We start from the raw sequence: 72089 nt of genomic DNA on the forward strand, positions 1-72089 counted from the left end.
GCAGATTATCAGTCAGCTGATTGCAAAATAGGTTTATAAAATATGTACTACAAACATTATCAAAATATTCTTCACAGTTTAGAAGCTTTAAATGTAAATTATGCATATGAGTTTAAACATATTATTTTAAAATATGTTTAGTAGAAAAAAAATAAATTTAGCAGGAAGTAGGTTGTTAAAAATTTATTTTTATTAGCATAAATCTGAATATAACTCTATTTGGCTAATCAGTATTTGATGAGGGTGCCTAACAAAATAAAACCAGTCATTAATACATGTTAACAAGCACTTGTTATGCTTACAGTTCTCTGAAACCCACTGTAATGAACAAGATAATATTCCTGAAACTGGGGAGATTACAGTTTTACATAAACTGAAGGGAATGGGGAGAGAAAGGGGACACTGAGTATCTGTTCAATAGGCTCTAACTTCTTGACTAAATATTCATAAGAATATAAAATTGTCTAGGTTGAAGTTATTATTTTTATATGAGTAATATGACTAAATTTTTAAATGAAATTATTATATGTGTACAATTACAAAGATAACATATTTTTAGACATTTATGGAAAACTATGTTTTCTAGGATTTTGAAAATATATATTTTTCACTCTATTGATTTTAAATCATTTAGAACTCTAATATTAAGTCAAAGAACACTATTGTATTTGAACCACTATATTCATAATTTATTAAACTATAGTCTCCAACAATTGTTTGCCCCAATATGGAAAAAAAGTCCTATTTGCAATAATTAGCTTTAGTCATAATAAATGAAGCAGATTTATTTTTAGAAGACTCAGAATCCCTCTTTGGAAAAAAGACTGTTTCGTATCTTCCACATGTGAATGCTGAGGCTGTCCAGTGGAATGTTTTCCATGAATCATGCTCTGCGAGGACATTCCTTCTCCATTACCCCCATTAGCTACATCCAAAGAAGAAACAGGATAAAGTACCAGTTATAAGTCAATGTTAAAATTCAGACTATTTCATAGGGCAATAATATATGAATATTATGCTGCAAAAGGAGTAAAATTTAGAGGAAAGAATATTAATTGAACAAAAATGTAGAGGAACAATATTAAATTGAAAATATCAACATCATAATAAAATATTGTTTTGGGAATTACAAGAGATTTTGGTTGAGAAGAACAACTGGAGATAGAGAAAGAAAGGAAGGAAAACTGAGAAGAAGGGAGGGAAGGAGAAAGGGAGGGAAGAAGGAAAAGAAGGAAGAAATAAATTTCACAGATTAATGAGTATTCTTATATTCACTTTGTGTGTTCAGGAACCTTCACAGTTTAATCAAGATATATAACCAAACTAAACTTAATTTAAATTTAACATATAACACATCAAGTATTACATGATTTGGTTGTAGGATTTTAGGCTGATTCTTTGTGAAAATTTTCATTTCCCTTTTGATAGCTCCCATCCATTTACTTATTATGGTTATTTTTATCACTTTGAATATATAATTGATAGTTTAAGTTCTTCTCTTCTAATTCTGACACCTGGATCATATTGAGATCTCTTTCGACTGATTTCCTTTTATTATGATTTTGACTCATATTTTTTTCTACTTCTCTGTATGTGGGACAATTTTATTTTATGCTATTTTACCCTAAATTTAGGGAGGACCCCTTAAATGTTGATAAAAGTCCCTACCCTTGGCCCTACCCTCCTAATTTACGCAATGAATCATACTATTCTTCCCTGATGACCAACAAGTTGGGCCCTTTCATCTAGGCTCCAACCTATCCAGGACAAATACATTTCCTAAGCTTTTCTATAATTCCCAGAGTGGACTTTAATGTCTTATCCATTCTTCTGTCTCGAATTCAACTGGTATAGATTGATCTCTGCATCTAACAGGCCTTGTCATTAGATTTTTAAATTATTCTTTAAAATTAGAAAAATACATATAGATGAAACCTTTTTTATTCACTTTACTATACTGCAATGATTCGACTTCTCTTTGAGCAATGTGGATGTTTTGTTCTAATAGATGAAACTAACTTGAGAGATGCAAAAAAAGAACCAAAATTAATATTCTAGGATATTATCATTCTAAAACTAAAAAGAAGTGTAACATACACACACATGCACACCAGTGGGAATAGCAGAGTGAGAACCTCCAAAGATCCACTTCTGTACAAAAGCAATGACAAACAGGAAAAACTGTTAAAAATTAATATTTTCAGAACTTTGGAAATGAAGTAAATATTACCAACAATTCAAGGAGGAGCACTTGTTCAAAACAAATGTCTGAATCACAAGAAGAATGGCAAGATTTGTTTATTGGTTAACTTTATTAGTTAATGGTAGGAATAGCCTTTTAACAAACCTTATTCCCTTTTCCCCTCCCCGTTCCACAGTACCCTTAAAAACTAATAGTCTCCAAACCATGTTGGAAACCAGTAGCCTAACAATCACTAGAGGGAAAAGAAGGAGTTTGGTGCCCCTTGAAAAGCTCCTTCCAAGATAATTTTCATCATTCCACTCATCTCGCAGTTTCCTGGGAAAATCTACTTGCAGGGCTGGTCCTTCTTTGACTTGACTTAGTGCTCACACAATGTGAATAGGCTTTTTCCAAGAAGCATTTGCTGAAAACATCCAGTGGCAATTTTTAACACTGTAGCCATCTGAAGTGGTGACAACAGCTGGGACAAGTAAGTATCTGACCCAAAATTCTTAAAACAAAGGCTTGGGAATGAGATGTCCACAAGAGGTTCTGAAAACCCTGGCATATTCCAGGGACTCTAGAAGACCACGCGCATGCTCAAGATTGCGTACATGCCATGGTTCTGTGCATGCCCAGAAAAGCCCCCAAATGACCCTGAGTTTTCACCTGCATTTAGTATACGTTCAAAGAACTCAAAGCAGAGTGTGAACCAAAATTTTCATACAGAACCCTGTCCTTCAAAAATGAAGAAAAATCCAAGACATTGCCAGATAAATAAAAACTGAGAGAATTCATCCCTAGCACAAATGCCCTATAATAAATACTGAGAGTCTTACAGTGAAGGACTTCACACCAAAGTGAAAGGACACTAAACAGTAAGTTGAATGCATATGGAGAAACACACAGCATCAATAAAATTAACTACATAGGAAAACAGAAAATCAGTATAAATAAATTTATTGTTCAGAAACATTTTTTTCCTTCTATGTGATATAAAAGGGAACTGCGTAAAACAATAAACTGTGTGCGTGTGTGTATGTGTGTGTGTGTGTGTGTGTATGTGGGGGGACATATATAAAGATAAAATGTATATGGCAATAATAGCATAAAGGAACATGGGAGAGGAGCATAGAAGCAAAGTTTCCATACACTGCTAAGATTGATTTGACATGAGTTTGACCAGGCTGTTATAAATTAAGATGTTAGTTGCAATCCCCAGAGAAACCACGAAAAAATAATTCAAGAAGACATAGTAAAAGAAACATTATGGAATTAAAATGTTAAAATAAAACTACCTATTTAACACAAAATATAAGGTAATGAAGGACTATAGAAACAAAAGAATATGACATAAAGAATATAGCAAAATTATCAGAATAATTTTATTACATGAAAATGGATTAAATGCTACAATCATAATACAGGAATTAACAGAAAAGATTTTTAAAATGACTCCATTATATGCAGTCTATAAGAGAGACGCTGTAGATCCAAAGACACAAATACTTTGAAAATGAAGGACAAAAGAAATAAACCATTCAGACAATAAGCAAAAGAAAGCTGGACTGGATATACTGATTATACAGGACAGGCAAGGCCCTAAATTGGGGCTTAACTAGGGAGGGTTCTTTGCTTTACTCAGGAAAGAATTCAAAGGCAAAATGGAAGTGTTAAGCAGCAACATTTATTGAAGCAGCAGCATGCAGCAGCAACAGAGGTACTGATCCTTGCAGAGCAGGGCTACCCCATAGGAATGGTGCTCAGAGTGGTGGCTCAGAGGCAGTTCTGCATTCATATTTATATCCACTTTTAATTGTATTAAAATTAAGGGTCAGTTTATGCAGAAATTTCTAGGATGAGCGTGGTAACTTCCAGATTGTCTGGTCAAAGGCACAGTTATTTGGGGTTATTGCCATGGCAATGGTAAACTGACATGGCACACTCATGGACATGTCCTATGGGGAGGTGCTTCTGCCCTGGTCCTGTTTCAGCTAGTCCATAATTTAGTCCCTTGTCTAAGCCTCACCTCTTATCTCACTAATATGGATCAAAATTGATGTTAAGACAAAATTGTGTTAAGTCTATTAACAAAGAAAATAGGGCCAGCCCATAGGGAATTACAAACATAGACCTAAAACAGAGCCCCAAAACAATTGAAAGAAAATCTGATAGACTTGAAGAGAGAAATAGACAATTCAATAATTATAGCTAAGGACATCAATATCCCACTTTCAATAATGGATTGCAAAACCAGACAAAAGATAGCAAAGAAATGGAAGACTTGAACAATATTAACTAACTAGATAAAACAGACATCTCTACAATACTCCACCCAACATAAATATTATTCTTAACTACACATAGAATATTCCCCTAGGTAGACTATATACTAGGCCATAAAACAAGCCATGATAAATTTAAAATATTTAAAAGTACAAAAATGTATTCTCCAGCCACAATATAGTAAAATGGCAAACAATTAATAGGAAAAATCTGTGAAATTTACAAATATGTAGGAATTAAGCAACACTCAAAAACCAAAACCTTATAAGATAAACATAAAACAGTACTTACTGAGGAATGTAAAGCTCTAAACAGCAATGTTGGAAGAGAAGAAGCATTTTGAATAATCTAACATTCAACTTTATGACACAGAAAAAAAAGCAAACTAAATCCAAAGCAATTAGAAGAAAGCAAATAATATTGAAGCAAAAATAAATAGCTAACAGAAAAGCAATAGGGATGATCAGAAAAACATAAAGTTTATTATTGAAAAGATTAATATAATTTGCAAAATATTAGGTGGTCTTTTCAATAACAAAAGAAAGACAACTAAATTCAACAAAATTATTAATAAAAAAGATCATTACTACAAACCTTACAAAAATAAAAAGGCTTACAAAGGCACACTATGGTCAAACATATGCCAACAAATTAGATACTTGAATAGAATGAATGTATTTCTAGAAAACACAAACTACTGAAAATGATTCAAGAAATATAAAATCTGAGTAAACCTAAAACAGGTAAGGGTATTTAAATAGTAATCAAAAAGTTTTCCAGACCCAGATGGATTCACTAGTGAATTCTACCAAACTTTTAAAGAATAATTAACACTGATGTTTCTTACATTCTTCAAAATAATAGAATAGGGAGAAAAATTCTTCAATTCAAACTATAAGTCTAGTGTTATCAAAATCATATAAAGACAACACAAGAACAGAACATCATAGAAGAATATGCCTTTATGAATACATATATGCAAAAATCCTCAAAAATATTAGACAATATAATCCAACAAGATATGCAAATGATTCTAAATCATGAAAAAGCAGGATTAATCATAGGAATGCAAGGTTGACTCAATATTCAAGAATCAATTAATATCATATAATATACCATATTAATAGAATAGAGGATGAAAGACAATGATCACTTCGGTAAATACAGAATAAGTTTTAACAAAATTCAACGCCCTTTCATGATAAAAAAAAAAAAAGAACACTAGGAATCAAGGAAAACTTGCTTAATTTGATAAAGTAAATCTATAATAAAACCCACAAATAAAAGCATACTTAATAATAAAAGACAAAAAGCTTTCCCCTTAAGATGGGGAAGGAGACAATATGCTACTCAACTTTGTATTTTATGTCCAAAAATATAAGACACCCAGATTGGAAAGGAAGAGGTAAAACTGTCTTTATTTGCAGGATGGAAGATACAAAATATATTTTTAAAAACCAATTCTATTTTTCCACATTGCCATGAACAAAATAAAAATAAAATTAAAGAAATGAATTCATTGACCATAGCACCAATAATAGAATATTTAGAATATTCACAAGAAATATTTCCCAAAAAATCAATACCTATATTAGAAACTAAAAGACTTCATTAAAACAAATTAAAGAACAGAGTTACAGGACTCCCATTTCCTGATTTCAAAACTAACTACGCAGCTACAACAATCAAGACAGTATATGGTACAGGCATACAGATAAAAATATAGATAAAATAGAATTGAGAGTACAGAAAAAAAAAAACACCTTACACGTTTGGTTCAGGTGATTTTGAGACAAGTGTTTAAAGACAATTCAACATGAAAAAATATTCTTTTCAACAAATAATGCTGAGATAACTAGATATTCACATGAAAAAGATGAAGTTGGAACTCTTACATAACACTGTACAAAAAGTAACACAAAACACCTTTAAGATGAACATGTCAGAGATAAAAATACAAAATTCTTAGAAGAAAACAAAGGTAAGATGTACATGTCAGAAACAAAAGTATAAAATTCTCAGGAGGAAACCTTCATTATCTTTTGTTAGACAATGTTTTCTAAAATATAGACCCAAAAGTATAAGTAAAAAGAGAAAAAAAATAAATTGGATTTACTAAAATTTAAAACTTTTATGCCGTAAATTACACTATTAGCAGAGTGAAAAGACAACCTACAAAATAGCAGAAAATATTTAAGAATCATATTCTGATAAGGGAATGGTATTGGCAGTAACGGAAAGAACTCTTACAACTCAAAGATAAAAAGACAAATAACCAATTTAAAAATGGGCAAACGATTTGCATAAGCATTCCTTCAAAGAAGATATGCAAATGGACAATAAACATGTGAAAAGATGCTCAACATTACAAGTCATCTGGGAAACAAAATCAAGCCATGATGAGATACCACTTCACACCCACTAGGATGGCTATAATTAAAAAGAAGTACAATAACAAATGTTGGCAAGGATGTGGAGAAATTGGAACCCTCATACATTGCGAGTGGCAATACAAAATGATGCTGCTTATTTGGAAAACAGTTTCACACTTCCTCAAATCATAAACATATCATTACCATAAGATCCAACAATTTCACTACTACATATACACCCAAGAGTACTACAAACATATGTCCACACAAAAACTTGTACATGAATGTATATAGCTACATTACTCATAATAGCTACAAAGAAGAAACAATCCAAATGTTCAACTATAAATAAGTAGTACATAGTATATTCATAGGATGGAATATTATTTGGTATGAAAAATTAATGCAGTACTGATATGTAGTGGAACATAAGTGATCCTTGAAAACATTATACTCAGTAAAAGAAGCTCGACACCACTGGCCACATGTTGTATGATTTCATTATGTTGAAATGTCGGAATAGGCAAATCCATAGGAACAGAGAATAGATTAGTGGTCCCCAGTGGCTAGTGGGAGGTGGGACTGGAATTATATTGTTAATACAAATAGGGGTTCTTTCTGGAGTGATGAAAATATACTGAATTTATCGATCAGGACAGTTGTGAAACTTTTTGAATATACCAAATTCCAATGAATTGTACACTTTGAAATGGTGATTTATATGTTATGTAAATTTTACTAACAACAAAACACATACAAGCACACACAAATTGAGTTAAAATGTAAGAAGTGAATGATGATTGACAGCAAGGACACAAGAAAATACATTTAAATATATATTTAAATATCAAGTGAAAGGTTTTTTTGGTAGCCAAGAGAAAACCTTGACTTTTAATTTTTAATGAAGAAAAACCTAAAATGACAATCATAAGCGAATCTCAAGGCCAATTTCTATCAGGAAGCAAATAAATGAAAAAAAAAGAATATCGCTGTAACACCTTATTTAGCCAATGAAAACATGAAATCTACAATGATATTTTTTAAGTCCGGAGGTGTAACGCTCTATTACAAATTCTATCTTTATTTTTATTTCCATGAGCTGATTTCTGACGTTCTAATTTAACACACAGGGAAGGTACTTAAACTTCTACTCATTGTAGTGCGTTTTTGACTCCTTTTTCTCATTAATCTTATCTTGTCTTCATTTTTTAATTTTTTTTTTAATTGCAATAGGTTTTGGAAGAACAGGTGGTGTTTGGTTACATGAATAAGTTCTTTAGTGATGATTTCTGATATTTTGGTGCACCCATCACCCAAGCAGTGTACATGGTACCCCATGTGCAGTTTTTTCTGTTTTGTTTTGTTTGTTTGTTTGTTTTTTGAGACAGAGTTTCTCTCTTGTTACCCCGGCTGGAATGCAGTGGCACCATCTTGGCTCACTGCAACGTCCGCCTCCTGGGATCAAGTGTTTCTCCTTCCTCAGCTTCCTGAGTAGCTGGGAATACAAGCACCCGCCACCATGCCCAGCTAATTTTTGTAGTTTAAGTAGAGATGGGGTTTCACCATGTTGGCCAGGCTGCTCTCGAACTCCTCACCTCAGTTGATTCACCCACCTCGGCTTCCCAAAGTGCTGGGATTACAGGCATGAGCCACGCACCTGGCCCAATGTGTAGTCTATTATCCCTCACCACCCCCACCCTTTCCCCTGAGTCCCCAAAGTCCAATGTATAATTTTTATGCCTTTGTTTCCTCATTAGCTCCCACATATGAATGAGAACATATGATGTTTGGTTTTCCATTCCTAAGTTATCACTTAGAATAATAGTCTCCAATTCTACCCAGGTTGCTGCCAATGCCATTATATCATTCCTTTCATGGCTGAGTAGCATTCCATGGTACATATATACCACATTTTCTTTATTCACTCGATGACTGATGTGCATTTGGGCTAGTTCTATACTTTTGCAGCTGCTAATTGTGCTGCTATAAACATGTGTGCAAGTAACATTTTCATATAATGACTTATTTTCCTCTGGGTAGATAAATAGTAGTGGGATTGCTGGATCAAACAGATCTACTTTTAGTTGATTAATGACTCTCCATAGCTTTCCATAGTGGTTGTACTAGTTTACATTCCCAATAACGTGTAAAAGCCTTTCCTTTTCACCACATCCATGCCAGCATCTATTATTTTTGATTTTTTGATTATAGCCATTCTTACAAGAGTAAGGTAGTATCACATTATGGTTTTGATTTGCATTTTCCTTATCATTAGTGATGTTGAGCACTTTTTATATTTTTTGGCCATTTTTATATCTTCTTTTGAGAATTGTCAATTGCAACAAAAGCAAAAATTGACAACTGAGATCTAATTAAATGGAAGAGTTTCTGCACAGCAAAAGAAACTATCATCAGAGTGAACAGACAGAATGGCAGAACATTTTTGCAATATGTCCATCTGACAAAGGTCTAATATCAAAAATCTACAAGGAAATTAAACAAATTTTCAAGAAAAAACAATCACATTAAAAAGTGGGCAAAGGACATAAACAGACACTTCTGAAAAGAAGACATTTATGAGGCCAACAAGTATATGAAAAAAGCTCAACATTACTGATCATTAGAGAAATGAAAATCAAAACCACAATGAGATACCATTGAATGATGATTATTAAAAATGGCAATTGCTCCACCAGTCAGAAGGGCAATTATTAGAAAGTCAAGAAACAACAGATGCTCGCAAGGTGGCAGAGAAATAGGAACGCTTTTACATTGTTGGTGGGAATGTAAGTTAGTTTAACCATTATGGAAGACAGTGTGGCGATTCCTCAAAGAAGTAGAACCAGAAATACCATTTGACCCAGAAATCCCATTACTGGGTGTACACCCAAAGGAATGCAAATCATTCTATTATAAAGATACATGCATGAGTATGTTCATTGCAGCACTATTCACAATAGCAATGACATTTAATCAACCCAAATGCCCATCAACGATAGACTGGATAAAGAAAATGTGGTACATATACATCATGGAATACTATGCAGCCATAAAAAGGAAGAAGATCATGTCTTTTGCAGGGACATGGTTGAAGCTGGAAGCCATTATCCTTAGCAAATTAATGCAGGAATAGAAAACCAAACACCGCATGTTCTTTCTTATAAGTGGGAGCTGAACAGTTACAGCACATGGACACAGAGAGGAGGACACACACTGGGGCTTGTGTGGGGAGTGTGTGGGGTGAGGGAGAGAGCATTAGGAAAAAGAGCTAATGCATGCTGGGCTTAATGCCTAGGTGATAAGTTGATAGGTGCAGCAAACCACCATGGCACACATTTACCTATGTAACAAATCTGCACATCCTGCACATGTACCATAGAATTTAAAAAATTAAAAAAAAAACTTAAAAGAAAAAAACTATGTACTGGGTAGATTGAAGGCAGTAAAATTTTGTGCCAGGAAAATTGATTTTAAAAGTACAACTCTTCACGTTTTGAAATTTACCAGTAAAAAAAAAAAGTTTTCAAAGAGAATTAGCTCATAGGAGGTGGATGGTATGGACAGATTTATATTACCATGGCATATAATGGATAAAATACATTTCCCAGTGGTTTCTCGCTGTGCACAGAAATGACTTATGCTGTCAGTGCAACAGTGATTATAACCATTAGTGAAATCTAAAAATTCAGCTCAATTAAATTACTTATGCTATTTTTTCTTTTCCTACGAATATATTTTGACATTCAAGTACATCTTCATGAGCTAACAGAATTTGAAGCAGCTACAATTTATTCTGTTTCTAATTGTGGTTAAATGATTATGTGATTCATCAATAAACAGATAGCTAAGTTTCACAGTATGTCTTAGTTTACTGAGAGATTATGACACTACGACATGCAATAATGCAGTGGAGGGAAAAAGTTGAATGCAGATTTGTTATTTCACAAATGCTTTCATAACTTAAAGTTTAATTTAAAGTTTTGGCTGAAAGCTGTTATCTTAGAATAGTACAGAAAAATAAAATTGAAAACGTAAATTGTAAGGGAATAAAACATTTCATCTCACTCAAGAGGTAGCAATTATTAACAGCCACTTGGCAAGGAAAGACATGGACAGTGAATGTGAATAATCTTTCAATTATTGCACATCCCCTTACTTACAATGTAACTAATTAAATCAGAAGGGTTGATTACAATAACAGGCACTAAATCCTTCTTAGTCTGTGAAATCTATTTTAGTGTATTATCTTAGTGTATAACTTAGATTGATATTTATTGGTTTGCATGAATATCTTGTGCATGGCTGTGTAAGTATGACAGATAGGTTCAAACTGTTGTGCTGCTTCTCTGCGATATTGCAAACAAACATACACGTGCATGCACATATACACAACTACCAAGAAAAAGTCTACAATTATAATGCTAATTTCATATGGAATATAAATATTTCTTTCCAAAATAACTTGTGAAATAAAGAAGCATTCAAGTTTTATCCTTTCCACCTGTTGTCAAATCCAAGATGATGAACAGTGAGGCGGAAGCATACAGTACAATTTTGACACCACTTCCATTTTTGTTTGTTTTTATCTGTCCCATACATTTGTTTAATAGACTTGTTGTTTTAGAACAATTTTAGACTTACAGAAAAGTTGAGAAATAATACGGAGTTCTAATATTCTGCACACCCTCCCCTATTATGAAGATTATACTACAGTGCAATACATTTGTCATAATTACTAAAGTAATATTGATATATTGTTGTTAACTAAAGTCCATAATTTGTTCATTTTTTAAAATTTCTAACCTAATACATATTTTTTTAAGGCTCCAAACCATTTATTTCCCGTGTCTTCTTAGGCTCCTCTTGGCTGTGTAACTTTTCAGATTTTCCTGAGTTTTTAAGACCTAGAGAGTTTGACCGGGCGCGGTGGCTCACGCCTGTAATCCCAGCTCTTAGGGAGGCCTAGGTGGGCGGATTACGAGGTCAGGAGATCGAGACCATCCTCACTAACACGGTGAAACCCCATCTCTACTAAAAATACAAAAAATTAGCCGGGCGTGGTGGCAGGTGCCTGTAGTCCCAGCTACTCGGGAGGCTGAGGCAGGAGAATGGCGTGAACCCAGGAGATGGAGTTTGCAGTGAGCCGAGATCGCACCACTGCATTCCAGCCTGGGCGACAGAGTGAGACTCCGTCTCAAAAAAAAAAAAAAAAAAAAAAAAAAAAAAAAAAAAAAACCTAGAGAGTTTTGACCAGTACGAATAAGCTATTTTGTAAAATTAAAATTTTATAAAATTAACCTGTGACTAATGTTTTCTCAGAAATAGGCTGTACTTATGGGTTTTGAGGATGATAACTATAGAGATAAAGTGCTGTTTTATCTAGAGTACACGCTGTCAGCATCCCTTATCACTGTTGATACTAATCTTGATCACCCAGCTGAGGTGTTTTTTGTTTGATTTCTCCACTTTAAAGTTAATCTCCTTTTTCCTTTCCATTCTGAACACTTTGAAAGAGACATTATGAGTCAATACTTAAGTAGTGAGGAGTTAGACTTTATCTAAAGAGTTTTACAAATTATTTAGAGTTCTTATGCAAGGAAAATGTGTCTTTTCTCTCCATTATATATTCAATCACATTTTAAACAAATATGGATTCATGAATATGTATTTTATATTCTGTATTATATTCCAATACAACATTATTTCCTTTCTCAAATTGTTCAAGCTTTGGCCACTAGCAGCTGCTTCATTTGGCTGCTGTGTGCTTTTCACACCCCTCTTTTTTCTTTTAGCACTTACTTTTTGACACTGTAAGATGTTCCAGGCTCATCTTATATATTTCTTACTCAAGTGCTAGAATCAGCCATTTTTTCAAGGACACTTCCAATAGTATTCTAAATAATTTATTGGGGTGAAATTCACATAGCATAGAATTTACCATTTTAAAGTGAAAAATTCAGTGGCATGTAGTACATTCATAATGTTGTACAAATACTACTTCTATATAATTCCAAAATATTTCATCATTCTTACGTAAATCATTTTACCAATAAGCAGTTTATCTCTACCCCTCTTCCTCACAACCTCTGGAAATTGCCAATCTGCCATTTTTCTCCATGGATTTAACAAATTCTGGACATTTCATATAAAATGTAATCGTACAATATGTGAAGTTTTGTGTCTGGCTCCTTTCACTTGGCATAAGTTTCTGAGGTGCAATCATGTTGTGGCATGTATCAGTGCCTCAACCTTTTTTATGGCTGTGTATTATTCCATAGTATCTTTATCCCACAGTTTGTTTATACACGCAGCCATTGATGGACTTTTGGGCTGTTTCTACATTTGGCTATTATATTCGTTCTGCTGATAACATGCATGTACATGTACTTGTCTGAATACTTGCTTTTAATTATTTTGGATATACACCCAGCAGTGCAATTACACAGCATATGGTAATTCTATGCTCAACTTTTAAAGCAATAACCAAACTGTTTTCCACAGGTGCTGAGCTATGTTGCATTCCCACCAGCAATGTACTTGAGTTCAGATTTCTCTGCATCTTTGCTAACACTTATTATCTTTTACTTTTTTAATAGTCATTCTAGTGGATAAGAAGTGGTGGGCCCTAATCCAATATGACTGGTGTCCTTACTAAAAGGAGAAATTATGACCAAAAAATATGACATATACAGAGGAAAGAGAATGTGAAATTACAGGGAAAACCCCATCTACCAGCCAGAAATACCTGAGACAACCACACTCCAGGAAAGTCATGGAACAGATTCTTCCTCACAGCCCTGAGAAGAAACCAACCTGAATGAATCTTTGATTTTGGATTTCTAGGTTCTATATCTATGAGACAATATATTTCTGTTGTTTAAGCTGCTTAGTTAGGCATACCTTGTTATGACCGCCCTAGGAAACTAATAAACTAATGAATAATAATGTCAAATATCTTTTCATGTGTTTATTGGCCATTTGTGTATCTTCTTTGGAGAAATGGCTACTCAAGTTCTTTTCTCCATTTTAAAATTGAGTTGTTTGTCTTATTGAGTGGTAATAGTTATACATCTGAATACTATTACTGCATCAGATAAATTATTTGCAAATATATTCTCCAATGTTGTAGATTATCTTTTCAATTTCTTGATGATGTCCTTTGAGGCACAGAAGTTTTTAATTGATGAGTTTCAATTACTTTATTCTTTTTCTTTTTTATTCATGTATTTGATGCCCAGAGATTCTCCTTCCTTCAGCAGAAAGAAAAGGGTACAGTGACTAAATTCTCTTCTTAATGTCTCTGTCACCTAGCAGGGGAACAAGCATTCCCTTTGTTCACAGCACAAAGAGAAAAAGCATTCAAGACACAGCTTCTGAAGATTTTCTAAACAAAAGATGGGAAGGATAGTTGACAGCAATTTTCAAAGCAGAAATATGATTTCCACACGCCAGACTAGCTGAGTATTGTTAAGGAGGATGTGTTCTACACACTCACCAGCAGCTGGAATTTTAAATGAAATGCTGAGGGCTTGTTGGAAGGGGCTTTTGGTGGAAAGCAGCAACCATGCTTTGGATTTATCATGAATCGATCATTAAAGCTGAATGGTAGGCTGGAAAAGGGCACTGGGCTGGGGCTGTGGAGAATGGGTGTCACCATTTACTGGCCATATGTGTGACTCCAGACACATATGCTCCGTATGAGATTCAGTGTTCATTCTGTATCACAGGCAAGACTAGATTTCTTCATCTTCATTCTCTCAGGAACTCCTTTGCAATTTCTTTATATGTGTATATGTGTGTGAGTGTGTGTGTACTACATAAACATATATATATATACACATATGTACATTACACACACACATTTTAACCATTTATAAGTATATAATTCACTGGCATTAATTATACTCATAATGTATAAACATCACCTCTGTCTATTTCTAAACCTTCTTATTACTCCAAACAGAAACTCTGTAACCATTAAGCAATAACTTCCAATTCTGGCTCACCCATGCCCTGGTAACCTTTAACTACTTCTGGTTTTATGTACTTGCTTATGCTGAATATTTCATATAAGTGAAATCATACAGTATTTGTTATTTTTGTTGGGCTTAATTTACTTGTAATATTTTCAAGTTTCATCCACATGGCAGTATGTGTGAGAACTTCACTCCTTTTTATGACTAAATAATATTCCATTGTATCTATGTGCCACATTTTGTTTATCTATTCCTCTGATGATAAATACCTTGGTTGTAACTCATTTTTGGCAATTTTTAATAATTGCCATGAGCTTAAACATTCACATACAGGTATCTGTTTGACTATATCCAATTATTTTGCATATATACATAAGAGTGAAATTGCAGGGTCATATAATAATTATCTGTTTAGCATGTTGAGAAACCATCAAACCGTTTTCTACAGCCACTGCACTATTTTATATTCCAAGCAGAAATGTACAAGTGTTTCAGTTCCTCTACATTCTCTGTAGAATGTATTTTTTTAAATTATAGCCATTCTAGTAGGTGTGAGATGTTATCTCGCTGTGGTTTTGATCTGCATGTTTCTAATGATTAATAACATTTACATTATTTTTATGTGTTTGTTGTCCATTTGTATATCTTCTTTGGGGAACTACCTATTCTGTCTTTTACCCAGTTTTTATTTTTTCAATTGGGTTTTTTGTTTTTCTGTTGTTGAGTTGTAAAAGCTCTTTGTATATTCTGAACACTAGACCCTTATAAGACATATAATTTGCAAACATCTATTCTGTATGTTTTCTTTTTACTTCCTTAAAAATGTCATTTGATGCACAAAAAGTTTTAATTTTGATGAATTGCGTGTATCTACTTTTTCTTTTGTTGTTCCTGTTCTTGGTTTCATATTTATTGCCAAATCCAAGGTTATGAAGACTTAATTCTATGTTTTTTTCTAAACGTGTTATGTTTTTAACTTTTATGTTTATGTCATTGTTCCATTTTGAATGAATTTTTGTTTATGAGGTGAGGTAGAGCTCCAACATCATTCTTTTATGTGTTGAAATACACTTTCCCCAGCATTACTTTTTGAAGAAAAACATACTTTCCCTATTGAATGAATTTGGCACCTTTGCCAAAAATCAATTAGCCACATGTGTCTGGGGTTATTTCTGGATTCTCAATTCTAACTCATTGGTCTATATGTACCTTCTTATGAAAGTACCACACTCTTTTGATTACTGTACTTTGTCATAGGTTTTAAAATGGAAAAATGTGAGACGTCCAATTTTGTTCTTCTTTTTCATGTCTGTTTTACATATTCAGGACTTACGAATTTGAGGATCAGATTTTTCATTTCTCCTCAGCAAGCTTTAGAATTTGGGTGGACGTTGCACTGAACTTTAGATTACTGTGGGTAGTATTTATATATTTCTAAAAATTACGTTTTCCTAACCATAAACATGAGATGCCTTTCCATGTATCTAAGTCTTTTTAAATTTCTTGTAGCAATACTTTGTAGTTTTCACTGTACAAGACATGCTTTTTTTGTGTGGTTAAATTTATTCTTATATATTTTAATCTTTTAGGTATATAGCAAATTAATTTGCTTTCTTAATAGTAAATTTGAATTGTTTATTGCAGATATATTGAAACACAACTGATTTTGTGTTGGTGTTTAACTCTGCATCTTTACTGAATTCATGTATTACAACTGGTAGCTTTTTTTATATTCTTCGAAAACCTATATATACAAGATCATGGTACCTATGAATAGGGATTGTTTTACATTTTTCTTTCCATTTAGATGCATATAATTATTTATTTTTCTTGTCTAACTGCTCTGACTAGACTTTTCACTGAATCCCATATGTTTTATCATGTTGCATTTTTATTTTGTCTCTATTTCATAACTTCCATTTTGATTTATTTTTTGACCAATTGGTTGTTTACAAGAGTGTTAATTTCTGCATACTATATTTGTGAAAATTCCACTTTTCCTTCTGTAAGTGATTTCTAGCTTCATTTCATTTTGATTGGAAAATATATTTGATATTATATCAATTCCTTTATATTTATCCAGGCTTTTTTTATGGCCTGGAATATTATGCATCCTAGAGATTATTTCACTGCATCTGAGAAAAATACATATTCTGTTTTACTCATAGAATGTGCTTCAGCTATCTGTTTTATTTTGTTTATAGTATTGTATCAGGCTTGTATTTTCTTATTGATCATCTGTCTAGTCATTCTAGCAATTATTGAAAGTAGGGAATTGACATAGCCAACTATTATTGTAGAACTGTCTATTTCTCCTTTCTATTCTACCAATATGTGCTTTATATATTTTGGGCTCTGTTGTTTCATAAATATTTTATACATAACTGCAGCATCTTATTGATGAATTGACCTCTCTATCAATATACAATGGCCTTTGCTTTGTCTCGTCATAATCTTTAATGAAGTCTATTTGTCTGATATTAGTATAACCAGCCTGGTTCTCTGTTGGTTACTATTAGTATGAAATATCATTTGCCAACATCTCATTTTCAATCTATCTGTAATTTTTATCTAGAATGCATCTCTTATAAACAAATCATTTGCCAACATCTCATTTTCAATCTATCTGTAATTTTTATCTACAATGCATCTCTTATAAACAAATCTATAGCTGAATCATCGTTTTTATCAGTTTTTCCAAATTTTATTTTCTAATCTATTTAGATCTAATATAATTTCTGATCCAAAAGAACTAACTTCTGCCATTTGGCTATTTGTTTTCTAAATGTCTCAAACTTTTTTTTCCTGATTTCCTCCACTGCTGCCTTATTTGTGTTTAATTTTTTGTACTGAATGATTTTGATTTCTTTCTAATTTCCTTTTGTGTATGTTTTTTAGACTTTAGTAATTACCATGAGCTTAAACATCCTTATTTTCTAATAATCTAATTTAAATTGATACTAACTTAACATAATAGCAATAGCAATCAAAATTCTACTCTTATGCAGTTAGCCCTTTCTCTTTTATGTATATTTATTGACACAAATTCATCTTTATATTTTGTGTGCCCAATAACACACATTTATAATTATTTTATTTTTTGCATTTGTTGTTCAAATCCTGCAGGAAATAAGAAGCAGTTACAAATCAAAAGCATAATGATACTTGATTTACATTTGGCTGTGTGTTTACATTTACTGGACATCTTTATTTCATTTTATGATTTTGAAGTACTGGCTAGTGTCCTTTCATTTCAACCTGAAAGACTCCTTTTAGCCTTTCTGTAGAGGAAGTCTATTCATCACAATCTCCGTTGGCTTTTGTTTTTCTTAAAAAGTCTTGATTTAATTTAAAAGATCTGTTTTTGCTAGATATAGAATTCTTGGCTGGCAGAGTTTTTGTTTTCTTTTAGTAGTATAAATATCTTATCCTAGTATCTTTGTCTTCCATTGTTTTTATTAACAAAGTGGCTGTTACTGAGGCTTCTTTGTATTTGATGAGTCACCTCTCCCTCTGCTTTCTTTTTTTTTAATTTTTCTTTAATTTTATTATTATTATACTTTAAGTTTTAGGGTACATGTGCACAATGTGCAGGTTTGTTACATATATATACATGTGCCATGTTGGTGTGCTGCACCCACTAACTCGTCATTTAGCATTAGGTATATCTCCTAATGCTATCCCTCCCCCCTCCCCCCACCCCACAACAGTCCCTGGAGTGTGATGTTCTCCTTCCTGTGTCCACGTGTTCTCATTGTTCAATTCCCACCTATGAGTGAGAACATGTGGTGTTTGCTTTTTGCCCTTGCAATAGTTTGCTGAGAATGATGGTTTCCAGTTTCATCCATGTCCCTACAAAGGACATGAACTCATCATTTTTTATGGCTGCATAGTATTCCATGGTGTAAATGTGCCACATTTTCTTAATCCAGTCTATCATTGTTGGACATTTGGGTTGGTTCCAAGTCTTTGCTATTGTGAACAGTGCCACAATAAACATACCTGTGCATGTGTCTTTATAGCAGCGTGATTTATAGTCCTTTGGGTATATACCCAGTAATGTGATGGCTGGGTCAAATGTAATTTCTAGTTCTAGATCCCTGAGGAATTGCCACGCTGACTTCCACAATGGTTGAACTAGTTTACTGTCCCACCAACAGTGTAAAAGTGTTCCTATTTCTCCACATCCTCTCCAGCACCTGTTGTTTCCTGACTTTTTAATGATCACCATTCTAACTGGTGTGAGATGGTATCTCATTGTGGTTTTGATTTGCGTTTCTCTGATGGCCAGTGATGATCAGCATTTTTTCATGTGTTTTTTTGGCTGCATAAATGTCTTCTTTTGAGAAGTGTCTGTTCATATCCTTCACCCACTTTTTGATGGGGTTGTTTGTTTTTTTCTTGCAAATTTGTTTGAGTTCATTGTAGATTCTGGATATTAGCCCTTTGTCAGATGAGTAGTGAAAATTTTCAGAAAATTTTCACAACCCCTCTCTGCTTTCAAGATTATCTCTCTGCCTTTGGATTTTAAAAGTTTGATTATAATTTATCTTGGTTTTGGTCTCTTTAAGTTTTTACTAATTGGAGTTCATTGAGCTTTTTGTACTGATTGATGAGTATCTTTCATCAATTTGTGAAGTTTTTAGCTATTATTTCTCAAATATGCTTTTCCCCATTCCTCTCTTTCTTCTTGTTCTGAGACCCCCATAACTTATATGTAGATCTGCCACATGGTGCTTCATAGTTACCTAGGTTATATTTACATTTTTTCTTTCTTTTTTATTTTCTTTTTAGATGGAGTCTCACTCTGTCACCAGGCTGTAGTGCAGTTGCGTGATCTCAGCTCACTGCAACCTCTGCCTCCTGGGTTCACGAGATTCTCATGCCTCAGCATCCGGAATAGCTGGGACTGCAGGTGCACATCGCCATGCCCAGCTAACTTTTGTATTTTCAGTAGAAATGGGATTTCACCATGATGGCCAGGATAGTCTTGATCTCTTGACCTCGTGATCTGCCCACCTTGGCCTCCCAAAGTGCTGGGATTACAGGCATGAGCCACTGTACCCAGTTATTTTCACTTTTCTTATTCTGTTTACTTTCTGCTTTTCAGACAGAATGATTTATATTGCCTTATCTTCAAATTCAGTGATCTTTCAGGCTGAGTAATTTCAACTGCCTTATCTTTAAAGTCAGTGATTCTTTCTTCTGACTGCTTATATTTGCTGTTGAATTGCTCTAGCAATTGTTTTCTTTTCAGTTATTGTAAATTTTACCTCCAGAATTTATGTTCCTTTACTTTATATTACTTATATATCTTCACTGATATTCTCATTTTCATACATTATTTTCCTGAGTTATTTTATTTCTTTGTCCGTATTTGTCTTTAAAACTTTGAACATATTTAGACATTTCTTTAATGTTCTTGTCCACTAAATTTAATGTCTGGGTTTCCTCAGGGATGCATCCTATTAAGTAATTAATTTATTTATTTCAAGACAGGGTCTCATCCTTTTCACTGAGGCAGGAGTGCAGTGGTGCTATCACACCTCCCTGTAGCCTTGACCTTCCATGCTCAAGTAATCCTCTCACCTCAGTTCCTGAGTAGCTGGGGCTACATATTATGTGTTTTGATAGACCATATATTCATAGTTTCTTTTTTCTTTCTGTATGCCTTGTGACTTTTCTTCTTGAAAATTAGATATTTGAATATTATAATGTGATAATTCTGCACACTACATATTCATCTGATATAGTTTGACTGTGTTCCCACCCAAATCTCATCTTGAATTATTATATAATTGCCATAATCCCCATGTGTCATGGGAGGGACCTGGTGGGAGGTAATTGAATCATAGGGGCATTTTTCCTCATGCTGTTCTTGTGATAGTGAGTGAGTTCTCACAAGATCTGATGGTTTTATATGTGTCCTCCATTTCCCCTGCTGGCATTCATTCTCCATCCTGCCACCCTGTGAAGAGGTGCCTTCCACCATGATTGTAAGTTTCCTGAGGTCTCCTCAGCCATGGAAAACTGAGTCAATTAAATCTCTGTGCTTTATAAATTACCCAGTCTCAGGTATTTCTTCACAGTATCATGAGAACAAACTAATACAGTAAATTGGTACCAGGTGTGGGTGCTGCTAGAAGGATACCCAAAATTGTGGAAGTCACTTTGGAACTGGGTAACAAGTAGAAGTTGGAACAGTTTGGAGGGCTGAGAAGAAGACAGGAAGATTTGGGGAAGTTTGGAATTTCCTAGAGACTGGGAGGGCTCAGAAGACAGAAAGATGTGGGAAAGCTTGGAACTTCCTAGTGACTTGTTGAATGGCTGTGACCAAAATGCTGATAGTTATATGAAGAATGAAGTCCAGGCTGAGGTGGTCTCAGATGGAGATGAAGAGTTTGTTGGGAACTGGAGTTAAGGTCACTCTTGCTATGCTTCAGTGAAGACACTGGTGGCATTTTTCCTCTGCCCTAAAGTTGTGTGGAACTTTGAACTTGGGAGAGATGATTTAGGGTATCTGGTAGGAGACATTTCTAAGTGGCAAAGCACTGAAGAGGAAGCAGAGCATAAAAGTTTAAAAAATTTGCAGCCTGATGATGTGATAGAAAAGAAGACCCCATTTTCAGGTGAAATTCAAGCCCACTGCAGAAATTTGCATAAGTAATGAGAAGCCAAATGTTAATCATCAAGACAATTGGGAAAATGTCTCCAGGGAATGTCAGAGAACTTCATGGCAGCCCCTCCCATCACAGGCCTGGAGCCTAGGAGGAAAAAAATGGTTTCATGGGCTGGAATCAGGACTTTTCTACTTTGTGCGGTCTTGGGACTTGGTAACCTTCATCCCAGCCATGGCTAAAAGGGGCCGATGTATAGCTCAGGCCATTGCATCAGAGGCTGCAAACCCCAAGCCTTAGCAACTTACAGGTGGTGTTGGGCCTGAAGGTGCATAGAAGTCAAAAATTGAAGTTTGAAGGTGCACAGAAGTCAAAAATTGAAGTTTGAGAACCTTCACCTAGATTTCAGAGGATGTTTGAAAATGCCTGGATGTGCAGGCAGGAGTTTGCTGCAGGGGCAGGGCCCTCATGGAGAACCTCTGCTAGGGCAGTGTGAAAAGAAAATATGGGGTCAGAGCCCCCAGACAGAGTCCCCACTGTGGCACTGACTAGTGGAGCTGTGAGAAGAGGGCTGCCATTATCAAGATCCTGGAATGGTAGATCCACAGACAGCTTGTACTGTGCTCCTGGAAAATCTTCATACACTCAGCACCAGCCCATGAAAGTAGCTAGGATTGGGGCTGTACCTTGCAATGCCACAGGGGCAGAGTTGCCCAAGGCCGTGGAAGCCACCTCTTGCATAAGGATGATGCCATGGACATGACAAATGGAGTCAAAGGAGATTATTTTGGAACTTTAAAGTTTAATGACTGCCTTAATGGATTTTGGACTTGCGTGAAGCCTTTAGCCCCTTTGTTTTGGCCAATTTCTCCCCTTTGGAGCAGGGGTATTTACCCAATGCCTGTACCCTCATTATATCTAGGAAGTAACTGACTTGCTTTTGTTTTTACAGACTCACAGGCAGAAGGGACTTCTCTTGTCTCAGATGAGACTTTAGACTTGGACTTTTGGGCTAATGCTGGGTTGAGTTAAGACTTTGGGAGACTCTTGGGAAGGCATGATTGTGTTTTGAAATGTGAAGACATGAGATTTGGGAGTGGCCAGGGGCAGAATGGTATGGTTTGGCTGTGATCTCATGAGATCTGATGATTTTATAAGTGTCTGGCATTTCCCCTGCTGGCACTCATTATCTCTCCTGCAACCCTGTAAAGAGGTGCCTCTGCCATGATTGTAAGTTTCCTGAGGCCTCCAAAGTCATGTGGATCTGTGAGTCAATTAAACCTCTTTTATTTATAAATTACCTAGTATCGAGTATTTCTTTACAGCAGCAAGAGAACCAACTCATACATCACCCTCCCCTACTGTTAAATGCTGCCTTAAAAATGTTATAACTGCTATTGAAATCTGTAGTAATCTATTTTCCTTCTGACCTTCTCAAATGTTTTGCATAGACTGTAGCCCTTTTGTCAAGTGTCATCATTGAAGCATCTGTCCTTGTCTTTTGTTTAGCTAGTGTATTGACAGACATTTCTTTTAATGGGCAAATGCTGAAAAATAAATAAATAAACAATTTTCTCCTAGTATTTTTACACTGGCGTTGTGCTGGGGCACTCCTTTAACAGTTAACCAGATTTCCACTGAGCCTAGAGATCAGCCTGAAGTGAAAGATTAAAATCTTCCAAGGACTTTTTTGAGCACCATCTTGCCCTGTGCACGTGCATCACCTTTGAAATGTTCTCATATATGGGAATTTTGCATGTCCCAAAGTAACTCTCCCAAGGATTTGCTTCCAAGTGTAAGAAAATCTATTGTATATCTTGACCATAATCTGTCACTTAGGCATCTGTGGGTTGTTAGTTAATTTTCAGTGTTTTCAAGCAATCTTTGCTGCTTTTCCAGTCTGAGATTTGAGTTAGGGGAGACAGGAAAGGGAACTTTCTGTAAATCCCTTAAGTGGTCTCCAGACAGATAAGAAAAAAACATACACAATAATTTGTGAGTAGAAATGGCTCTGATTGTTCCTGAACAAGAGAACGTAGTCACACTCCAAGAACCCAAATTTTCCCCTTCAGAACTCCCACCATACATGGGGGACAAGTAAACATAAAGCTGCAAAAGTTTTCCCCCACTTTAAAATTGCCTTTTTTTATTTCAACATGCTTTGGTTGCTGTAAACCTCTGGCTATTTTCTAGAATTCCGACAAAGTTGATTCTGATAATTCCTGCTAGTTTCCAATGCTATTATGTAGGAATGAGATATTGAAGGTGCCTACTCTGTCGTTTTCCTGGTCACTCCTCATCTTCTTGTGTTTGTTTTTGTTTGTTTGTTTGTTTGTTTGTTGAGACGGAGTCTCGCTTTGTCACCCAGGCTGGAGTGCAGTGGCGCGATCTTGGCTCGCTGCAAGCTCCGCCTCCCGGATTTGCGCCATTCTCCTGCCTCAGCCTCCCGAGTAGCTGGGACTACAGGTGCCCACCACCACGCCCGGCTAATATTATGTATTTTTTTAGTAGAGACAGGGTTTCACCGTGTTAGCCAGGATGATCTCGATCTCCTGACCTGATGATACACCCACCTCTGCCTCCTAAAGTGCTGGGATTTCAGGCATGAGCCACTGCACCCGGCCTCATCTTCTGTTTTGAAAGAAATTTTCCCTGGATGTAGAATGTTAATTTAAAATTCTTTCAACATCTTAAAGATTCCATTAGTCTTCTGTTTTTCATACCATCTGATTAATTATTTTCAGGCATTCTTATCTTTATTTCCTGTGGATGTAATGCACCTTGCCCCACTACAACATTACTTCTTGCTGGCCTCCTTAAATTTTTTTTTTATTCTTCATTGAATTTTAGTATTTAAAAGTTTATACCTCATGCATATATACCCATGCATGTAAATATATTTATCCTATTTGGAGAACATTGAGTTTCTTGTGTCTCTTATTCTAATTTGTATCAATTTTGGACTGTTTTTACTATTATTTCTTCAAATAATTTTCTGCCTCTACCCTTCTTGGGGTTGCAATTTAACTTATATTTGCCATATTAATATGATCTCACAGGTCATTAAGGCTGAATTAAAGTTTTCTATTTTTTTTTTCCATCTGCATCTGCTTCTCTAGTACCTATGTCTGTGTCTTTCTTTTCATTATGCAATATATTAAATTTTTCTTAACACCACTTAGTGAAGTATTAATTTCAGGTATTATGTTTTTCATTTCTGTTAGTTTTTTTTACTTTTTTATTGTAGCCCCTTTATCTCCACATTTTATTTATATTTTATTATAATATTTGTACAAAGTTATTATAGTTGTTTTAAATATTTTTAGATAACTCTTAACCTTTTCCCCTAGGCACTAAACATTTAGAATAATAATTCAATTGTTCTTTACCTAAACTACAATTATTTTAAATTCATCCAATATTATATTAGAAACTTACTTTATTTTCCTTGTTCTCAATATTGTAAAAGTAAAAATTCATGAAGAATTTTTTTGTTTGTTTTTTGTTTGTTTGTTTTTTGAGACAGAGTCTCACTCTGTCGCCCAGGCTGGAGTACAGTGGTGTTGTGATCTCTGCTCACTGCGACCACTGCCCCCCAGGTTGAAGTGATTCCCACTGCTTCAGTCTCCTGAGTAGCTGGGATTACAAGCACCCACTACAACACCCTGATAATATTTTTATTTTTATTTTTTAGTAGAAATGGGGTTTCACCATGTTGCCCAGGCCGGTCTCGAACTCCTAACCTCAGGTGATCGGCCAGCCTTGGCCTCCCAAAATGCTGGGATTACAGGCAACAAAATTTATTTATAAGGAAATAACATAGCCTCCTTACAAAATTATCCTTTCTTTGTCTTTTTATAACAACAAAGTGTAAATTACATCCTTCTTTCGAAATTCAGTCACAATTTAAAACTGTATTTACTAAACATGGCTAAGCACTAGAATTAGCTTGAGAAACATAATAAAATACTATTTCAAAAGTCTTTCATAGGTAGGCCGGTGGTAATTCTGATTTTATACGTCTGGAGTAGTGCCTGGGAATTTGAATTTATATCAGTACTTCAAGAAAGATTATCAATTATGCTCATATATTTACATGTTAATTACTAAATTTGCTTTAAATGTGTTTATCCATTCTTAACACTCTGTACAATACACTATAGCTTGGCTATGCATAAAATTTTATCTAAACAAGATCTCCAGGATACAGACTTAAGTTCAACTATATTATATATCAGACTCAAGATACATTGCAAATAGAAAATCATATGATTCAATAGCTACACAATTAACATGTCAATTGTTATATAAATAAATTTATATAAATATATAGATGGTCACTTTTGTCTGTAAACAATTGCTAGAAATTGTCAAGGAATCAGTATGAAACGTTGAAAACTTTAAGTTTAGAAATGGTAATGAGCATGTATGTGAAGTGCACTGCAACTCTTTAGTGTATGCTATGGTCCGAGTGTGTCCCCAACATTTATATATTAAAATGTAATTGGTAGTGTAACAGTATTAAGAGGTGATGGCATTAGGAGGTATTGGCCTCAAGAATGGGAATAGTGACTTTATAAAAGGGCTAGAGGAAACTAGCTAGACCTTTTTGCCTTTCTGCTCCTTCTGCCATGTGAGGACACAGTGTTCTCCTTTGTGGGATGCAACATTCAAGAAACTCTTGGAAGCAGCAACGTGGCCCTCACCAGAACTTGGGAGACTTCCTAGCCTTCAAAACTGTAAAAAATAAATGTCTGTTGTCTATTAATCTAATCTCAGGTTTTTTGTTTTAGCAGCATAAATGGACTAATACAATATATAAACAGTTAAAATGTGTGTACCTCCATGACATGATAGAGGTATTAGAGAAGTTTGAATCATGAGGCTAACTGGCAAAGTGTATTTCCCTAAGTGCACATCCATGTATTTCTCTCTTTTAAGCATCTGCAGGTAAGGCATTTCTACTGGTTCAAAAAATTAGAAGGTAGGAAAGATGTCTGAATAGAAGCCTCCAGTGAACATTCCCCCAACAGGAACACCAAATTGAAGAACTATAGAGAACCAAAAATCAGGTGAACAATCATAGTACCTGGTTTTGAACTCATATCACTGAAAGAGGCATGGAAGAACGTAAGAAAGACAGTCTAAATTGACTACACCACCTCCTTCCCATTCCCTGGCAGCAGCCACATGACACAGACTGAGAATTTTTGTGCTTGTGGGGAGAACACAGTGATAATGGGACTTTGCATTGGCATTCATTGCTGACTTATCACACTAAAATCAACATAGATCTTGGATCTTATCACAACTGATCTTATCACAGATGATGAGATCAAGATTACAGATCTGTGACTTTATCATAGATCACAACACGGATCCTATCACAACTGAAATCAACATGTGGCAGAACTTAGCTGTGCCCAGAGAGGAAGGACACAAACTAGCCCTAGCCAGAAGCAACTTGTTCATCCCAGCAGTTAGAACCTGAGTTCTGGCAAGCCCCACTATTGTGGGCTAAAGTATTCTAAAGTCCTAAAGTCCTACATATACTTGAAAGGCAGTCTAGGCCACCAGGTGGCAATTCCTGGGCATGTCCTAGTGCAATGCTGCAATTGGAGCCAGTGGGCTTGGGGTGCCTGTGACCTAGTGAGACACTATTTGATGTGGCCAAGGGACTGCTTATGTCACCCTTCTCTCAGCCCCAGGCAGCACAGCTCACAGCTCTAGAACAGCCCCCTGCCTTCTGCCTGAGTAGAAGAGAGGGGAGAGTAAAGAGTACTTTGTTTCCTAACTTGGATACTGGTTTCTGTCACAGTAGAACAGGGCACCAGGTAGAGATCCAAGACCCCCACTGCAGGCTCTAGCTCCCAGACATTTCTAGACACAGCCTGGACATGAAAGGAACTCACTTCCTAAAAGGGAAAGACTCCACATCCTGGATATTGGATGACATCTCACGACCCACTTGGGGCCAGGGAGATCTCACCACCCTGAAGGGAAGGACACAAGCCTGGTTGTTGGTTGTTGTATACAAGATGTACACAAAATCTGCTGATTATAGAACCCTTGGGCCTTGAGTGAACATAAATGGTAGCCACTCAGTGGTTGCCACAGGCCTTGAGTGAGACCCAGTGTTGTGCTGCCTTCAGGTCTGACCCAGTGTAGTGCCACTTGTGGTGGCTACACGGATACTTGTGTCATCCCTTCCCCAGCTCCAGGAAGCTGAGCACAGAGAGAGACTTCATTTCTTTGGGGAATATTAAAGGAAGAGAACAAGAGTCTCTGCCTGGTAATCTAAAGAATTCTCCCAGATCTTACTCAAGACCAGCAAGGCAGTACCTCTATGAGCCTGCAAGAGCCACAGCATTACCAGGCTTGGGGTGCCCTCTAATGCAGTTACCAAATACTTATATTACAACATTCAAGTCCCTTCAAATACTTAGAAAGCCTTCCCAAGAATAATGGGTACAAACAAGCGTAGACTGCAAAGACTACAATAAATACCTAACTCATCAATGCACAGACACCAATGAACATACACAAGCATCAAGTTTATCCAAGAAAACATGACCTCAGCAAATGAAATAAGGCACCAGAGACTAATCCCAGAGAGACAGAGATATGCGGCCTTTCAGACAGAGAATTCAATATAGCTGTGTTGAGTCAGCTGAAGGAAATTCAAGATATATTTAAAAAAAGAATTCAGAACTCTTTGAGACAAACTTAACACAGAAATTGAAATAATTTAAAAGAATCCATCAGGAATTCTGGATCTGAAAAATGCATTTGACATACTAAAGAGTCTCTTAATAGTAAAACTGGTCAAGCAGAAGAACTGGAGAGCTTAAAGACAGGGAATTTGAAAATATACAGTCAGAGAAGATAAAAGAAAAAAAGAACAAAAAAGAATGAAGCACACCTATGAGATCTAGAAAATAGTCTCCAAAGGGCAAATCCAAGAGCTATTGGCTTTAAAGAGGTAGAGAGAGAGATATCGGGTTAGAAAGCTTATGCAAGGGATAACATCAGAGAACGTTGCAAATATAGGTAAAGAAGTCCATATTCAAGTACAAGAAGGTTATAGAACACCAAGCAGATTTTATTCAAATAATAGCACCTCAAGACATTTAATAATCAAACTCCCAAAGATCAAGGATAAAGAAAGAATCCTAAAGGCAGCAAGAGACACGAAACAAACAACTTACCAAGGAACAATACATTAGACTTCTCAGTGGAAAGCTTACAGGCCAGGAGAGAGAGCATAATACATTTAAAATGCAGAAGAAGAAAAACTTTTATCTAGAATAGTATATCCAGTGATAATATCCTTCAAACACGAAGGGGAAATAAAGACTTTTCCATAGAAACCAAAGCGGGTATTTCATCAATATCAGACCTGTCCTACAAGAAATCCTAAATGGAGTCCTTCAATCTGAAAGGAAAGGATGTTAATGAGCAAGAAGAAATCATCTGAATATACAAAATTCACTGGTAAATTAAGTACACAGAAACACACAATGTTATAACACTGTAACTTTAGTGTGTAAACTACTCATACCTTCAGTAGAAAGACTAAAGATGAACTTATCAAAAATAATAACTACAACTTTTCAAGACATAGTACAATAAGATGTAAATAGACACAACTAAAACTTAAAAAGTGAGGGTTTGAAGTTAAAGTGTAGAGTTTGTATTAGTTTTCTCCTTTTGTTTATTTATACAATCAGTGTTAAGTTGTCTTCAGTTTAAAATACTGGGTTATGAGCTATTATTTGCAAGCTTCGCAGTAACCTCGAATTGAAAAACATAAAACAGATACACACAAAAAAAATCAAGAAATCAAAATATACCACCAGAGAAAATTACCTTCACTAAAAAGAATGCAGGAAGGAGAAAAGGAGAAAGAGAAAACCACAAAATAACCAGAAAAAAAAAATCAAAATGGCAGGAGTAAGTCCTAACTTACCAATAATATTATTAAATCTAAATGGACTAACCTCTTTAATCAAAAGACATAGAATGACTTAATAGATTTGTTACAAGACTCAATGATCTGTTGCCACAAGAAACACATTTCACCTATATAGACACACATAGGTGAAAAATAAAGAGATGGAAAAAGATATTTCATGCCAATGGAAACCAAAAAAAAAAAGCAAGAATAGCTATCTTTAAATAAAAGAGAGTAGATTTCAAGGAAAAAAAATTTTTAAAGCTCATTATATAATAATAAAGGAATCAATTCACCAAAGGATGTAACAATTGTAAATATATATGCACCCAACACCAAACCACCCAGATATATAAAGCAAATACTATTACAGGTAAAGAGAGAGATAGACCCTAATGAAATAATAGCTGGAGACTTGAACATGCCAATTTTATCACTGAACAGATCATCTAGACAGAATATAAACAAAGAAACTGTGGACTTCATCTGCACTATAGGCCAAATGGACCTAATAGATATTTACTGATTATTTCATTCAATGGCTGCAGAATACACATTCTTCTCCTCAACACATGGATGATTTTCAAGGGTAGACCATGGTTAGGCCACAAAATAAGTCTTTAAAAACTAAAGAAAAAATATAATTATGTCAAATATCTTTTCCGATTACAAAGGAAAAAGCTAGAAATAACAGGAATTTTGGAAAATATGAAAAATAAACAGTATGAATGTCCTGAATAACTAGTGGGAAAACACAGAAATTAAGAAAAAATAAAAATAAATTGAAACAAATGAGAATGAAAACACAACATACCAAAACCTATGAGATACAACAAAAGCAGTACTAAGAGGAAGGTTTATGGCAATAACTGCCTACATCAAAAAAGTAGAAAACCTTGAGATACAAACCTAGGTATACATCTTGAAGAACTAGAAATCCAAGATCAAACCAAACTTGAAAATACTAGAAGGAAATAAATAATAAAGGTCATAATAAATAAAAATGGAATTTAAACAAAAAAAACATAAAAAATCAGCGAAACCAAAAGTTGTTTTTTTTTTGTAAATTGACAAACATTTAGCCAGACTAATTAGGAAAAAAAAGAGAGAAGACCCAAATACATAAAATCAGAGATGAAAAACAATACATTAAAACCAACACTGCAGACATTACAGGATCATTAGAGGTTATTATGAGCAATTACAATAAATTGGAAAACATAGAAGAATTTGAGAAATTCCTGGACACATACCAAGATTGAACTGTGAAGAAATCCAAAACCTGAGGAGACCAATAATAAGTAGTGAGATTGAAGCCATAATAAGTATCCCAGGAAAGAAAAGCCCAGGACCCAATGGCTTCACTGCTAAATTTCACCAAACATTTACAGAAGAACTAAGATCAAACCTACTCAAACTGTTGTGAAAAATAGAAGACTAGGGAATACTTACAAACTCATTCTATGAGGACAGTATTATCCTGATACCAAAACCAGACAAAAATAAAAAAAAAAGGAAACTACAGGCCAATATCCCTGATGAACATTGATGCAAAAATCCTCAAAGAAATTCTAACAAACTGAATTAAATAACACATATGAAAGATAATTCATTATGACAAAGTGGGATTTATTCCAGAAATGCAAGGATGACTCAGCATTCACAAGTCAATCAACGTCATACATCATACAAACAGAATGGAGGGCAAAAAGCATATGGTAATTTTAATTGATGCTGAAAAAGTATTGATAAAATTGAACTTCCCTTCATGATTTAAAAAAAGAAAAACACAAAACATAGGTGTAGAAAAAATATACCTCAACACAATGAAAGCCATATATGACAGACCCAAAGCTAGTAACATATGGAATGGGAAAAAACTAAAACCTTTCCTCCAAGGTCTGGAACAAGGCAAGGATTCCCACTTGCACCACTGTTATACAAAATAGCCAGAGCAGTTTTATGTAAGAAGTCCTAGCTAGAGCCACAAGATGCTAGAGAAAAATAAAAGGCATTGAAATTGGAAAGGAAGAAATCAAACAATCCTTGCTTGCAGATGATGTAATCTAACATTTGCAAAAATCTAATGACTCCACCAAGTAACTATTAGAAAAAATAAACAAATTCAGTAAAGTTGCAAGAAACAAAATCAACATTTAAAAAATCAGTAGCATTTCTATATGCCGATAGCAAATAATCTAATAAAGAGATCAAAAAAGCAACCCAGTTTTCAATAGCTACAAATAAAATAAAATAAAATAATTAGGAGTTAACCGGAGAAGTGAAAGATCTCTACAATGAAAATTATAAAACACTGATAAAATAAATTGAAGGGTACACAAAAAATTGAAAGGTATTCCATATTCATGGATTGAAAGGATCAATATTGTTAAAATATCCAGACTAACCCAAGTGATCTACAGATTTCATGCAATCACTGTCAAAATATCAATGAAATTATTCGCAGAAATAGAAAAGAAACATCCTAGAACTTACATAGAACCAGAAAACACCCAGAATAGCCAAAGCCATCCTGAGCCAAAAGAATAAAACTGTAGGAATCACGTTATCTGACCACCTTATACTATAAATGTATAGTAATCAAAACAGCATGGGACTGGCATAAAGAGACACATAGACCAGTGGAACAGAAGAAAGATCCCAGAAATAAATCCATACATCTACAGTAAACTCATTTTCAACAAATTTCTCAAGAACATGCATTGAAGAAGGAACAGTCTCTTCAATAAATGGTGCTGGGAAAATTGGATATCCATTTGAAGAAGAATAAAGTAGACCTTTATCTCTTATTATGTACAAAAATGAAATCAAAATTGATTAAAGACTTAAATCTAAGTTTATATATGTTCAACCGTGTGTTAGTTCATTTGCAATTCTATAGAGAAATACTAGGGCTGGGTAATTTATAAAGAAAATAAGTTTATTTGGCTCACACTTCTGTAGGCCATACATGAAGCATGGTGCCTACATCCGCTTCTGGTGTTATCATTTTTAGTAGCATTTCAGTTACTAAAAATAATTTTAATGAATTCTTTTTGGAAATTTATTAGTATCCCCCTTCAAATGTTTCTGGGTACACACATAGCATAGAATATTATCTAAATATGAAGTATAAGGTTTACATATACAGCCTTGTCATAAATTTGTATTCTGGGGACAGAATACAAATTTATGTATTCTGTCCCCAACAGCATAGTTAAAATTCTCCCTCCAAAGTTTTTTGTTTGTTTGTTTGTTTGTTTTGCATCTGAGGTAGCCCATTTGATCTTCATCTCACTGACCCAAGACCCAACATACCCCATAGCTGCTGACCACAATAAAATCTAAATGTCAAGACCAGAGTCATGTAAGTAAGTTTTTCCTTTTCTAGTGTTTTCCAATGGGAAAGCCTAATGCATAATATCCATGGACCTTAATAAAGTTGTAATCCCACAGGACCTCTTTCTCTTTCTGGCTCTCCACCCAGTAATTTGGCTCTCTGCATCCTCTAGACTTTCCCTCAGCCTCCCATTGGCACCAATAACCTTTCTGAGACCTGTGAGTAGCAAATTTCTTGTTTTAGGCATTTTGGTTTTACTTTCTCATTGTGTCTTACCTGACACACAAACCCAAATCAAACTTCATCTGGTCATGGCAGAGATCGAGCTTATGGAGCTTATCAAGAGAGGGAAGCAATCTACAGATTTCTTCCTCAAGATCAAAAGACCTCAAGACCAAATTAATAAAATTAAAATTATATTGATAAGAAACATAACAACACTTCCAAGTTTTTCCTACTAAATAAAGAGGGACTTGGTAATTCCATTTAAAAAGTGCCAGATTCTCATAATTCCACCAAACATAAAAAAGATCTAGAAATATTTCACAAGATATTAGCCAATTAACCGTGAAACAACTAATCAAAACTACGCCCTTAATTATCTTGTAATATGATACAATTAAAATCTTTTCTTCTTTTAATTGTTGGCAATTTTCCTCAAGTAAAATGTTAAGGATTTGTCAATCATAAATTTGTAGGGTTTTGTTTTTTCACTTTTTTCACATTGTTTCTGACATCTTCTGAAACCTAGTAATTAACTATATGATTTTTGAACTCTTCACAAATTACTTGAAATGTTGGCATACCAAAGAGGTCACAGCCTCTCAAGACAGGAACCACATGTGTCCCTTCTTATTTATCCCACAGCACTGTAATGGTCATGCACATATACTGATGCCAAATGAGTGATTTTAGACTACTTACAAATTTCTTTTAAAAGCAACTCGTGTTTGTTTTAATTTCACTTATATAATTTTGCGGTTGTTTTTGTTTGTTAAAGGAACATATACTAAGAAAACTATAACATATAACAAGAAACTGATATACTAAAAATGAACGAGTTTGATTTCTGGCTGGGCCCGGTGGCTCAAGCCTGTAATCCCAGCATTTTGGGAGGCCGAGGTGGATGGATTACGAGGTAAGGAGATCAAGACCATCCTGGCTAACACGATGAAACCCCGTCTCTACTAAAAATACAAAAAAAAATTTAGCCAGGCGTGGTGGCAGGCGCCTGTACTCCCAGCTACTCGGGAGGCTGAGGCAGGAGAATGGCGTGAATCCCGGAGGTGGAGCTTGCAGTGAGCTGAGATCACACCACTGCACTCCAGCCTGGGCGACAGAGCAAAACTCCGTCTCAAAAAAATAAATAAAAATAAATAAAAATAAAAAATAAAAAAATAAAAATTCTGGACTAATTTCTTAAAAGTAACTTGGATTACTCTGCCTAGGTCCTGTTTTAATATTGGCTTGAAAAATATCATGGAAACTCGCTAAATAGACTGCTTCTCATTAGCACAAATAAACCCATGGTGACCTGAGGTAGGATATTATATTTGTAAATTTAAAAAAACAGGTATTTTTATATATACATAATATATATTATATAAACATATTATAATATAACATGCTTTAAGTATTTAAACATACATATATGTCTTCTTAATAGCTAGTTCATTTAAAAATAGTTTTTCTTTAAAAAATTAGAATGTACCTATATGATTCTTCTCCCTTCTCTTCTTTGTTAGTCTAGCTAGCGGTCTTCTATTTTATTAATATCATTTTATTAATCTATTTTATTATGTTTTTCCAAAAACCAGCTCCTGGGTTTATCAATTTTTTGAAGCTTGTGTGTGTGTATGTGTGTGTCTCTATCTCTTTCAGTTCTCCTCTGATCTTAGTGATTTCTTGTCTGCTACGTTTTAGATTTGTTCACTCTTATTTCTCTATGTCTTTTATTTGTGATGTTAGGGTGTCGATTTGAGATCTTTCAAGCTTTCTGATGTGGGCGTTTAGTGCTATAAATTTCCCTCTTAACACAGAGATTTTGGTACATTGTCTCTTTGTTCTCATTGGTTTTAGATGACATGAACAGACACTTCTCAAAAGAAGACATTTATGTGGCCAACAAACATACGAAAAAAGCTCAACATTGCTGATTGTTAGAGACACGTAAATCATAACTACAATGAGATACCATCTCACACCAGTCAGAATGGCTATTACTAAAAAGTCAAGAAACAACAGATGCTGGTGGAGCTGTGGAGAAATAGGAACACTTTTACACCATTGGTGGGAATGTAAACTAGTTCAAACATTGTAGAAGACAGTATGGCGATTCCTCAAGGAATCAGAACCAGAAATACCATTTGACCCTGCAATCCTATTCCTGGGTATATAGCCCAAAGAATATAAATCATTATATTATAAAGATGCATGCACACATAGGTTTATTGCAGCATTATTCACAATAGTAAAGACATGGAACCAACCCAAGTGTCCATCAGTGATAGACTGGGTAAAGAAAATATGGTACATATATACCACAGAATACTACACAGCCATAAAAAGAATGAGATCATGTCCTTCGCATGGATATAGATGAAGGTGGAAACCATCCTCCTCAGCAAATTAACACTGGAACAGAAAACCAAACACCGCATGTTCTCACTTGTAAGTGGGAGCTGAACAATGAGAACACATGGACACAGAGAGGGCAACAAACACACGGGACCTGTCTGGGTTGGGGGGCAGGGTGCGAGGGGAGGGAGAGCATCAGGACAAACAGCTAATATATGCTGGGCTTAATACCTGGGTGACGGGTTGATAGGTGCAGCAAACCACCATGGCACACTTATACCTATGTAACACTGTGCATATATCCCAGAACTTAAAATAAAAATTAAAAAAAATTAGAATGTACTTCCTCAGTGGTAAGAATCTGTCAGACTCTATCCCTTACTTTTAAATTAGGAATGTACTATTAATTTTCACTGTTTGTGAGGTAGACTATAGTACTGTATTTTCCAGAGAAATTGTGTAATTATTATTTAATCAGAGCTAAATCATATGGTATCATTGCAGAACTAAGTAATGTATAACATATGTTTCTGAGACAGAAAAAATTAAACTCAACTAAAACTTTACATTATAAAATAGAACTATATGTATTTCTTTTTTTAAATTTCTCAAATTTTTCCTGTGTATCCAAAAGGATTAAGAAAGACAAGAACAACATATTCTGGAGTTAAAAGTAAATTAATGAGAAATACATCAAGAGACAATAAGTAACATCTGGGTGAAGGATAGCAAGGTTAACTTTTTTATTGTTCTTGTAATATAAGTACTTTTTTAATGAATGTATGCAATTGAGGACAATAAATATAAGAGCACATAAATGTAGAAATTCAAATACAATACGAATTGTCAAATTATAGACTGTCTTCTATAAAGACATTATTACTTGTTTTCTTGGTAGTGAACAAAAGAGAATTATTCTTAATATTTGTAACTTAAAAATAAAAAGAATAGTATAAATTTTTAAGAGTAGTGTAATTTCTCATAGACTACGTCCAAACAGAAAAAAATAAAAACAAAACAAAGCCTGGCTTATGTGACTCTGTTGCATCAACATGTACAGGCTTCAATGCAAAGATATTTTTCACACATATCATTGGTGTATGAGAATGAGGACTAATTTTTATTATTGTTTTTAAACTTTCTGGTTATGTTTCCTTTCAGAGAGTATTTCTAACATCAGTGTTCTTTATTATATTGCTTCTCTTAATAGGTAATCTCTAATGTATTGAGTTAGATGTCTCTTTTGCTCAAGTTATACAGAGGAAGAAAGTCTTATTTAGTTTTAAAATTTGGTGCTTTGTAAGTGAAGAAAGAAGTATATTTTCTATGGATTTAGTTTAAAATAATTCTTTGAGTTGAATGAAGTCAATAATCAGGATGCTTTAGCAAGGGATTTAAAAATGCATTTCAAGAAACTTTAGCTCTTTATTTAACTTTTAAGAGTATAACTGAATAGATAAATGAGTCATGTCCAGTGTATCATTATAATTCCCAAGATTTTTCTTATTTGTTTGATAGTTTCCTTTCACATGGCAGCTTATTGAAGTCTAAAAGAAGTAGAGCTAGGTTTGAAGTAGAGCTAGGTTTGATCTCTATCTGTAAGGTTTACTGTATTACCGTGTCAACCTGAGATGAGCTACTTAAAACCTGGAGTTTTTACAACTGCAAGTGAAAATAATTGTCCCTACTTTATAAAGTCCTGAGGAAATTTTACAGAAATGATATGGCACCTAATGCATAATAAGTTCTTTAAGAAAAGTAGCTTTTCATTTCTTCTCTTTTCTTCTCCTATTTTTTTTCATTTCTATTCCCTTTTCTTCCCTTCTTTTTGTTTGTTTTTTTTTCCTAGGTATGTGCTGTTAGGAAGAACTTTGTGTGCTCATTGATTTAGAGCTAGGCAAAATACAATTTTTGCAGATAAAAGAATTAAAACAGAGAAATAATTTTTAAATTTAAATACACACATGCATATATGTGTGATTCTTATTCTTTGGTAAATTATCATCTAGAGCAGGGCTGATTGACAAAACAAATTAAATTGAGCTTCATCAAAATTTGAAATATATTTGTTTGGTTCTAAGCCACTAAGTTTGCGGCAGTTTGTTACAGCAGCAATCAGAAACTAATACATGAAGCAAGTAAGCATCATAAACCAGAAGGGAGCCAGAGCAACACATGTATTAAGAAGGAATACTCAAAACACTCCAAACTCCAGGGTCTGCCACTTTTGTTTTTGTCTTCAAACAAATTTCTTATTATGTAATTAAGCAGAGTAAAAACTAAAGAATTATAAAAAGAACACATTTGTTTGTAGTAAAAGTTTTTCTTTTGCTTTAATTCCTTTTGCTCCTTTTTCAAAAAGGAGAAAATTTAACATTTAAATTAGAATCAAGGTCTTGAATTCACTATTTATTATTTCCACACGTTTTACACCGTAACTATATAGGAATATATCATTGACATTATAAAGTTTGTGTGCATGTTTAAAACTTTATGGAGGTAGAAATCCTTTCATTGATTTCAATATTGTTTGTTTATAATGCTCAATATTACATTTGTGTTATGTACGTTTATGTAAATACTTCTTTTCATTCATTTTAGGCATTGTAGAGTATTCAATGGTGTGAATATATAAATTCTAGTCTTTCTCTTGACAATGGACATATGTTTTGTTCACTTTTTGCTTTTCTATGCAAATTGTTGTAATTGCGTGTATGTTTCTTATAAGGAAAGAATATTCTTATAGGGCACATGTTTCTTTATTTTTGCTAGCTAACCCAAAAAGGTTTTCTAAATGGTTTTCGCAATTCACACTGCAACTGACAGACTCTGAGGGTTCCCATTGCTTTCCATCATAACCATCATTTTATAGTATCAGATTTTAAGATTTTGCCAATACAGTCATATAAAAGGTATACTTTTTAGGTCATACATGTAATTTATTTTTTAATCCAGATTTTCCCTATCATAAAATTTATCTTTTTGCCTTTTCCCCATATTTTCACTGCTTGTCTTTTATAATTTATCTGTAGGTGTTTTGTTACACATTTTATATCTCATACATAATATTAACTGAGTATTTGATAACAATGATGTAGATGGCAAGTATCTTCTTTCACTCTTTGGTTCAAATTTTCACTCTCTAAAATGAATTGACCACTAATTTTAATACAGTTGAAATAATATTTTTCTTAATGAATTAATGTTTTGTGGTCTGTTGAAGAAAATTTTACTTACGCCAATATGAAAAAAAATTCTCCTTTAATATCAAAGTTTTCCTTACTCATTTATGTTTTAATTAATCTAGAATTGATTTTTGTACAGAGTACCAGTACAGATACAATTTCGTTTTGAATAGAGAGTCACTGTAATATTTTATTTATTTTTTTAATTTTAGAGTTGGGGACTTGTTCTTTCACCTAGGCTGGAGCACAGTGGTGTGATCATAGCTCACTGTAGTCTCAAATTTCTGGGCTCAATTGATCTCTCCGCCCAGTTTCCTGAGAAGCTACAGCTACAGGCTCATGCCTTCATACTCAGCTACTTAAAAAAAAATTGTTTTTTAAAGATAGGGTCTCACTATGTTGCTCAGACTGGTCTCAAACTCCTGGTGTCAAGCAATCTTCCCCACTCAGCCTCCTGAGTAGCTGGGATTACAAGCTCAAATCACCTTGCCTGGTTCATTCTGATATATTTTTAAAATATCCTTCCTTTTTAGAGGAACAATACACACTGGGGCCCATCAGGGGCTCAGAAGCAAGGGGAGAGAGAGCATTAGGACAAATACCTAATTAATGCAGGACTTAAAACCTAGATGACAGATTGATAGGTGCAGGAAACCACCATGGCACATGTATACCTATGTAACAAACCTGCACATTCTGCATGTGTATCCTGGAACTTAAATAAAATAAAATAAAAATTAAAAAGTGAATAAATAAAAAATATTCTTCCTTTCTCCCCTTATCTGTAATGTATGGCTAGTCATCTATCAAGTTTGTAAAAGTGTGTGAGTCTGTATATGGCTTATATTGATCTTTATGTTTATTGCTGCACTAATCACAATGCTTTAGTATGTAAGCCATTATGATTATTTTGATATCTATTACAGCATCCCCCTTAACATGTTCTTCTTTTCATTAAATATATTTGTTTTTCATGGCACTTTCCATTTATATATTAACATTGACAATCAACTGGTAAGTTTTATTAAAAAATACTGTTGAAAATCTGCAATTTTCCTTATAGTCTTTAAGAACGTCTGTTAATATTAATTCTTGATTTTCAGCGTTTAATTTCAATACATACATATGTTAAGTATTTTCCCACATAAATACTTGCTCTGTTCTTAAAAAAATGTTCAAACTGAAGACTTACATATATCTTTAATTTTAGGAAATTCTTTGCTTATATTTCAAATAGTTTTCTCCAGCATGTGTTCCATTTTGTTCTTCTGAGATTTGTTAGATAAAATTTGTATCTCCTTAATATAAACATCACATCAAAGACCATACATCTTAAAATGGATTAATATCCAAAATATATAAAGAACTGAAACAACTCAATAGTAAGAAAACAAATAACCTGATTAGAAAATGGGCAAAGGTCCCAAACAGACATTTCTTAAAAGAAGAAATCCAAATGGCCAACAGGTACATGAAAAAAATGCCCAGTATCAGGCCAGGCGCAGTGGCTCACACCTTTAATCCCAGCACTTTGGGAGGCCAAGGCGGGTGAATCACGAGGTCAAGAGGTGGAGACTGTCCTGGCCAACATGTTGAAACCTCTTCTCTACTAAAAATACAAAAATTAGCTGGGTTTGGTGGCGCATGCCTGTAGACCCAGCTACTTGGTAGGCTGAGGCAGGAGAATCGCTTCAACCCATGGGTGGAGGTTGCAGTGAGCCAAGATTGTGCTACTACACTCCAGCCTGGTGACAGAGCAAGATTCCGTCTCAAGAAAAAAAAAAAAAGCCCAGCATCACTAATAATTAAGAACATACCAATCAAAACCACAATGGGATATCACCTCACACCCATTAGAATGGTTTGTATAAAAAAGGTGAAGGGTAACTCCTGGCGAGGATGTGGAAAAATGGGAACGCTTGTAGCTGTTGGTGGAAATGTAAATTAGTGCACTTATTATGCAAAACGGTATGAAAGTTCCTCTGAAAACTAATATAAACTATCATATCATTTAGTAATTTCATTTCTGGTATATATTCAAAGGCATTGAAATCAATATGTTGAAGGGGTATCTGCACTTCTATGTCCACTGCAGCATTATTCACAATAGGTAAGAAATGAAAAGAAACTAAGTGTCCATCAAAAGATGAATGGATAAAGCAAATGTGGTATGTATACACAGTGAAATAGTATTCAGCCTTTAAAAAGAAGAAAATCCTGCTATTTATGTCAACATGGATGAACCTAGGGGACATTATATCAAGTGAAATAAGCCACACAGAGAAAGAAAAATAACACATGATCTTACTTGTATGTGGAATCTAAAAAAGTTTATCCAATAGGAGTAGTGGATAGAATGATAACCAGAGGCTGGGGGAAGAGAGGAAAGGAATAGGAAGTTGTTGACCAAACGGTATAAAGTGAAGATCGACAGGAAGAATAAGTTATGAAATTTTTTTCACAGCAGGATGACTATGGTCAAAAACAATGTATTGTGTATTTCAAAATAAGAGAGTAACTTTCAAATGTCTCATCATAAAAAAGATAGGTAAGTAAGGTGATGGATACGTTAATGGCTTGATTTAATCATTCTACATTGTATACATGTATCAAAATATTACACTGTACCCCTTAAATGTATATAGTTATAATTTGTAAATTTAAAATATTAATTCAAAAATATAAGCACCATGTTCAAGATGGTTTGTTTCCTAAATATCTGAAACATTTTTGGGTTTTCTGCACTGCCTTCTCATTGAATTGTTAAGAACTATTTTCAAGTTTATCAGTTTATTCCCTGTCTTATTCTGGTATAGAATTTGTCATATTAATTGCAGTTTTATTTTTTAATTACATTTTTTATTTCTAAAATATTTGACACTTCATTTATTACACCCAATTACTGTCATTTCAGTTTTTTTCCCACAATTATTTTCTTATTTTTTCCTGGAAATACCTTTATTACCATTTAATACATTCATATCATGTGTATTTTAATGTTTTATAAAATAAATTTTATCTTAATGTTATGACACATCATATTTTAATTTTATCATTAAATTTTTTCACATATGAAATTTTACACTGAGGGTTTATTTTTGTTACAAGTTAATTTTCTTATTCTTTCATTCTTCTTCTCTTAATTTTTTTTTTTTTTTTTAGTTTTTCCTATAAAATCTTCTGGGACTCAAACCCATAAACATGCCTGATAATAGTATCAGTCAGGATAAATCTCTAAGAATTTTGGGGAACAGCATCTTCATGGAGTTAAAAATTAGTCGCAATGTTGTTAAGACATTAAAATTAGGTAAATAGTAAAAGTCACAATATTGAGAAAAACTATATAAATGTAAATATTCTGTAGTCAGGAAATAAAATATAATGCATAACAAGAAATAATCAAAAAGCATAATTTACCAAATTTTGTTCATAATTTTTTTCTCCTTGGATACATGTGTAGGTTTGTTACCTGGGTATATTGTGTGATGCTGAGGTTTGAAGTACAAATGATCCTGTCACCCACATACTGAGCATAGTACCCAACAGTTTTTCAACCTTTACCACACTCTCCCCCAACCTAGGAGTCCCCACTATCTACTGCTGCCATCTTATTTCCGTGAGTACCCAATGTTTAGCTCCCACTTATAACTGAGAACTTGCAGTATTTGGTATTCTGTTCTTGCATTAATTCACTTAGGATAATGACCTCCAGCTCCATCTAAGTTGCTTCAAAAGACATGATTTCATTCTTTTCATGGCTACGTGGTGTTTCATGGTATATATGTAACACATTTTCTTTATCCAATCCTTCAGACATACATATTCGTATGTTCATTGCAGCGCTATTCACAACAGCAAAGATGTGAAATCAAGCTGGTGATGAACTTCTTTGAAGATAACAGTGATAAACTTTGTACAAATTATAAAAAATTTACTATTTAAAGAAATGGGAGGGGGGGAAATACAGAAAATAAAGGATTTAACATAAGGCAAGTAAACTGAGTGAATTTAACATTTACACTGCTTTTCCATCAAAGTTTTCTCTTTGGTACATACAGTGCAGGTCATTTAGAACTCAGGCAGGAATCATCAGTCTTCTGGCCTGAGGTATCAGAGGATGGAGTTCACGTCTATATAAAAATTTACACCTTGTATGAATATATACAGAAAACTCCTCAAAACTACTTGCAATAATAATCCAGCAAAACATTGAAAGGGATATATATTATGATCAAGTGAGATTTGTACCAGCAATGCAAGGTTGGTTTAACATTTAAAAGTCATGTATTATAATGCACTTAATAGACATAATGTGGTATGTATTAAAATAAAAGACAAAACCCACATGATCATCACAATAGACACAGAAAAAGCAATTAAAATATCAATCATATTCTACTCATTAGAGAAATGCTAATCAAAACCACAATGAGTTATCATCTTATGCCAGGTAGAATGGCAATCATTAAAAGTCAGGAAACAACAGATGCTGGAGAGGACGTGGAGAAATAGGAATGCTTTTACACTGTTGGTGGGAGTGTAAATTAGTTCAACCATTGTAGAAGACAGTGTGGCAATTCCTCAAGGATCTAGAACTAGAAATACCATTTGACACAGCAATCCCATTACTGAGTATATAGCCAAAGGATTATAAATCATTCTACTATAAAGACACATGCACAGGTATGTTTATTGCAGGACTATTCATAATAGCAAAGACTTGGAACCAGTCCAAATGCCCATCAATGACAGACTCAATAAAGAAAATGTGACACATATACACCATGGAATACTACGCAGCCATAAAAACAGGATGAGTTCGTGTCCTTTGCAGGGACATGGATGAAACTGGAAACCTTCATTCTCAGCAAACTAACACAGGAACAGAAAACCAAACACCATGTGTTCTCAATCATAAGTGGGAGATAACAATGAGAACACATGGACACGGGGAGGGGAACATCACACAATGGGGCCTGTCACAGAGTGGAGGACTAGGGGAGGGATAGCATTAGGAGAAATGCCTAATGTAGATAATGGGTTGATGGGTGCAGCAGACCACCATGGCACGTGTATACCTATGTAACAAACCTGCACATTCTGCACATGTATCCCAGAATTTAAAGTATAATAAAAAAAACACTCAACAAATTCTTAATAGATGTAAATCACCTTAACTTGATAAAATACATCTACAAATAACCCACAAGTAGCATCACATCTAATGACAAAAGATTAGGTGCCTTCTCCGTAAGATCAGAACTAAGACAAGGATTTCCACTTATGTCACCATATTCAACATTGTCCAAGAGGTTCTAGCCAGGTTAATAAGGCAAAAAATTATACCATGTTCATGGATGAGGAAGCTAAATATTCTTAGCATGTAAATTTGTTCCAAATTGATCTATAGGTTTAATGAAGCACCAACTAAAATTTGATCCATATTCTTCTTTAGAAATTGACTAGTTGATTACAATATTTATATGGAAAGGCAAAAAACTGAAATATTCAAATCAATTTTTGTTAAAACAATTTGAAAGAGCTAGATGAGTATACTATCTGATTTTAAGACTTACTATAAAATAAAATTTATCAACACAGAGTAATTCTGACAGTAAAATATAGACAAATAGTACAATGTAGTTGAATAGTTAGGCCAGACTTAAACCATCTACATATTACTTTATTTTTGTCAAAGATAACCAGGTAATTTAGTCAGGGAAGTATTGTACTTTCACAAAAAGTTAGAACAACTAGATATCTATATTGAAAAAAATTAAAAATGAAAACCTGAACTACTAAATATAATGCAAATAATTCTAAATTTGATCACCGACTTAATTATAAAATCTAAATATATATAATTTCTATGGAAAAATATAAACCTATTTCTTCATTATCTTGGGTTGGGCAAAGACATTTTTGGAGAAGATACTAGAAAAAGAAGAATCATAAATAGTACATCACATAGAATGAAATCAATACATCTAAATGCATTAACAAATATAAGTCAATACATTTAACTCATTAATACTAAAATATTTTACTCATTTAAAATGTACTATTTATAAACTATATTTCAAAATGTTTTAAAAAGTCTTTAGAATATGTACCAAAAATAGCATGGGGTAAAATATTTAGAATACATATATCTGTAAGTGACTTGTGTACTTACAGAAGCATGGGGTAAAATATTTAGAAATTTAGAATTTAGAATTTAAAATAGCATGGGTTAAAATATTTAGAATACATATATCTGTAAGTGACTTGTATATATATATATCCCAATCATTTTAAGATAATCACCTCAATAAAAATGGTCAAAATACTTGAACAGAAACATCAAAAGGGGGATATACGCATGTGCACTAAGCATGTAAAAATGCTTTGCAGCATTAATTATAATAGAAATGCAAATTAAGACTACAATGAGATACTGTTTCACACACACAGAGTAACAATTTTAGAATACCAAATGAGTGTCAATTTATGGAGCAATTTAAACTCTCATGCATTGGTTATGAATGTTTAAATTGGTCCAACCAGTTTTGAAAACTCTTTGGCAGTTTCTTATAAATGTAAACATACACTTATCAAATTATGCATGGATTAGTTACCTATATATTTACCAAAAATAAATATAACCTTTTCCAGAAAAGGACTTGCACACTCATAATCATGTGTATATTCATATTCATAAGGAAACTACCACTCTTCTTTCAAGAATCAGAATAAATCACAATATTTATAATATGTATGCTAACGAAATTAAAACCTAAGAAATTCCAGTGTGTGAAAAATGCACATTTTTATTAGAATGCATGTGATAGCGGAAATACCAAAGGAAATGTACACAATAAATATCTAATCAGTAAGATTATTTAAAACACTTCAGATAATTTTTGCAGAAAATGGAAATTGAAACTTTATAAACTATTCAGAAAATTTTAAGTAAACATAATATTACATATTAAAACAAATGGATTAACAGTAGTCTGGCCCTCAGAGCCTCCACTCACAGAAGAAGGAATGTGCACCACACCAAGGGAATACCCCGTGGGACAAAATAAACCAGAGTAAAGGCCTTGAGTCCCAAATCTCTCTGCTTGTGGGAAGCCTCTTTCAGCAGAGGCACTAATACAATGCTAGACTCAGTGGGGAAAAAATGTGGTTCTTCCCTAGCTGTCAGGCAGCCGTAGTGCTTGTGAAAGGACTTGGAGAAGGGTAGTTCTTCTGCTCTTAACCCACCACTGCAGACACAGCTGGGGTTTCTCCCACAGGAGCTCACTGTGGGTGCAACTGTGGGTGCAACTGTGGGTGTAGACAGCCTTTCTGGAGCACTGTAAGGTGACCGTATCCCTACAGGAGGAGTGTCCTCTGAGCTCATTTTGTAGGAAGGATAGAGTCACAATCTCTACATGAAACATCTTCATTTTTGCATATGGAATGAGGTGCTTGTCTTATCTGAATAGTTGGAACACCGAGACACACATATGATGGGGAAGCAGATTTCTTTCCTAATTGCCTGGAAGGGTAACTGAGGTGGCTCCCTCCCTTCTGCCTGAAAAGACTCAGTGTATCTCACTGAGAGCTTTCCTAGCCACCTCTGTCAAGCCTGGGTCTCCTGTTCACCATTAGGGTACGACATATAATCACCTGCTTCACCCACTGTTGGTCTTTACCCATGGGAACCTCCTACTGTCCTGAAGCCTAAAATGTTCAATCCAGTGAGAAAAGTACTGGAAAAAAATTAAAATGTGTGCATCTCTAGAGAACAAAATAAGTTCCATAAGACTACTCCTATTCCAGCCCCACGGAAGACAGTGAACATGTTCACATGCCCAGCACATTGCTACTACCACCAGCATCTGAGAAAGCCATTGCACAAATATTCTCTATAACCAAGAAATTTATTCACAGTCTTCGCCACTGAAAGCACCCAGAGGTGACGTTAGATGACCATAAGTTATACGTATAAAAGTCACATCCTCAAGGGAAAAAAAATAAAAAACAGTTAAATAAAAAATAAATTCAAAATTAGTAAGAAGAAATAGTATACCCAAATGAACCAGAACCAGAAAAATAACTGTGGCAATATGAAAAAATATATAGCTCTATAACGCCCACAAAAGATCACGCTAACTCTTCAGCAGTGCATCCAAAGCAAAACGAAGTCTTTGAACTATCAAATGAAGAATTCAAAATTGTTTATTAAGTTGCTCAATGAGATTCAAGAGAAAGTAAAAAGCCAATATGAATACATATTAAAAAATTATAACTAAAATTTTCTCAAGAGACAGATATTTTAAATAAAAATCAAACCAAATGAGTGGCACATTTAGGGAATTATGAAGTGCAGTGGGAGTTTTTAGCAATATACTAGACAAAGTAGCATAAATAATTTCAGAACTTGAAAAGAAGATTTTTGAATTAACCCAGTCAGAAAAAAAAAAGAAAAAAGAATTTAAAAAATGAACAAATTCACCAAAAATTGTATGATTATGTAAAATGTCCAAACCTAAGAGTTAGAGGTATTTCTGAGGGATAAAAAATAAAAGCAAAAAGTTTGGAAAATGTTTTTGAAGGAATAACTGAGGAAAAGTCCCCTGGTCTTCCCAGAGATTTTGACACCCAAATACAAGAAGCTCAAAGAACTCCTGGAAAATTTATTGCAAAAAGATAATCCCCAAGGCATACAATCATAGGCTATCTAAAGTTGACAGGAAGGAAAGAATTCTAAGGGCAATGAAAAAAAAGCATCAGAAAACTTTTAAAGAAAAATTTATTAGACAAAGAGCAGGTTTCTCAGCAGAAAACCTACAGGCCAGAAAAGGCTCTGGGCCTATCTTTGGTCTCCTCAAAGAAAATAACTGTCAGTCCAGAATTTTATTTCCAGAAAAAACTAAGTTTCATAAATGAAGGAGAAATAAAGTATTTCCCAGACCAACGAATGCTCAGGGAATTTGTCACCATTAGACTAGTCCTACCAAAAGTGTTACAAGTTCTAACTATTGAAACAAAAGTTTGATACATACCAGCATAAAAACACTTGAAAGAATAAAACTCACAGGGCTTATAAAACAGAAACACAACAACAACAACAATTAGGTAATAATTAACATGATGATTGGAACAGTACCTTGCATATCAATATCAACTTTGAATGCAAATGGTCTAAATGCCACACTTAAAAGACATAGATTAGCAGAATGGATAAAACAAACCCACAGAAACCATATATCGAAGACCTGTCTAATACATAAAGATTATTACAGACGCAAAGGGTTGGAATAAATATTTCATGCAAACACAAACCAAAACAAGCATGAGTAGCTATACTTATATCAATAAAACAGACTTTAAACAACAAGAGTTAAAAAAAAGACAAAAAAGTATTATGCAATGATAAAGGGATCAATTCAACAAGAATATATAACAATCCTAAATATATATGTACCTAACTCTAGAGATCCCAGATTCATAAAACAGTTACTACCAAACTTTAGAAAAGAGAGACATAGCAACACAATAATAATGGGAGACTTCACTGACAGCCCTAGACAGATAATCAAGGCAAAAACTCAACAAAGAATCACTGAACTTAGGCTAGACTGTATAACAAGTGAACCTAACAGACATTTACAGAATGTTCTTCCCAAATACCACAGAATATACATTATTTTCATCAGCGCATTAAATATTTTCCAACATACGATATATAATAGACCACAAAACAAGTCTCAATAATTTTAAATATCAAAATCACATTATCTTCTCAGACTACAGCAGAATAAAACTATAAATCAATTCCAAGAAGAACCTTCAAAACTATACAAATACATAAAAATTAAACATAATCTGCTTTTGAATATTTGGATCAACAATTAAAACAAGATGGAAATATAAAATGTTTTTGAAATAAGTGATAACAGTGAGACAAATTATGAAAACCCCTGGGATACAGCAAGCATTGCTTCCATGAAAGTTTATAGCACCAAATACCTATATCAAAAAGACAGAAAGATTACTGATTGACAATGTAGCATTATGCCTCAAGGAACTACAGAAATAAGAGCAAACCAAATCCAAAACTAGAAGAAAAGAAATAACAAAGATTAGAGCAAAACAAAACAAAACAAAACAAAACGGAAACAAAGAAAGAAAAAATACACTGGACCAATTAAACGAAATGTTGATTATCTAATTAGAGCCCGAGACCGGGCGCAATGACTCATGCCTGTAATCCCAGCACTTTGGGAGGCCAAATCAGGTGGTTCACTTGAGCCCAGGAGTTCAAGACCAGCCTGAACAACATGGCAAAACTGTGTCTCTACTAAAAATACAAAAAATGAGGTAGGAGTATCACCTGAGCCTGGGGAGGTCAAGGCTGCAGTGAGTTGTGATTGCACCATTGCACTCCAGCCTGAGTGACAGAGTGGCACCCATCTCAAAAAAAATTATACCGAAGAATAAAAAAAAAGGAGCCTGAATAGCCAAAGCAATGTTAAGCAAAAGAACAAAGCCAGAGACATCACACTGCTCAACTTGAAATTATACTATAAGGCTATAGTATTGAAAATAGCATAATAGTGGTACAAAAACAGACACACAGACCAGTGGAACAGTATAGAGAAGGCAGATGTAAACATGCACAACTACAACCATCTGATCATTAACAAAATCAACAAAAATAAGCAATAGGGAAAAGACTCTCTACTCAATAAATGGTGTTGGGATAACTGGCTAGCTGTATGTGGAAGAATGAAACTGGACCCCTACCTCTTACCATATATGAAAATGAACTCCAGATGGATTACAGAGTTAAATGTAAGGCCTCAAATTATAAAAATTTTAGAGTAAATCCTAGGAAATACCCCTTTCAACATATGATTTGGCAAAGAATTTATGGTGAAGTCCCCAAAAGCAATGGCAAAAAAACCCTAAAATTAACAAGTGGGACCTAATTAAAATAAAAAGCATCTACTCAGCAAAAGAAACTACCAACAGAGTAAACAGCCTACAGAATGGAAGAAAATCTTTACAAAGTATACATCTGACAAAGGTCTAATGTCCAGAATCTACAAGGAACTTAAACAAATGAACAAATAATAAAGTAATAATTAAATTAAAAATAGGCAAAGGGCATGAACAGCAAAGGAATACATAAAAGCAGTCAACAAACATGAAAATATGCTCAACATAACTAATCATTAAATAAATGTAACTCAAAACCACAATGAGATACCACTGCACACCAGTCAGAATGGCTATTACTCAAAGGTCAGAAAACAACAGATGTGGATGAGGTTGAGGAGAAAAGGAAATGCTTATACTCTGTTGGTGGGAGTGCAAACCAGTTCAGCAACTGTGTAAAGCAGTTTGGATATTTCTCAAAGATCTTCAAATAGAACTACCATTTGGCCCAGGAATTCCACTACTGAGTAATGAAAATAATTTCTGATTGGCATGGTCTGAAGAACCACCTGTTGGTTACTATGCTTATGAACTGGGTGATGGGACCATTGGAATCCCAAACCTTAGTATCATATAATTTACCCATGTAATAACCTACAAATGTATACTTTAAGCTATAATAAAAATTGAAAAAAGTGGTTTTTGAAAAGATAAAATTGATAGACCATTAGCTAGAGTAACAAAGAACAGAAGAGATAAGATCCAAATAATCTCAATCAGAAATGAAAATGGAGACATTACAATTACAACAGAAATACAAAAGATCATTTGAGACTACTATGAACACCTCTATGCACACAAAGTAGAAAATCTAGAGGTAATGGATAAATTCCTGGAAACATACAACACCCAAAGCTTCAATCAGGAAGAAATTGAAATTCTAAACAGACCAGTAACAGGTAGTGAGATTGAATCGCTAATAAAAAAAAATTCCAGCAAAAAAGGTGTATTAGTCAGGATTCTCTAGAGGGACAGGACTACCAGGATAGGTGTATATATGAAAGGGAGTTTATTAAGGAGTCTTGGCTCACATGATCACAAGGTGAAGTCCTACAATAGGCTGTCTGCTTTTGTTGCCATGGCTTTTGGTGTTTTAGACATGAAGTCCTTGCCCATGCCTATGTCCTGAATGGTATTGCCTAGGATCTAATTAAACTAAAGGGCTTCTGCACAGCAAAAGAAACTACCATCAGAGATCTAGTTAAACTAAAGAGCTTCTGCACAGCAAAAGAAACTACCATCAGAGTGAACAGGCAACCTACAGAATGGGAGAAAATTTTTGCAACCTACTCATCTGACAAAGGGCTAATATCAAGAATCTACAAGGAACTTAAACAAATTTACAAGAAAAAAACAAACAACCCCATCAAAAAGTGGGCAAAGGATATGAACAGACACTTCTCAAAGGAAGACATTTATGCAGCCAAAACACATGAAAAAATGCTCATCATCACTGGTCATCAGAGAAATGCAAATCAAAACCACAATGAGATACCATCTCACACCAGTTAGAATGGCCATCATTAAAAAGTCAGGAAACAACAGGTGCTGGAGAGGATGTGGAGAAATAGGAACACTTTTATGCTGTTTGTGGGACTGTAAACTAGTTCAACCATTGTGGAAGTCAGTGTGGCGATTCCTCAGGGATCTAGAATGAGAAATTCCATTTGACCCAGCCATCCCATTACTGGGTATATACCCAAAGGATTATAAATCATGCTGCTATAAAGACACATGCGCACGTATGTTTATTGCAGCACTATTCACAATAGCAAAGACTTGGAACCAACTCAAATGTCCAACAATGATAGACTAGATTAAGAAAATATGGCACATATACACCATGGAATACTATGCAGCCATAAAAAAGGATGAGTTCATGTCCTTTGTAGGGACATGGATGAAGCTGGAAACCATCATTCTTAGCAAACTATCACAAGGACAAAAAACCAAACACCGCATGTTCTCACTCATAGGTGGGAATTGTACAATGAGAACACATGGACACAGGAAGGGGAACATCACACACCGGGGCCTGTTGTGGGGTGGGGGGAGGGGGGAGGGATAGCATTAGGAGATACACCTAATGCTAAATGACAAGTTAATGGGTGCAGCACACCAACACGGCACATGTATACATATGTAACAAACTTGCACATTGTGCACATGTACCCTAGAACTTAAAATATAATTATAATAATAAAAAAAAAATAGGCTGTCTGCAAGCTGAGGAACAAGGAAGCCAGTCCGAGTTCCAAAGTCTCAAAAGTAGGGAAGCAGACAGTGCAGCCTTCAGTCTGTGGTCAAAGGCCTGAGAGCCTCTGGCAAACCACTGGTGTAAGTCCAAGAGTCCAAAATCTGAAGAACTTGGAGTTTGAAGTTCAAGGGCAGGAACATCCAACATGGGAGAAACATGGAAGCCGGAAGACTCAGGCCAGTCTAGTCTTTCCATGAGCCTCTGCCTGCTTTTATCCTAGCTGCACTGACAGCTGATTGGATGGTGCCTACCCAGATTGAGGATGGGTCTGCCTCTCCTAGTCCACTGACTCAAATGTTAATCTCCTTTGGTAACAGCCTCACAGATGCACCCAGGAAGAATACTTTGCATCTTTCAATCCAGTCAAATTAACATTCAATATTAACCATAACAAAAGCCCAGGACCAGATGTACTCACAGCCAAATTCCAGCAGACATTCAAAGAAGAATTGGCACCAATCATACAGAAACTATTCCAAAAGACTGAAAAAATAGAAATCCTCTCTAACTCATTCTACAAAGCCAGGAAAGGGCATAACAAAAAAGAAAACTACACACCAATATCCCTGGATAAATAGCAATGCACATATTCTTAACAAAATACTATCAATCTGATCCAATAGCACATCAAAAAGATAATTAATATGATCAAATGGGGCTTATCTAAGGGATGCAAGGATAGTTTAACATATACTAGTGAATAAATCTGCTTTGCCACATAAACAGAATGAAAAAGCCATATGATTGTCTCAGTAGATGCAGAAAAAGCATTTAATAAAATCGACATTGATTTATGATAAAAATGTCAACAAACTAGGCATAGAAGGAACATACCAGAGCAATAAGGCAAGAGAAAGATAAAGGGCATCCATATTGAAAAAGAGGAAGTCAAACTATCTCTGCCAATAATATGATCTTACACCTAAAAACCATTAAGACTCTTTGAAAAGACTCCTAGATTTGATTAATGGATTTAGTAAAGTCTCAGGTTACAAATCAACATACACAAATCAGCAGCACTGCTGTACACCAATAACAACCAAGCTGAGAATCAAATCAAGAACTCAATCTCATTTACAATAGCTGTAACAACAACAACAAAACACCTAGGAATATGCTTAACCAAGTAGGTAAAAAATATTTTCAAGAACTACAAAACACTGATGAAAGAAATCACAGATGACACAACCATATGGAAAATGACCTTACTGCCCAAAGTAATCAACAGACTCAATGCAATTGCTATCCAAATACCAATGTCATTTCTCACAGAATTAGAAAAAGTAATCCTGAAATTCACATGGAACAAGAAAAGTCCAAATAGCCCAAACAATCCTAAGTAAAAAGAACAAATCAGAAACCATCACATCATCTAACTTCAAATCATAAGACAAGGCTATATTAACCAAAACAGCATGGTACTAGTATAAAAGTAGACCTATAGACCAATGGAAAAGAATAGAGAGCCCAGAAATAAAGCTGAATTCTGAAAACCAACTGATCTCCAACAAAGCAGGCAACCACACTGGGGAAAAGACACCCTATTCAATAAATGATCCTGGGAAAATTGGATGGCCACATTTAGAAGAATAAAACTATCTTCTAATATCACTTATGATATCACTATCACTCACCATATACAAAAAATTAACTCAAGATGGATTAAAGACTTAAATTTAAAACCTGAAACCATCAAAATTCTAGAAGAAACTCTAGGGATAACTCTTCTGGGCATTCTAGTGAAGAATTTATGACTAAGACTCCAAAGCAAAGGCAACAAAAACAAAAATAAATAAATGAGATCTAATTAAACTGGAAAGTTTCTGCAGAGAAAAAGAAATGATCACCATAGTAAACAATCTAGAGAATCAGAGAAAATATTTGCAAACTATCCATCCAAAAAAGGACTAATATCCAGAATCTACAAGGTACTCAAAGAAATCAGCAAAAACAAAACAAATAATCCCAATAAAAAGTGGAAAAATGACATAAATGACATTTCTTAAAAGAAGATATACAAATGGGCAAAAAAAAAAAAAAATGAAAAAAAAGCTCAAGCTCACTAATCTTTGGGGAAATGCAAATTAAAACCACAATGAGATACCTCCTTGTACCAATCAGAATGACTATTATTTAAATGTCAAAAACCAACAGATTTGGCAAAGAAGTGATGAAAAGGGAATGCTTATACACTGCTGGTGGAAATATAAATTGGTACAATCTCTATAGAAAACAGTATGAAGATTTCTCAAATAACTAAAAGTAGATAAATCTACCATTCAACTGAGCAATCCCACTGCTGAGTGTGTCTACCCAAAGGAAGTCATTATATCAAGAAGCACCTGCAAGTGTATGTTTATAGCAGCACAATCCACAACTGCAAAGATAAGAAATCAACCTAAGTGTCCTATGGTATGTGTGTATATATATATATATACACACACACACATATATACATACATAACATAGAATAGTAATCAGCCACAAAAAAAGTATGAAATAATGACAATGTCTTTTCCAGCAACTTGGATAGAACTGAAGGCCATTATCCTAAGTATAGTAACCCAGGAATGGAAATGTTTTTCCATTGTACATGTTATTATTTATAAATGGAAACGAAGTTATGGGTATGAAAAGGCACACAGAATGGTTTTACGGACATTGGAGATTCAGAAGTGGGGAGGGTGGGAAGGAAGTGAAGGATGAAAAATTAATTATTGAATACAATGTACATTGTTCAGTGATGGGTACACCAAAAGCCCAGACTTCACCGCTATGGAATTCATTCATGTAACCAAAAATCACTTTACCCCTATAGCTAATGAAATTTATGAACTCAAACAAATTTACAAGAAAAAAACAACTCCATCAAAAAGTGGGCAAAGGATATGAACAGACACTTCTTAAAAGAAGACATTTATGCAGCCAACAGACACACGAAAAAATGCTCATCATCACTGGCCATCAGAGAAATGCAAATCAAAACCACAATGAGATACCATCTCACACCAGTTAGAATGGCGATCCAGGCATGAGTCGCTACAGTATTAAAAAAAAGAAAATCAGTGGCTTCCTGGAGGACCACAGAAGGATATTACAAAAGGACATAATAAAAATATACAGGTGAGATATGCTCATTATCATTAATGTGATGGTATTATGGGTTTACAGGTGTCAAAACTTATCATCAAATTGAGTGGCCGGGCTTGGTGGCTCACTCCTGTAATCCCAGCACTTTGGGAGGCCGAGGCGGGCAGATCACGAGGTCAGGAGATCGAGATCTTCCTGTCTAACACGGTGAAACCTCGTCTCTACTAAAAAATACAAAAAAATTAGCTGGGCGTGGTGGCAGGCGCCTATAGTTCCAGCTACTCGAGAGGCTGAGGCAGGAGAATGGCGTGAACCCGGGAGGCGGAGCTTGCAGTGAGCCGAGATCGCGCTACGGCACTCCAGCCTGGGCGACAGAGCGAGACTCCGTCTCAAAAAAAAAAAAAAAAAAAAAAAAGGTATCAAATTGAACACTTTAAGTATGTACAATTCTGCATGTCAATTACATCTTAAGAAAACTTTTAAAAATAGTTCCAAATAACAATCTAAATAATCCATTCTGCAGAAAATCAGATGTGGCAATGCCATATTGACATCAACATCTAACTCCCTGCACCTTGAGGACAGCCTTGTCTCAGCAGCAGGAAATACAGAGGAACAATGGCGGCCATTTCCACCTGGGTTCAGAGGATTGCTGGCTAGATCGCAAAAGGCACATTCCTAACTATAGGATTTCCTTGTCTTCATCCTTCCTTTATTGCCTGTGCAGCAATAGCCTGGAGTAAACAGGCAAGAGGAGCTACAGGAATCTATAAAACCCTTAGATTTTTTTTCTCTGACAATGACTTCAGCTAAACAAGACACACAGTTTTAGAGTTGCTGAGTTCAGGGTACACATTGATTTTGCAGAGTCACAGTCACCAGATATTAGTGGGGGCATTGTTAGAAGATTTAGAACCTACCACGTTGTCTGCTACCATCTCCTCCACTCCCTATTATCAACCCAATGTCTCTGCACCAATTAGGGACGCCTTGATTCCTGTAGTTTTAAAACTAGTGACACTAGGTAGTGAATGCTTATAATTTTATGTTGCTTCAGCATCCAATTTTAAATATAAGTTTAACTTACTTATACCAGAAACAGGGCTCAGTCACCCTTGAGGCAGTTTCCAATACTCTACCCCACCCAGGTGGCTCCATGAAGTAGGTGAGCAGAGATAAATATTTTTCCTGCATAGCAAGCTGGGTTCCCTACTTTCCCACCCCCTCCCTTACTAGACCATTCAGACATTTGGCAGTGCACTTAAAATGACCACATCTCAGTCACAGCATGACTTCCTAGAATGAGTGCCTGCTTGCTTTAAACCCACCAATTAAAGCTCCCCAGGAGAAACTTGTTTGTTTAATGCCCAGAACTCATTGAAGGCATTGGTCCACAGAACCCCTCTCTCCCCTGCTGCCTAGGCTCCCTGACTTCTGTGTGTGTGTGGCCTCCAAGTATCCTGTGTACCCCCTAGGTCTATAATAGTAAACACTCTTAAATTTTCACATTGTGATTGTGTCATTGAAACTGTGCCCTCAGTCCTGTCCCTGATCCCCCGAAAGGAACTCATTCAGGTGGATCATATGCTGGTGCTCTTTTGTCCTAGCCTCTCAGCTGCTGAGGGCAGTAGCACCAGCAGAGTTGATAACGAAAGTCAAAGAGTTTCATCCAAAGCACACTAGCCTACTGAATTCTGGGTTTCAGGGCACATTGCTCCTTTGCAGAAGCAGAGTAAGGGATTCCCCAACATTACTGGGAATTATGTGATATTCCCTATGAACAAGAAAAAAAATCTTGCTGTCTCCAGAAGCACTGGAGTTGTCACAATTGCCCTCTGCTCAGATTGACTTCTGAGCCTGCGGAACTCGGGTATCCAGGCAAAAAATCAGGACTACAAAGCTCTGCAGTCTTTTCCAGGAGGCCCTGGCAACCACGTAAACTAGGCCAAAGCTGGAGCAAAGGCTATACTCTGCTATCATATTGTCCCCTTTGAGGCACACAGAGTTTGAATCATTACAAAAGTTATTTGTCTTTCCAAGCTGGCAGTCGTACTATGCTTTTAAACTACCCCGCAGTGAATAGAATTTCAAAGATTAAAGATACTTTTAAAAAAGTCTCTATTATTGCACAAATCAATGCAATGTACAGTGGGCAGTTCCTGATTTGGTGATGTGGAAGCTGAAAAATATCACAAACGTCACCAGAGACCAAACAACATTCTTCTCTGCAAACTGCCAGGAGAACACAGGTCCTCTGGGACAAAACTGGGTTAGGTCCATGCCCTAAATAGTCAGAGAGAAGGGAATGAGAACCCTCTAAGTGCTCAGGCTACTCATGATTTCCTCCAACAAATGGAAGAGCACAAAAGACTGCTTCCCTGAGCACACTGGGGTGGTGACTGATGTATACCATGTGGATCTGCCAGGTGGTAGATATGAAATGGCTTTAGCCTCAGAAACTGGCAGTGACATAAATCTGACAAGATCCTGGAGCAGGTGTGGAAAGTATATAGCTACACATGGTTCTCACATACCTCAAATGTATGGGGAATCCGTGAATGTTTGTATATATGAGATTCACTTCAGGCAGATGGCTTCTCACAGAGACTTGCCCCCACTGTTATCATATTGACAAGAAAAAAAGCACATTCCCTGCATATCTAGGGACTTTCTCCTATATGAACTCTGAAGTGTTAAATGAGGTCAGATTTGCAGCAAAAGTATTTCCCATATTCACTGCAAATGAACCCTTCTGTATCAAAAGAGACCAGAGCTTTGGCTAAAGGATTTCCCATATTCACTGCATTCCATTGTGAACTCTTTGGTGTTGAACAAGGTGGGTTTTGAAACTAAATTATTTCCTGCTGAGCACAGTGGCTCATGCCTGTAATCCTAGCACTTTGGGAGGCTGAGGCAGGTGGATCACCTGAGGTCAGGGGTTTGAGACCAGCCTGGCCAACATGGTGAAACCCTATCTCTACTAAAAAATACAAAAACTAGCCTGGCATGGTGGCACATGCCTGTAATCCCAGCTACTTGGGAGGCTGAGGTGGGAGAATCGCTTGAATCCAGGAGGCAGAGGTTGCAGTGAGCTGAGATCGTGCCACTGCACTCCAGCCTGGGCAACAGAGTGAGACTCCATCTCAAAAAAAAAAAAAGAAAAAAAGAAACTAAATAATTTCCCACATTCACTGCATCCACACGAACTTGCTTTAGTGTGAGCCCTCCTGTTCTGAAAGAGGTCAGAGCTTTGGCAAAAGGATTTCCCATATTCACTTCACTCAAATGACCTTTCTCCAATGTGAACTCTTTGGTGTTAAATGAGGGCAGATTTTCCACCTTCAGTGTGCCTGTAAGACTTTGCTTCAGTGTGACCTCTCCAGTGTCTAATCAGGTGGGGTTTTTCAGCTAAAGAATTTCTCATGCACTACACTCAACTTCACTACCTTTCTTCCATGTTAATTCACTGGTGCTGAAAAAGTCTGTATTTGTAGCCAAAGGCTTTCCGACATTTGCTACACTCATCAAGACCTTGTCCAGTGCAGACTCTGTGGTAGTGAAGAATGCGACGGTGAAAAATTTCCTGCATTCACCCCACTTGTCATGATTTTTATCTACTGTTAAAGGGCTCCCCACCTTTGATGCTGTTGTGTGGCTTCTCATTTTTGGGAGTGGCTTGGTGCTAGAGGAGGGCTGAGGGTGGCTGGAAAGTCCTACCCAACCTCCCCACAGGTGAAGCGCTTCCCTGACACATGAAATCTGCAGCTTGTTACAAGCAAGGACCCGGAGATGCCTATTTTAATGAGCTTCTCCCCATCATGTTTCTGGAGCTGGTGAAGGTTTCCACTGAACCAGAAGCGTCTGGAGCCCCCATCCAGGTAAGATTTCTGCTCAGAGTGTGTGGCTTAGAGCTTGACCAGGTGCAAAATGTCTTTCAAGACTGGGACACACATCTCACAGGGGTGACTCTTCTGGGTGGACCTGCCCTGGGTATCTTGACCAGTGACGCTCCTACAGAAACACTCTGCTGATCCTCTGTTACACCAACAACCAGGGGCAGGCCTCCTCTGAGAGTATCTTGATATGTCCACTCTGTGAAGCAACCAGGGCTAACTCCCAATCACAGCTCTGCAACTACGTGGGACCTGCATGATACAAGCCTCAGGAATGCTCTAAGTGCAATGTTCCCCAGCATCACATCACCTTACAGGAGCCTCTCAGTCTCCTCAATGAGCTCCTACTCCTCTTGAGAAGAAAATGGGCATGTAACCATACTCAAAGGACACATAACCCTTTGGAGGATCTGTAAGCATTTCTATGCTAATGGTAAATATTTGGGAGGAGGGAAGTTCTGAGAGGCAGATGGCTATGGAGGGACTCACGGGCTCCCAATTCCCCTGTTCCCTTGCTCAGCCCTCAAGCCAGGTGACCTGCAATGACCCTAAACATTATCTCTGGTTCTCAGTCCTTGCTGCTAACGTTTACCAGCCAGGATTAAATCCCTCTGTGCCTCCTAGTATTATCCCCCTTCCAGTCTGTTCTTCTGAACAGCTTTTGTAAAACTTTTAAAAGCCTCATTCAGGCCATGTCTTCTGTTCACAGCCCTATGGCTTCCAGCATTCTGAAACATCCCAGTAGGCCAATCTAGGCTTGAAATTCTGTTCCCTGCACACACAAATTCAACCCCAAATTTCTCAAAGGCTCCTAGCTCAGTGGCACATCCAATCTTCATAACACTCTCCCACTATCCATCACACTAGAAATCAGAAATAGGGATAACATCACGAGTGTTTATTGTTCCAGACACTGGGGCCTGTGCAGCAGGGACATGAGCAGAAGCCCTTCCTGGGGCTTTAGGGTGTGAGTCGGGGGGTGGGGGCAATTGAGGGCCTGGAGAACAGGATCTTCATCTGAGCCGGGTCCCTTGGCACACTACCTTCTGGGAGTCTGTGGACCATCTGGGCAGGGACCCAGGCACGAAGGCCCCTAACCCAGGGTCAGACCTGCCTTTGTGCAGCGGGGACAATGCCTCTCCTCTCAAGCCTTTTGTCCAGTCACATCAGCCCCTACTCACCAATGGCAGCAGGCCCGAGACAAACCAAAATGCCCGCCACATGAAGGCCAGAAGTTCCTGCTTTGAGGTCTGTTAACTGTATAAATTTAAGTAACAGGCCTAGCCATATAAAGCAAACTGCTGAGAGTCACATAGCTGGAAAGTGATAGGGTCACTGTGCTCTAAGATCATGCTAACAGCAAGTATACTAAACGGGAGATAAATGAGCCTATGTATGTTTCACAATGCTGTGAAAAGCATATTGTGTTAAAAGAGGGCAGAAAGTAAATGAACAGTGATATTGTATTAGTTACAAATGAGTTTGCCTGGGCAGGATCAAAAGCCCAATACAATAGCAACGTTCATTTCTCTCTTATCTAAGTGGCTGGGGGTTGCTGGTCATGAGCTAGTGTCTGAGCCCGTTCATCTAGGTTGCTGTTACACCTTCTTCCACCTTAGCTTCCTAGTCCAAGATGGCGGCATTCACATTTCAAACAACAATATGGAAGAGGAGCTGCAGAACAGAGCAAAGGGTCTACATAGACACTGGTTTAAAAGGATTCCTGGGAGTTGCCTCAGAATATTTCTGACCAAAGTTATAAACCTCACAACTATTTGCAGAAGAAGTTATGAAAACAGTCCCTAGAATAGTCAGCGATGCACCAAGCTAAATTATATTCTACTTCAAAAGGAGGAGAGGGGTAATGCATAAATCAAAAGGGAAGACATGATGGGTAACAATCATTAGAAACCCCAAATGAATCCCTGAGGATTTAAGAGAACACACTTGCAAAGTCACCGTTTTCTCCATCACCACTCTTTCACCTTTTCACTCAAATGTTTTGTAGGTTTTCAGAGGTAGTTGCATAATGGCATATGACTAATACAGTTTAACCAGATGTACACATGACCCTCAAGTGATAAACTCTTTGGCAGTAATTTGTCTTTCCTCTTTCCTTAGAATAGCTACTCTACTACTGAACAAAGATAAAGGGAATTGACAGCTTGTGAAAGTCATCTGTAGAGTTCATCACTTAGGGCAACAGCTATGTAAATGGAAGACATCTCATGGTTTTAAAGTAAATGAATTAAAAGTCAAGTTCAGACCTTCACGTTATGAAATACTCGTGCATTTTCATGGAAAATAAATCTCAATTACAAAGTAAACTTTTAAGTTGATTGCAGGAAAAAGAAGCATTTAAATCCAGTAGTGAATCAAAAACCAAAAAAAAATATTTTGGAAAAAAGGTTGGAGAAAAATGTTGATAGCTCAGCAATTACAAAATTGTTAGAGTACAGTTGAAAAGCTCTGTTTTATGCCATTTTGACTTCATGAGTGAAGCCCACTTAGACTAAAACAAGTTTGCAACTGAAAGCTGGCAAGGATTTTACAATAATCTTCCATTCTACAAGCAGCATTGTGCCTGGCATAATTTACCTGTTTTCATCTGAGGAAAAAATAAATAAAAAGAGGCACATTAAGATTTCTTTAATTCTGTCATTCCCATGAATTCCACATTTTAGGTCCACAAATTCCCTTTACTTGGTGATTCCAACAACAAATAGGACCAGCACCCTTATCTAAAGCACTGTGAGACAAAAAGCTCAAGGTATCTTTTTTTGCTTATTTCCAGTTTCCCAGATAATTCTTTATTCAATCAATGAAAAACATTTATGTGGTGCCTGCTCCCATTTGCTCATCATGTTAGAAGTTGGTCTAGTTGTAAACATGCAGAAGAAATAATTTCTTCTGGAATCTCACAATCTGGCAAGGGGAGACAAATGGAAATATTATTTTAAAATGGTAAGTGCTATGTTTAAAGTGAGATTTTAATACCAAGAATGGAAGGTGGGAAGAAACTTCATAGTAAATTATGAAAAGCTGTGCAGAAGAGGTAACACTTCGGTGTGTTTAAAGATTAGTAGGAATTCTTCAGCTGAATGAACATGAAAAGAACATTCTTTGCAAAGGGAACGACATGAAAAAGAGAAACATCTTTAGGAGGCATGGTTCATTGTAATGCATAACATAATTTTTCATTAATATAAATAAATCAGCATAGTGTTGTGTTTTAAAGCTCTTGCTGGAGCTTTGACTCTGACTCATGTTGATGCTGTGACTTTAATAGCAAGTAATTTTAGGGTCTCTAGATCACAGATTCTTCGTGTATGTAAAGAGAGGTGAAAACATGGTCTAACTCATAATAAATTGTGAAAAGAAAATACTTCAATTTAGTATTATCCATTGCATATATTTTATTTGGGGTACTTAAATTTAGCACCTCTGAAATTTATATGAAATGTTGATGCTTATGCCTTTACCCTGTTTTGTCCTTGTTTTACAATGGTATTCTCCTGTTCATAAGAATCTCTTTCATTTGGTCCTTGCATTTAAACCAGACTTGGTGGCTTTTTCTTTGGGTCACATTGTTCTTCATAACCTTGCCTATCTGAAGTAAGTTTTCTTTAGGTATTCTGACATTGTTTGGCTGCCCATGTAATTGTTTGGTTCTTTTGAACAGGTGGTTTAGATGTAAAATATGTAGAAGTTGCTACAAAGGCTGTGGAAATTTGCTTGCTATTGTGGTCACCAGGAAATTTAATATGGATAGAATAGATTGAGAATCCCATTGTGCTGTACAATGCCTCTTAATATTGAAATCTGGGTTCTCAGTTTCTCTTTACATATTTTTTGGTTACAATTATTTTAAATTCAGCAGAGTCACAATAGAAAAAAATACAATTTGAGGTGGATTTCTTAAAGTTTTGTCTCTATGTGTTTTAGTGTTTAATTCCAATATCGGAGCACAAGTTATTCTCTATAAAAGCATTACAGATAATTGGGTCTTAGTCTTTTATGTACTTTTTTAAAGAAACAAAAGCACATAAGATTATAATAAAATAGTTTAATATAGTCTTCTAGAATCCTTATCATAGTGACAAACCCCACGGACAGCACCTTTTGGCTTCTGATTTTATGTCTCCTTGAAGTCACCTTTTTTATTCCTAATAATATACTTTTTTATATACATTTTAGGTAGTATTTATTGACTCCTCAAAGAAAATATGAATAAATGACCTAACCTGTTTTCATTAACTCTTGTTTCTTTTCTCCCATATTTTGAACCTGTATTACCGTATTTATATCTCCTATTGATTACTTTTCTGATTAATTTATATGTAATTATCAAACAGTTCTATCAATGCCTAGTTTAACACAGTAGTGTCATGCCCTGTATGAAACAAATAATAATTACTTTATTTATACTTTCTTTTTCTTCCATGAATATTGCCTTTGAAATGCAACAGTTTGACCCTAATAAAGTCCTATAAGAAGCTTGGAATGAGACGACATTAAAGTTTCTCTTCATGGTGACAATATTTTTCTCTATGAAAATTTTACCCCAGTTTCTTTTCACTGAGTGTTTTTGTTCCATGAACTACAAAATCTTAAAATTACAGTGATACAGTCCTCTACTCTTGCTATTGCAAAAGCCTGCCCACTTTTCCTCAGAGGTAAGTTATTTGTTTCCAATTATCATCACTGTGGGGTTCTAGCTCCAGATTTAGAGACACTGTTTTCTTCTAGGTAGTCTGTACAAAAGTGTGATGGATTTTCTCCTTTTGACAGAATGCTAGATCCTTCATTTTAACTTATCAAGCTCTTTAAAAAGGACTAAGTATAATGGAGGTAAATGTATACAGACAGTAACATATAGCCCTATCCCAGGTCTCCCAAAGAGCCTGATGCCAGACTGCCTCTTACCTTTCTTTACATCTGTCCCAAAACAGGAAATGGATGCTCATTTCCACATAACAAGTCCAAGAAGAAAATATTATTTTCTTACTGTAATATTATATATGTTTTTATATATATGTTATATATGTTATATATGTTGTATATATGTTATATGTATGTGTTATATATGTTATATATATGTTATATATGTTATATACATATGACTCACCTTACCTTCTCTTTTTAAACAATCACATTGGAAAAATTATATGGAACAAATATTTGATTGCATATATTGGACACCAGACAAATCAAGACACTGGTCACTGAAAGAAGGAAAAAATGAATAAGATAAGCCCGTCAATTGCTGTAAGCTGGAGAGAATTTACAGACTACAGTGCAGAAGGGCAGAAACCAAAGAAAGCCTGAATGTATCTCTGAGTTGAGGAGACAGAGTAGAAAAGTTGGAAAGTTCAAGGCAGCTAGAAGTCACAGAGCCAAGTACTACAGAAGCAAGAGTTGCTCAGAGAGCTCTGGAGAGGTGAAGAGAGTTCTTTTCGAGTCTTCAGCTGAGTACTAATCAGTGCATGGGTGTGAGGAAACTATTCAGTAAAGAAAGGAAAACACCAAAATGGAGCAAGCTGAACAATCCAAGAAGATTATGTAGGATTTAGAACAGCTCATATTCCGATTAGCCAAAGTAGAAAAACCTTGTAATAGACAATGCACTGGGGATTCAGAAGACTATCCCCTCAGTAGTGAAGCAAAAATAGTCCTAGAATCAAGACCTATCTAATAAGGCATACAAATAAGCCTCAAAATAATAAACTGTTTCCAAGTAATTTGATAGTATTCCAAAACAAAAAACAAAAATATTTAAAGGAATACAAATGTATCAATCACCAACACTGAAAAATCCACCGTCTACTGTCTAATCAAGAATTACAAGTCCTGCACATAAGAAGGAAACTACAAACAAAAATCAATTATTAGAAACAAAAATTATATAGATAATAGAATTAGTAGACCTGGACACTAAAACAGTATTGAATGCATTGGCAAAATGCATAAAATACATTATGTCTGTGGATATAATGCATTGGCATAATATATGTTTTAAAAAGTGGGGGCAAGCATGAACATGTTCAGGAGATATGTGAAAAATATAAAAAGAACCAAATCTAACTTTTAGAGATACAATAAACAATGTCTGAGATTTTAAAATTCCACTGAATCTTATTAAAGCCCTATTAGACCAGGTGTGGTAGTTCATGACTGTAATACCAGCACATTGGGAGGCTGAGGCAGGAGGATTGCTTGAGGGCAAGAATTTGAGCACCCTAGGCAACATAGTGAGACCTGCCTCTACAAAAAATAAAATATAAAATATAAAGAATAAAAGCATATTAGACACTACAGAATAAGAAATACTTAAAATTAAGGACATATAAAAAGAAATTAATAGAAAATATCTAAAATAAAGCAAAGGGAGAAAAAACACTCATACTTTTTCAGTGGGCTACAGGACAGCTTAGAGTGACAAAATAAAAATTACTGAAGTTCTCAAAATAGAAAAGGGAGAGAGAAGGACAGACAAATATTTGAATAAATAGTGGCCAAAAATATTAACCATTTCATAAAAATATGAGCTCATAGATTCAAGAATCTCAGCAAAACATGAGTACAAAAAACATGAAAAGAACTATAGCATGACATATTGTACTTAAAGTTTTAAAAATAAATGATAAAAAAAATTAAGAGCAACCAGAAGAAAGAAGATAATAGTAAGAATGAGAGCAAGCTTTTCATCAGACACATTTCAAGCCAGAAGGTGACGAAGTAATATATTTAAAATACTGAAAAAAAAGTCTGAAATCCTAGAATGCTATATTGAGGAATATATCTTTACAGATTCAAGAGTGAAAAAAAGACTTTTTCAGATACACAAAGCTGGGAAAATTCATCAACAGATCTGCACTACTAAAAATGTTAAAAGAACTTTGTTAGGCATAAGAAAAATAATACAGATATCTATATCTACACAACGAAATGAAGAACACAAAATATGTAGATAAATACATTTTTACAAAGTTATATACCTTTAAAAATATAATTGTCATAATTTATTAGAAACTTTATATCTACCATTTAAAAAAAAGTGTTATAATGAATAATACAAACAGGAAATACAATGGAATAATACAAAAATACTGAACTCATAAAAAGTCAGAAAAAGAAGTAAAATAGAACAGAACAAACATCAAATGAGAAAAATAGATAATAAATATTAATATGGCATTATATAAATCATCACAATAAATGTAAGTGGTCTAAACAGCTCAATGAAAAAGGCAAATGCAATCCTAACTAGAAAAAATAAAGCCCACTTTAAATTAAGGAGAAAGATAGATTAAAAGTAAAAGGATGGGAAAAGATATGCAATGATATCAAACAGATAAAATTCTATAACACTGTAAGAGTAGTGAAGTGGCTATACACAAAGCAGATGTCAGAACAAAGCATATTATCAGGAAAAGAAGCAGTCATTTTATAATGATAAAGGGATAAATTCATCAAGACAACATTAATCACGAGTGTTTATATAACTAATAACAGACTCTCAAAACACAAGATGAAAAACTAATAAAACTACAAGAAGAAATGACAAATCCAAATTTACACTCAGAAATTTTCATAGTAGTTGCTCACAACAAGTAGAAGAAAATTAGTAAGGATATAGAAAATGTGAACATCACTAACACTTAGAGAACATTTCACCCAACAGTAACAGAATACACATTATTTCCATATGCACATAAAACATTCACCAAGATAGACCATATTCTGGGTTCTAAAATAAGTCTCGATAATCTAAAAGATTAAAAATATGCAAAGCGCATTGTCTAATCACAGTGGAATTAAATTGAAAGGTATCTGGAAAATACTAAATATTTGAAATCAAAAGAAACTTCTAAATAACACAAGGGTCAATTAAAAAATCAAATGGGAAATCAGAAGTATTTTGACCTAAATGAAAAATGAAAACATAGCATATCAAAATTTGTGAGATGCAGCTAAAGCAATGATTAAAACTAATTTTATATTACTGAAGAATTATATTAGCAAAGAAGAAAGGATGCAAATTGATTATCTAGGTTCTACCTTCAGAACTCAGGAAAAGAAATCAAACCAAAAGTTAGCAGAAGGCAAAGAGTAATCAAAATAAGAACAAAAAGAAATAATATAGACTACAAAAAAAATTTTAACTCATGGTGAACAAACAATGATTATTTGAAAAGATGAATAAAATTTATAACTTCTTACCAGATTGTTCAGGGATAAAAAGAGAATCATAAATTACCCATATAAGAAATGAGAGAAGGTATATTTCTACAATTCTAGCAAAAGTGAAAAGGATAAGTGAATTATAAACAACTTTTCCCCAGTGAGTTTGAAAATATAGATTAAATGGACAAATTATATTAAAAAATCAATGGTCCTTTGAGGAGAAATAGGTACATTTAATAAACTTATTTTTTTAAAGAAATTGAATCTGTAGCTCAAAAATGCACAAAGAAAACTCCAGGCCAAGATGAATCTACTGATGAATTCTACAAAGCTATTAAGGAAAAAATAATACCAATGGTAAACAAATGGTTCCAGAATATTGAAGAGGAGGGTATAGTTTCCATTCATTCTTATGAGGTCAACATTATCTGGATCTCTAAGTCAAAAATGTCAATTTTAAGAAAAGAAAGCCAAAACTAATATCATATATATATATATATGTGTGTGTATATATATGTGTATATATATATGTATATATGCAAAATTCTTAACAGAATTTTGTACATTGAATCCAGTAATATATGAAAAGAGAAATATCCATTGACCAAGTGTGATTTGTTCCAGGAATACAACAGTGATTTGATATCTAAAAATTAATAAATGTAATTAACCACGTTAATCAATGTTTAAAAATATTTACTATTCATGACAAAAACTCTTAGCAGAATAGGAAATTCTTATAGGGCATCTGAAAAAAATAAATGCAGTTAGTAGTAAACTTAATGAAGAAAGAATAAATGCTATTCTTGTGTTATCTGGAATACAGTAAGAATATCCATTCTCTCCACTTCTATTCAATATTGTTTTAGAGGTTCTTATTATTGAAATAAGAGGAGAAAAATAAAAGGCATGCTGAGGCATGCATAATGTCAATTTTAAGAAACAAGTAATCCAGTCTATCATTGTTGGACATTTGGCTTGGTTCCAAGTCTTTGCTATTGTGAATAGAGCTGCAATAAACATACGTGTGCATGTGTCTTTAGAGCAGCATGATTTATAATCCTTTGGGTATATACCCAGTAATGGGATAGCTGGGTCAAATGGTATTTCTAGTTCTAGATCTCTGAGGAATCGCCACACTGACTTCCACAGTGGTTGAACTAGTTTACAGTACCACCAACAGTGTAAAAGTGTTCCTATTTCTCCACATCCTCTCCAGCACCTGTTGTTTCCTGACTTTTTAATGATTGCCATTCTAACTGGTGTAAGATGGTATTTCATTGTGGTTTTGATCTGCATTTCTCTGATGGTCAGTGATGATGAGCATTTTCTCATGTGTCTTTTGGCTGCATAAATGTCTTCTTTTGAGAAGTGTCTGTTCATATCCTTCGCCCACTTGTTGATGGGGTTGTTTGATTTTTTCTTGTATATTTATTTGAGTTCATCGTAGATTCTGGATATTAGCACTTTGTCAGATGAGTAGATTGCAAAAATTTTCTCCCATTCTGTAGGTTGACTGTTCACTCTGATGGTAGTTTCTTTTGCTGTGCAGAAGCTCTTTAGTTTAATTAGATCCCATTTGTCAATTTTGGCTTTTGTTGCCATTGCTTTTGGTGTTTTAGACATGAAGTCCTTGCCCATGCCCATGTCCTGAATGGTATTGCCTGGATTAAGAAAATGTGGCACATATACACCATGGAATACTATGCAGCCATAAAAAAGGATGAGTTCATGTCCTTTGTAGGGACATGGATGAAGCTGGAAACCATCATTCTCAGCAAACTATCGCAAGGACAAAAAACCAAACACCGCATGTTCTCACTCATAGGTGGGAATTGAACAATGAGAACACATGGACTCAGGAAGGGGAACGTCACACACTGGGGCCTGTTGTGGGGTGGGGGGAGGGGGAGGGATAGCATTAGGAGATATACCTAATGTTAAATGATGAGTTAATGGGTGCAGCACACTAACATGGCACATGTATGCATATGTAACAAAACTGCATGTTGTGCACATGTACCCTAAAACTTGAAGTATAATAATAATAATAATAGAAAAAGCATGGTAGAGAAATTGCTCTCAGATTTCATTGCCAAGGAAAAGTGAACAACTGGTATCCATAGTCATTTGGAGTCTTACAGCTATGTGTGTTTATTTTGCCATTGGCCAGCAGAGAGTTTAAAAGCTCACTTTGCAGTATCATGGAAGGCTTACTGTTTCACTTTATTTTGGCTTCAATCTGGTTTTCTCACCTTAAAAACAATTTTTACAATTGATTTTTTAACTACTTTAAATTCTTAGAGAAAAAAGATGTGATCTAAATTAACTAATACACAATTTTCCCTTAAAATGTTTTTGTCAAAAAGATATTGTCACTTTGAGTTGTATTTTACTGAGTATTAGTAAAATTGAGTATTTTTTCATACTCGCTTATAGTTCCTCCTTGGTGGTTTGCAATTTATTTTCTTTGTCCATTTACTTACTGAGGTCTTTTTTTTTCCTTTATAATTTGTGTTTTGTGTGGTAAGACTATAAAGTCTATCAAACTTTTTCATACTTATCACGAATATTTTCCAGTTTTTTTTCTGACTGTGATTTTTTTACTTAAAAAAGTTTCTTTGTTATTTAGTATAATTTTCCACTGTATCTTTGGAAGTATTCAGTCAATGAATTATTATTATTGTTATTTGTAATTTCTTCCATTGCTTTTAAGCTTAGAAATTCTCCACTGATTGAGAGGTTTTACAAATATAAACTTCGATTTTATCTAGTATTTAACTGCCTTGATAATTTTATAATAACTCTTTATTTGAAATTAATTTTGGTAAAGTTCATGTGGTTAGGATCTAGACTGATTTTTTTCTCAATCCCCTAAAATTTCTTTAAGATGTTGTATGTTGTTAAATCTATATATTGACTTTGGAAGAATAGATATCTTCAAAATATTCAGATTTTCCATTCAAGAGTATATGTGTTTCTATGTATTCATTTCTTATGAATCAGTTCATTTAAAAAAAAAGAAGCAAGTAAAGTTGACATTGACATTTACAGGCAATGTAGCCATATATGTGCAAAATATAAACAAATAAAGTAATCTGTGCATATATGTACAAAATATGAAGAATAAATTAGTGAAAGTAGGCAGCTTGCAGGCTAGAAAATCAATATGGGTAAAACAATTGTACTTATACTTGTAGCAACAAAAATCAAATTTTAAAATGTCATTTATAATAGCCTTAAATAATATAAATTGCTTGAAAAAAGATGTGGAAAAACTAGTAAAATTTACAAATCATTGCTGAGACGAACTAAAAAATAGGTTAAATAAATGTAGCTATATACCATATTAATGGATTGGAATGCAAAATATTATTTTTAAAAACCTTATTCTACACAAATTATAGATTCAAATCAATTAAATCAAAATGCAAACAATGTTATGTAGAAATTGTCAAAATGATTCTAAATATATATGGAAAAGTAAAAGTCATAAAATTGTCAAAAAGAAGACATTTGACGAATTTATAATACCTGATTTTAAGATTTATTACACAGCTACAGCAATAAAGATAGTTTAATACTGACATGAAGGTAGATATATATTGATGGAACATAATAGAAAATCTAGAAATAAACTTACACATACAAGGTCAATATATGTACAACAAAGAAAGTAAGGCAATTTAACAGATAAATAATTATCTTCTTATTAAAGGATTCTGATAAACAATTTTACAGCCATATATTTAAAAAATTGTACCTCCACTTTTATTTTATCATATGCAAAAGAGTAACTCAAAATAAATATCAGATCTAAATGTGAAAGTTAAAACCATAAAACTGTAAGACGAAAACTTCCTAGAAATTCTGTGGTTTGGGGCTTAAAATGGACAAAAATAGGCATTAATTAAACAAAAAATAAATAATTTTATATTATTAAAGTTAATATTATTGCTCTTCAAAGGTATTGTAATTTTTTTAAATACAAGCATCACCTGAAAGAAAATATTTAGAAAGTATATATTTGAACCTAATACAATGAGTTGGTCTAATAGAAATAAAGAACTCTTCCAAGCCAATATTGAGAAGACTAATGTATTTGACTATTTGGGATGTGATAACAAAATACCACAATGAGGTGGTTTAAACAATAAATTGTTTCTGATACTAGAACATTATATTATCATATTTTTCATAATTTTCATAATTTCCATACTTTTTTCATAATTTCCATAATTTCATATTTTTTATAATTATGTTCTCATAGTTCTGAAGGCTAAAGTTCAATATTAAGTTGTCAGTATGGTTAGTTACTGGTGAGGCCTCTCTTTCTGTCTTGCAGACAGCCACATACTCATTGTGTCTTCACATGGTCTTTTCTCTGTGTGTGCACACTCCTGATGTCTCTTCCTCTTCTCGTATGAACACAAATTATATTGGATTAGGGCCCACCATTATAGCCTCATTTAACTTTAATTACCTCCTTAAAAGCCTTATCTCCACAGATAGTCTCATTGGGGTTTAGGGCTTCAACATATTAATTTGGGATGGGGCCACAATTTAGGCCATAACAACAAACAATCCAATTAAAAATTGGCATAAAGAAATTCCACTTCTAGGAACAAGGAGTAGACATAGTTTTCCCTATTACTTCTGCTAAATACAACCAAGAATACAAGACCCTCCCCCCCACACACACACACACATGCCATTAGAAAATCTTGAAAGGTGGAGAGAAGACAACTTATTGGAAGGAGATGTCAGGACCAGAGGGATGAGATAAGGTAAACCCCTCGGATTTTATTCTTCCTTCACGTGTCCCAAATATGAAAATGATGAAGCCCACACACTGGAAACATCATCAATAAAGGTGACACACAAACCCTCAAGAAAATCCCTGCTCTCTTTACTACAGGACCAGAAATAGACAGCAGGCAGAACATGAAGCTTTTAAAGAATAATCTCTCTTTTCAGCCAAACACTACAGAAAGAAATTTTGTGGCTCCAACATACACACACCTGAATAGTGTCAGTGAGAACCATGTATGGAGTTATAATTTCACTGCTGCAATCCACTGACACCTTATAGCGTCAGCTGAGATCACATGTGAAGCGGGAAATCCTACTCTCACTCAATAGTAATGAGGAGCACCCCCATACTGCTTGTCAGTGGATGCTAAATGAAAAACTTGGATA

This window comes from Pan paniscus, chromosome 12 (genome assembly GCF_029289425.2).
Source record: "Pan paniscus chromosome 12, NHGRI_mPanPan1-v2.0_pri, whole genome shotgun sequence".
Taxonomy (NCBI): Eukaryota; Metazoa; Chordata; class Mammalia; order Primates; family Hominidae; genus Pan; species Pan paniscus.